General features: G+C 49.2%; 1 protein-coding gene and 2 non-coding genes across 3 annotated transcripts; 1 reads left to right on the plus strand and 2 right to left on the minus strand.

Moving 5' to 3' along the window:
* Positions 1–1361: 1361 nt before the first annotated feature.
* LOC144165289 (uncharacterized) lies at positions 1362–29044 on the minus strand. Its single transcript, XM_077695411.1, has 3 exons — positions 28838–29044; positions 24785–24973; positions 1362–2449 (listed from the first exon to the last, which is right to left on the minus strand). Exons 1-3 carry the CDS (start codon positions 28862–28864, stop codon positions 2162–2164), a joined length of 504 nt encoding a protein of 167 aa, XP_077551537.1. The 5' UTR covers positions 28865–29044; the 3' UTR covers positions 1362–2161.
* Positions 21273–21345, minus strand: Trnam-cau (transfer RNA methionine (anticodon CAU)). The gene has a single exon. It is a non-coding gene; the product is annotated as a tRNA-Met (tRNA).
* Trnam-cau (transfer RNA methionine (anticodon CAU)) lies at positions 23009–23081 on the plus strand. The gene has a single exon. It is a non-coding gene; the product is annotated as a tRNA-Met (tRNA).
* Positions 29045–71926: the final 42882 nt, after the last annotated feature.

Genomic DNA, 71926 nt, shown 5'->3' on the forward strand with positions numbered 1-71926 from the left:
ACCAGACGATCAGCGACAGGTCTTCGTCCGCCTTGTGGACACTCCCGTGGCTAGCGGGCAGTAGAGCCAGGAGGAAGAAGACTAGCGTGGACCTTGCAGCTGGAAGCAGGACAGTTCTACCTGTCCTCTGGAGGGGCGCCATGACGGTTCTCCTGGAAGCAACGAGAACCCGACCCGCGGACGACGCTCCTCCCCGACCCGCTGTCGCTCGCGGCTCCAGGAAGCCGGGATCGGGAGGTTGGCGAGCTGCCGTTATCGCGGCTGAGGCCACGCGTGACGCAAGGCCAATATGGTGGCCGCGCCGGCTCCTCTCGTTGTTGTCGTTGTTGTACGCCGTCGCCACTCGCGGGCGGCGCCTCTGCCTGCCGCTCACTTGGGGCCCCTCTCGATCGCGCGCGCGCGCTTCGCCGACGAGCGTGCTAAATTGCCGCGCTGATGCCACTTTCCGTGACCCATATACACATGTCAATTCTTGGCGCAACTACGCGTGCGACGGCGACAAGTGTCCGGGGGGCCGACGCGCGCTCTTCTGCCCAGCCGCGCCTCGCGGTCGCCGGTCTTGTTCTCGAGGCGGATGCGTCGTCTTTGGGGGCTCGTAGTCTTCGCCTCTCGTTATTCGCCTCGATGCGTTCACTGATGCTGGCACATTGCTCGCACGTATGTAAAGATAGAGAGCTATGAGCTAGAAAGCTATGGGACGATAAGCTTAATTCAATCGGTGATATCGTTGGGTTTGCTATAGAGCCCTCAATGGCTTCGCGTAAGTATGGTGCAAATGGACCGTTAGCCTTTTACCGCTATCTGTTCGCGCTTAAGGTGCAGAAATTGGATATGAAAAGCGGCGTAATTTGAGACTGCTGGTGATATCAGGGCAAGCCTGAAGGCTGCGTTGTGAGCGAAAGAAAAACCGGTGACACGCGATTCCCAAAGGCGCCACGTTATGTCGTTCGTTACGAGACCTTTCTGGCGGCTACAAAAAAGAAAAAAAAAGAAAACGAAAAGAAAACAAAAGTAAGGGAAAGAGAGATAAGAGAAAAAAGAATGGCCAGTTCCCAGAACTGCACCTCCTAGATTCCTTGATCAGCAATGTTGGATAAATGAGACTGCGGGTGTGATACGAATAAACACTAATGTATTTGCATACGTAGGTGCTGTCAGTGCAGAGGTGTGACGTAAAGGGAATAACAGGAATCTTTTTTCTCTGCCTTTCTCTCTGTGTCTCCCTGTCTATCCCTGTTGTCTGTCACTTGTGATCAAGAAACAGGTAAGTGGCGTAGACGAAAAAAATCGAAATGGCTGAAATATGTTCTCCGACTTTTGAGTACAGAAACTAATCCAACAGGCCAAGGCAGCTCTCACATCCCCAAACGCAACTTGGCGTCTAACTAAATAAGTATAGCCACAGAATTGCGGAAGTTTGTACAAACACTGAAATTCGTTTTGAACGGGCGATTCTGTTAACTGGAAGCATCCAAAAACGCTCACCGGAATTTCGTTTCCAAAACAAAATCGCTCTGACGGAAGCCGTCAAACACCTCGTCCAGTTTATGCTTACAAAGACAGTCTAAGTGGCACCACGGCTCTTTACAGCGAAACTTGCTGTATGCACAGTTTATAAAACATTTTACTCTACTCAACCAAGCTGCCCGACTTGCAAAAACAAAAATAAAAACTCAGGGTTTTCGGTCCGGTCGATATTGTTCAGAAACAAGACATTCGTACTGTACTCAGTTAAGGCGCAAACGGATTCGAGCATTCGCACGAAAACTACTTAGGCGAAGAAACAACGAAGCTAACGGCGACTGGCAGAGGCGGTATCGTCGTCACGCTGTTGATAGATACCGCTGCGGGCTTGCAGGATGTGTCTCACATCCTTCGAACGCTTCCTCGTTCGCTGAAGTTTCCGCAGCAAAACACGGCTTCACACTCGTGTCTCTCGTAAAAGCGGTCGAGCTCTTGCTGAAATTGTTCCGGGGCCCCCACGAGTCGCCGGCGATGAAGTTTTCGCAGTCGGCTGCCAAAAAACGAAGGCAAATAAAAATAGTAAGGTAAGAAGGGGAAGACGATCTCCACGGAGTCACGGACTGTGAACAGCGTGACGCAACAGAAACCTCGCGGTTGTCACCGCTGTGTCTCCGGCCCGGGCACGGTGCCTGCGAAGTCAGTTCGCGGCGGCGGCCTCCGCGTAGGGTCTCTTGACGAGCAGCTGGAATGAGTCCAGGGGCACGGCCAGGGGTTCCCTGCCGTCGCTGGCGTAGAGACGCGACGTGTTGCCGCGGGGAACTGCCCCGAGGAGCAGACGGCCGTCTGGGGGAAGCGGGAAGCTGCGGCCCACGCCCGAGGCCCCGACCGTCACCACCGAGCCGGAAGACAGGTCCGCGGCGCTGCTGTTCACCCACTCGAACACCACGCCTCGGGACTCGACCAGGTACTCGAAGATGAGCGCCACCTGCGAGACGAGAATGAGCGGCCACCCGTTGTTGTAAGGGAAAAAGGCTAGAGGAGGAAAGAAGAAAAACAGCCATTGGAGACTGGTGTTTTTGGATTAAAATATTGCCTATCACATCAAAGAATGGCCTCGAGCAGCAAAGGACAGGACCGGCTGGAGATCAATGAAAGAGGCCTTCGTCCTGCAGTGGAGAGAGAGAGAGAGAGAGAGAGAGAGAGAGAGAGAGAGAGAGAGAGAGAGAGAGAGAGAGAGAGAGAGAGAGAGAGAGAGAGAGAGAGAGAGAGAGAGAGAGAGAGAGAGAGACTTAATTTGAGCCCCATGGGGCTAGTCTGGGTGGCGGGTGACCGGCGGTGGTAACCGGCCGGTGACCATTGCAGCCCGCTGGATGACCTTAGCCTGCACCTCCCAGTCCGAGCTGCACAACGCTTTTGCCCAGTGATCTCTGTCTGTTAAAGGGGGGAATGGGTTGTGGGGGCACTGCCACATGCAGTGGTCTTGGGTATCGAGGGACCCGCAGTCGGGGCACAAAGGGGTGGGGTACAAAGAAGGGTAGATTAGGTGACGTCGATATCGGCAGGGGAGTACGTGTGTCTGGGTGAGTCGCCATAGGCGTTCCTCTTCATTGGAACAGGTCGGAGAGGCTGGGGGTAGTTGGCGGCGGGAGAGGCGGTAGTGCGAGGTTATGTCGTGGAATGAATGTTGACGATGATGATCATGATGATCGTTCATGTAAGTTCTAAATAGTTGCAATATGGGCACTTCTGTAACGCCTTTGCATCCCTCACATCTACTGTGATATGAAAATTAACCAATGCATCTGTTCATAAGTTAAAGGGGGAATCAGCAGAATCAATCAACCAACACAATCAATCAATCAATCAATCAATCAATCAATCAATCAATCAATCAATCAATCAATCAATCAATCAATCAATCAATCAATCAATCAATCAATTAATCAATCAATCAATCAATCAATCAATCAATTAATCAATCAATCAATCAATCAATCAATCAATCAATCAATCAATCAATCAATACATCAATCAATCAATCAATCAATCAATCAATCAATCAATCAATCAATCAATCAATCAATCAATCATACTGCGACATAGCTGGAGCGAGATGAATCGTGTTCAGACTGGATACAAGCCATACAAGCGGAGTCGTTTCTGCATACACCGCGTTTATACAAGCAGCTTTCCTTGTACCGCTGCGCCTGACAGGCGCAGGATAAAACGTGATGCACGACGGCGTCCAGAGGAGTACACAAGCAGCCAATGCGAGGTATGCAAAAAGGGGCCGGCCAACCGGTGGCACATCATGTGGGACTGTGCCACCGACCCAGAAGGCGCCAGCTTCGAAGACTACCCGGCACGACTACAGGAAGCCGTCGAATCAAGAGACAAGACGAAGCAAGAGTGGGCCATCCAGCAGGTCTTCACTGCACTCGAAAAGCACGGACTCCGTAAAGGGGCCTGCGCCTATTAGGGTAGCGAAGAAGATGCGACGACCGGCCACGTCGGGACGGGGGTCATAACAAACCCCCGCCCACTGCAGGATCGATGTGAATAAAGTCCTTTCCAGTCCCAGTCCAGTAGGCAGGGGAGTGTTCAGGGGTTGAAACCATTATCGAAGTGCTCGCTAGTGTGCTCATTTGCCTGTTGTGGCATGAGAAAGCGCGACCTCCCCCACCCCCCATCCTCGTTATATCAGTGGCAACGCAAGAACAGCTTTTTGATCTGGTTGGATACATCTTCGCGCGATTTCCGCAAGATTAAAAATAGCGACGTTCTATTCGACTCCGTCATAAACACTGAGCTGAGATTACCGCGCCCATTTGCCCACAAAGCTGTTAATACGGAGGTCAGAAAAAAAAAAAGTCAAAGGTAGAACGAAATAAGTTTGTTTATTTTCCCATGGCTAAATTAAAAGTGCCCAAAATCTGCAGTAAGAAATATAACGAGAACATTAAATTTACTCAAATTTCGCGTTGACAAGAAGCACCTAAACACAGGCACTGTCAGCCACCATTATCTTGCATCAATATATAAGCCAGCAGCGCCTGAGTGCTTGGGCGAAGAGAATTGAGGGCAGAATTGAATCGAAAGCAGAGGACATAACGTAAGCTTACGCAAACATTAGAAATCAGTGTGAGAGCTTCAGGCACAGTCGGGCCACCATGCGCCCGCAGTCACCGCTGATGTACCCCCCATTAATCGAAGGATAAGAATTTAAAACCTTACCACTGGTCGATCTTGAATTGAAACAATCAAGTTGGTTAAATTAGAGGCACAAAAGCAGTGTTATTTGAGAATTCAGAGTATCGAACGCGAGTGCGCGCGTACACCCAGAGAGGCAAGACGCAGTGCTGCGTGGCTGTGTAAGCTTTGCGTGTGCTTCACGCAGCCTACCTGATTGATTGCAGGGTTTAAGGCGCCGACGCAACGCAGGCGATGAGGCGCGCCGTAGTGTGGAGGGCTCCGGATTAATTTTGACCACCTGGGGATCTTTAACGTGCGCCGAAATCTCGTACACACGGGCGTTTTTGCTTTTCGCCACCATCAGAAAAGCGGCCGCCGCGGCCGGGAATCGAACCCGCGACCTCGTGCTCAGCAGCGCAACGCCTTAGCCACTGAGCCACCGCGGCGGGTACGCAGCCTACCTAAGCAACCACATATCATACCCTCGGCTCACAACACAGGGATTGCCAATATGAGACAGCCAAACACTGGCTCTCGGTAATAACGTTTCAGCCCGTTCTTGTTGTTGATCTCAGCGGAAAGACCAACTTGGTTACGCATTCGATTCCTTTTTGGAGGGTCATTTTGTCTGTTTGAGGCTAGAAACGAGAATGAAATAAGGGTGCGTGGCACAAGAAAAATGCCAGTTGTGTTGACGCAGTTTTTTAAGGGACCACGAACACAAAATACGGCTTTGTTTAGTTTGAAAGAACTAGGCTTTGGTAACTCAGTCAGCTCTATTCCCGTCACAAAATACATTATTAAACTAAAAAAAAAGACGCAGGAACTATTTAAAAAAAAAAAAAACGTTGAGATTTCGCCCCATAGTGACGTCATATTGGCAGGAGTGAATGCGCTAGCACTAAGCAAATACTTATAAGTGCGTTAGCATAACTATCAGTACTAGCAAACTACTATAATACTATCAAACAGAACGGACGTAATATTATCAAACAGCTTCTTGGCGGTGGCTTAGTTTGGCAGCGTCCAATAGCACGAACAAGATTCTCTGACGTCATAGAAAAGTCACAGGAAAGTGCCCGGGAAGACGCCACTACTTTTTTTTTCTTTGATGCTTTCTGTAATATCTTAATTAATTTTCGAAGTTTGCCATGAAATTCGCACCATTTTTATCAAGGCAAAGCAGTCTTTTTTATTAAAAAGAACCTGTGGTTTGTCTTCGTGCCCTGTTTAAAGCGACCGCTTTATTTTTCCGCGAAGGTCTCTTAGGAAATGCATAGCACCTGAATACCGCTGTCCCAATAGCCACAGTCTTAAAAATTGCGCTGCTGGAACACGTAGAAGAATGGATGCGGCATGACTGCGTCATCAACAGGACTAAAATAACTCCATTACCTCAAGCGGACGGACTCAAAAGGACGGACTCAAGCGGATTAATTAAAAGACGGGAACTGTGCTCCTAGCTGCATATATGTGAACGGACATTCTAGATAAACGTGCGCCACAAGAATAAGCAATTACGACTTGAAGGAATCTTAAATGACGTGCAACGCTTAAGCGTAACTCTGCCGGTCTGCACGCTAGCGCGGTGCGATCCGGGGCTTCTTCTCGAGCTCTCTCCCTTGTAGTTTGTTCAAGCGTTACCGGTACGCCTACATAGTACAATCTTATAGACCTACTGTTGGCTGCGGTGGCATTCTGTGGCGATACCTTTGTGATAAGAGCGCGCACTCAACGTGGCTGATATGCGAGTAGAGGACGGCTGGTAATGAAAGGTATGAGGGTCAATTTAAACAACACAGAGTAAAAGTAAGGCCGGGAGAGATAACCATCCCCCGGTATCTCCTATAGTGTAGACGTAGCCTGGCAGAAGTTTTAAATTTTTCTTTCGTGTATAGATTTCGCTGATGTGAACTATACACCTAGCATTATCATATGCATTAAAAAGCTCTTTACAGAAGTGTAAAAGCTTTTTACAGAATGCATTAAAAACACTTTACAGAAACCTGGTTAATTAACCGAAAAAAGAGTCAGGCTCCATCGAAACGCGAAGTTACTTTTGTCAGTGTTTTAAATTTGGTCTCTTACTGTATGTTTGTCAGGAAATAAAATCTAATTCACTCGCACAAATAGTGACGTATTCTCTAAAGAGTGGCCTAGCACGACTTGTATAAGAGCGCCATCGGTGACTGCGGTGCTTGGACTATTTAGCAATGGACACAATTAAGACTCCGGCGTGCGACTGCATCAACTAGTGGACTTCATCGAGACATCAATGTGGACAAGTGCTTAAGCGATTGGCTTTCATTTCCCTCCTTTCTTCCCTTACCACACTCACACCTGTGGTCTTCCTGTCTTAATAAATGTTTTTCAATCAATCAATTTAAATAACATACAACTCTCTGACCCGTTACCTCGATTCTTAGACTGTTTTATATGACTGCAGGGTAAGTTTAAATCACGTAATTAAAAGCGGATACCGTCTTAAAAGATATCTGACAAGAATTGATGTTCTATCAAGAAATGCTATAAGGATTAATATGAAATACAAAAGCGATTGCACAAGAAGACCTTGAAGCTAAACCCCAATAATTCAGAGACACTTAAAGCTGCCTATTTGTGGGTGTTACAATGTTAGCACAAGTGCAGCGCCCCCACGCGGCGCTGTTAGTTTTATGTTCAGCCAGGCAAGCCTGGCACAGCGGCGAGTGGCCATTTTGGAAAAATAAAGACAGTTCGTTCTGGGCAAACGGCTCGGCATGTTGTCATGTCTTTCGCGGGCCTGATGGCCTACTGTTCGCGGTAGTCACTCCTACCGCTCGGCCATCCGTCATTCTACACATCTAACAACTGGCGACGAGGATGAAAGAAGTTTAACGTGAGTCTTCGTTCCCGCACCGCTCTGCCTTCCGTTCACAATGCCAAGTTTCGGCAACCTCGAGCCGTTCGAGGGGGGAGGAGACGACTGGCCCTGTTACGTGGACCGGCTCCAAGCATTCTTCTTGGCCAACGATGTCGCCCCAGAAAAGCGTACTTCCGTGTTTATCAGCTGCTGCGGGCAGAAGACGTATGCTTTGCTCCGAAATTTGGTCAAGCCCGCCAAGCCCAGTGACAAGACGCTGGACGAGATTCTACTAGTTCTTGGAAGTCACTACTGTCCGAAGCCGTCTGCCGTTGTGCAGCGTTTTCGTTTCAACTCGCGCGTTCGCGCGGAAGGAGAATCCGTCAGCAACTTCATCGCAGCACTAAAGAGCCTTTCCGAGCACTGCAACTTTGGTGCTGAACTCGAAAACATGCTCCGCGACCGCATCGTGTGTGGCATCAACAGCGCGGACGTCCAAACAAGACTGCTGGAAAAACCGGACCTCACCTTCGACGATGCCGTGCAGACCGCCCTGACAATGGAAGCAGCAAAAAAGGACGCAGGCGAGATAGCCCAAGATAACACGAGCAGCGCTTTCTCGACTCACCGTGTCAGGCTCAGGGGGCGTCACCTGCGGGGACGGACACCTGGCATCGAAATGCAAGCATGTGAAGACAATCTGCAATTACTGCCACAAACGAGGTCACTTGGCGAAGGTTTGCAATTCGAGACGAAAGGACAGCCAAGCCGGAAGCAGCAGCCCTTCCAAGGCACGTTCGTTCTCGGCACGAAGTTCACCGTCGTCGAGCAACCGTCATCGTGTGAATACTGTCCGCGATGAGGACGTCGCTAGAACTTCATCTTCCGAAGTTTTCGACATGTGGCAAGTTGACTACGCCACGCCGCCTCCGCCTTTCACCGTCACTGTTGACGTTTGCGGCAAGCCGCTCCGCATGGAAGTGGACACTGGGGCAAGTGTCTCCGTCATGGCCAAGTCGCGTCTTCTACAGCTTTTGCCTTCGGTTCCTGTGCAGCCGTCACAAGTGCATCTGCGAAGCTATTCCGGGGAACTGAAAAAGGTTCACGGCAAAGCTGACGTCAGCGTGAAGTTTCATGCCAAGGAGGCCGACCTACCTATTTTTCTTACAGGGGACGGATCGCCCACTCTTCTCGGACGCAACTGGATGCGTGAGCTGGGCATCGGCGTTTCCGACGTTGAAGTGAACGTACACGCACTTTCTGACATCAAACACCTAGTCCCCAGACTATGCCGAAGTGTTTCAAAAGGCCTGGGTACGTTCAAGGGTGCTAAAGCTTCTCTACATGTTCCTTCAGATGCTCCGCCTCGGTTCTTCAAGCCACGCCCACTGCCGTATGCCTTGACAGATGGAGTCACCCAAGAAATCCAAAGATTAAGAAGAGATTCCATTCTTGTTCCAGTCAAGACAGCAAAGTGGGCTGCACCTATTGTTCCTGTGACCAAAAGGGATGCATGCATCAAAATCTGTGGAGACTTTGGTGTCACCATAAACCCAGTGGCAACAGTGGAACAGTACCCCATTCCAAGGATCGAGGACCTGTGGACTGTGCTTGCTGGAGGTGAGAAATTCACAAAATTGGATTTGCGAGATACGTACCAGCAAGTTGTCCTTGACGAGGACTCTAGAAAGTACGTCACCATTTCGACGCATATGGGGTTGTTTCAGTACACCCGGTTGCCTTTTGGTGTCTCATCTGCTCCAGCCATATTTCAGCGTGAAATGGAGAACTTGCTCAGGGGACTGCTACACGTAGCAGTCTATTTCGACGACATTCTTGTAACTGGCGCAAACGATGCTGAGCACCTTCGCAACCTCCGTGCTGTGCTTAGCAAGCTTCAGGAATCTGGCTTCAAGCTGAAACTTGAAACATGCCACTTCTTCGTGCCACAAGTTGAGTATCTCGGGCACATCATCAGCAAGGAAGGCCTTTCCCCGAACGTTGACAAGGTAGCAGCCATTCTGCATGCTCCTGTGCCTCAAGATGTCAAGGAACTTCTGAGTTTCTCGGGACTTGTCAACTTCTACAGGCGCTTCTTACCCAATCTTTCGTCACTCCTTCGTCCACTGCATTTGCTTCTTTGTGAAGGGAAGAAGTGGGAGTGGGGACAAGTACAACAAGATGCATTCACTGCCTGCAAGCACTTGGTGACATCAGCTCCAGTTCTTGTGCATTTCAACCCTGCCAGGCCTGTTTGCCTCAGCTGCGACGCATCGCCTTATGGTATAGGTGCAGTTCTGGCGCACAAAGATGCTGATGGCCGGGAACATCCCATTGATTTTGCCTCGAGAAGCTTGTCAAAAGCAGAACAAAACTACAGTCAACTCGACAAGGAGGCACTGGCTTTAGTGTTTGGCGTGAATCGGTTCCACCAGTACTTGTGGGGAATCTCATTCGAAGCACACACTGACCACAAGCCACTTCTTGGACTGCTGGATGCCAACAAGCCCGTTCCCGTGCAAGCTTCGCCTCGAGTGGTCAGGTGGGCTCTCAAGCTTTCTACGTACAAGTACGAACTTGTATACAAGCCTGGCAAAGAGCTCGGCCACGCTGATGCTCTTAGTAGACTGCCTCTGCCAACTGACACCACTGCATTACCACGACCTGCTGAAATCTTCTTGCTGGAGGAGGCATATCCGCGACTGCTTTCACCTGGTGTTGTGGCCCAAGCCACAAGAAATGATCCAGTTCTGGGTCATGTTGTTCTTGCTGTTCTGAAAGGAGAAAGCCTCCCAGTGGGACCAGAGTGGAACCCTTTCAACACCAGAAGCTCAGAACTCAGTCTCCACGAGGGTTGCCTACTCTGGGGATCAAGAGTTGTGATTCCAAGATCATTGCAGGCCCAAGTTCTTGGCGTTCTTTATGCAAGCCACCCGGGTATCGAGAAGAGCAAAATGATTGCCAGGAGCCATGTTTGGTGGCCAGGCATTGACAATGACATTGCCAACAGTGTGAAGAGCTGCGCCACGTGCCAGACTCAACATCGAGCTGCACAGCCGGTTCAGCAGACGCCATGGCCTTTTCCACAACGACCCTGGTCAAGACTTCACATTGACTTTGGGGGACCATTCCTAGGTCGCACGTTCTTGGTTATTGTGGATGCGTTCTCAAAGTGGATAGAAGTCTTTCCTGTGTCTTCCACATCTGCAGAAGCTACCATTTGTGCCTTGAGAGTTGCATTCGCTCAGCATGGCCTGCCTTCGCAGCATGGCCTGACGTCATAGTTTCCGACAATGGACCTGCCTTCACCAGTGCCCAGTACCTTGAGTTCTTAACTCGAAATGGAATACGCTGCATGCTCGTACCGCCGTATCACCCTGCCTCAAACGGTGCAGCTGAACGAGTTGTACAAATTGTGAAGAACAAACTCAAGAAGTCTGGCTCTGGGAACTTCCAAACGCAGATCTCCAGGTTCCTGTTCCACTACAGGACCACACCACATGAAGTTACAGGTCGGCCACCGTGTGAGCTTTTGACGGGAAGAATGTTCAAGACTCCATTGGATGTCCTGACGCCAAGCCTGCAGGCATCTGTACTTCTAAAACAACTCAAGCAGAAGTTGTATGCCGACAGAGGGTCCCGGCAGGCTCCATCACTGCAGCCAGGTGATGACGTGTATGCGCGAAACTTCCGAAGGGGTACACCTTGGGTGCCTGCCAGTGTTGGGGACGTCACCCCGTCATCAGCCACTGTCCGTTTTGAAGACGGCACCTTTGGAAACCGACACAGCGACCACTTACGCGTTGTGCAGACAGACGCACATCTGACTTCTCCTGAAACTGTTATCGCTGCAGCTCCACCACAGCTGGAGCCGCCGCCTCTCCATGCACCCGCTGTTCCGGAAGTGCCTCATGAGGAAGAGCCACCGGGAAATAGCTTCTCTGGGAGTAGCTGTGCAATGGACAATGACGGGACTGCGCTCAACAGTGGTGTGCACGTGAACAGTCACTCTGTCGTGCCTACGCCTAGCACACCGAAGTTGCGACGTAGCACGAGGACTAGGAAACCAGTGAATAGGTACTCCCCATAGTCTTCCTCCTAAGAGCGGAGGAGTGTTACAATGTTAGCACAAGTGCAGCGCCCCCACGCGGCGCTGTTAGTTTTATGTTCAGCCAGGCAAGCCTGGCACAGCGGCGAGTGGCCGTTTTGGAAAAATAAAGACAGTTCGTTCTGGGCAAACGGCTCGGCATGTTGTCATGTCTTTCGCGGGCCTGATGGCCTACTGTTCGCGGTAGTCACTCCTACCGCTCGGCCATCCGTCATTCTACACATCTAACAGTGGTATTGCGAAAGCAAAAAAAAAAAAAAAAACGCCGGCCCATCTCCACTTACGTAAAGCCTGGGGAGGGGCGAAGCATGCAGTGTATAAGTGTTTTCTTGGCGGCGTGGTGTTTGTTCAACGGAAATTAAACCGCTTGGGGGGTAGAGGTATACAGCTTTCTTGTAAAAGTCTCGCGTCTTTAGCACGAAGCGTTCTAGCTTGAGGTGTAAACCAGTGTCCCGGTGTTTTGTAATACGAGTTACGAGGCGTTCCAGCGCGAGGCGTACACGAGTGTCCCGGTGCTTTTTTTTAGCACGCGTTACGTTCTAGCGCGAGAGGTAAACGAGTGTCCCGGTGTTCTAGTACCGTGACTATATGAGACGACGGTTACGACGGCGACATTAGACGTCGACAGCCCAAGCCGCTAAGGGGCTTCGCCCCTAAAATACATACACAGGCTCAAGCATGCGCACGCGCTGCAAGCGTATTGAGAAAGCGTGAGACATATTTCACCCTCCCTCCATCCGTCGTTTTATCTGCTCTCTCTCTTTCTCTGTCCCCCTCTGTATTTTCTTACAGCAACCCCCACCTGAACCAACCTGATGGATGCATTGCCAAGTTTGGTCATCATTGTTGAGACAGCGAAGAGACCGACACCCGCGTTACCAGTTCGAACACCTCCTCCTGGTTCTCTTCTTCCTTTATTGCGTGCTCACGCGCATACCCCGCTGTCCGCTCTCTTCGTCCTCTTCTCTAGTTGCGGCTGCGAGGCGCATGGCGCTTCCCGCCACTGCTTCCCGCGGGAAACTTAACATCCTCCCGGGCCCGCGGAGTGGTCTCCCGCCTCCAAGAGGTATAACCGCTGAGCAGCCCGCCGTACTTGTTGGCCATTTGGGAAGGTGACTTTAAAGTATCTGTCGATGGCGTCCCTTCCAGTAAACGCCTCAACCACTCTGCCGAGCTTCCATTGCAGCGCCGGCACGTTGTCGTCCTTGAGGATCACCAAGTCGCCAACACGTGGTCGAAATGATAACGACGGCGGGTAGTGATGAGCGGAGCGTAGAAGAAGCAAATATTCTTCCTTCCAACGCTTCCATGGTCGGCGCCGAAGCTCATCTCTGTACTTCACCCTTCGTCGCAAGTCATGCGCGGCGGAGCTCGGCAAACAGTCGGCAGTTCGTGGTGGTAGTCCCACAGTGCGCTTGCCGGTTAGGAGTGCATCCATCACGGGCAGACTACTGACCACCGGTTCCTCCTGCTTTATCTTGGGGGGCGGCGCAACCGGAGCCGGCTTCACGTCCGCACCCCGAGTCTTGGTGACGAGGCTTGGCGCGCAGTTCCGTCTCGTGAACGGATCGTCCGCCTTCTCCTTGTTAAGCTTCGCGTCTTCCAGGATCGCACGCTCAATCTCCACGATGTTCTTCAGACGCTTCCGTTCGTTGATGTAGCTCATGGCGCTTACTGTACTCGTGAGCTGCTTGTCCAGCTCCCTCGCACGTTTCTCGAGCTGCTCCAGTTCTCCCGCCAACCTCTGTGCTTCTTCCTGGACTCCCTTCAGCATCGTAATCTCCTTCTGCTTCATGAGCTGCGTCTTCCGCACCGCATAGTTGCTTGGATTTCGCTTAAAACGCTGCTTCTCGCTCACGATGGTCTCTACGTCTGACTCCTTGTACTGGTAGTTGAGTGCGCCCTGAACGTCCTTCAGCTTCCTAGCCACCTCTTTCGTTGTCTGAAACGCGACCCCTGCGAGGTTCATCCCTTCTGTCCACTTGTAAAAGTCTGAGTCGGTGAAGTCTTGGTTGGACACAACTCGAGCTCGGAAGACCCTCTCCTGCTTGCCATGCTTCAGCCTCAGGTCCTTGTTGGTTCGGGACCGTCCCAGGGTGTACACTTTGGCCTTGCTGGCTTCTTGGATCTTGCTGAGTTCTTCCTTCGTGGCGACAATTTGTGGCTTGGCCTCCTCCTCATCTTCCAATGATGAGGACGAAGATGAGGAAGAATGGCGCCGTTCTGACGCGTCGCCACCAGCCTTGTTGTCCTCTTCGTCATCTCGGTCGGAAGTGTCATAATCTTCGTCATCCGAATAAATGTCTCTGGCTTTGAGCTTCCTAGCCATCTGGGCCTGGGAATCCTCCCCTTCCAGCAACTTGCGCTTCTCCTTTTCCTCTTCCTCCTTCTGCAGCTGCCCTGGCTGATGTTCAAACCGCTGAAGCTGCCTTTTCAGCCTGCATTCGGCTACACTTCGGTTCGTGGATGACGTGAGCCCAGGTGTCTTAATCATGAGCGGTACTTCACTCTTGTGTACTGCACTACTAAACTGTAGGAGCGCCGGGTGTTTGCTGACGTCGTGCTCCTCACCTGCATCGCTTATACCGATGGCGTCCAACCGCCACATCTCCGACGGATCTCCCGGTCGGAACTCCATGCGCCAATCGTCAGTACAAGCCAGGAATAATGCAGTTGCACTGGTGGTACGTGGTGTCAGACGATGACAGACGTCAGTGTAGGTTCCTTGAACGACCCAACCGAATATTGTTTCCACGGCGCAAAGGGTGTCGGTGAAGCGCTCGACACGTGCGGTTACAATCCTCTAGTACATGTCAGAGCCGATCAACACGCTTATCATGGAGTCCTGAGGTTTATCGTCTTGGGGATCGTCGGCTAAGGGTAAATTCCGGTCACGCAACATTGCAATAACGGTGCTCTCTATGGCCGGGCCCCTCACTGTACAGACCTCTGGCACTTCCAGAGCTTGGAGGGTCAGCTCATTTGATTCAAAGCGGCCACAGAGAGTTATGTTCACCCTTCGGCATTTGTACTGGCGTGGGCGGTTGCACTTGCCGAATGTGAACACTGCCAGATCCTCAGTTCCAGTGCTGGGTAGAGACAGTTGCTGCGACACGTCTTGACGGACGAAGGACCGTTGGCTTCCGGTATCAAGCAGTATCCGTACCGGCACGCGGTCGCGGTTTCCGGACGCCCACACCGTGGCGGTTTGGAGCAATACGGGTGACGAGGACGTGCTGCTTGCAGGAGCTGTTGTCACCTGCCTTCCTCGTTGTGTTTCCACCTCTCGGTTTTCAGCTCCGATAGGAGTAGGTGGTCGTGGAGTGCCCGTTGCTGCTCTTCCCCAAATGCCGCACAGTGTAGAAATATGGCGCCCTGAGCAGTGGTCGCACCTGAGCCCTGCTGCGGCTCGGCAATTACGGGCAGTGTGGCCCCTTTTCCCACACTTGAAACAGCAATGCTTCCTGGACAGCCGTCGGCGCTTTTCCTCCGCTGACAGTGTGGCCTGGCACCTACGTGTCGCGTGTCCTGGAACGTCGCAGAGAGAGCACTTAGTCTGCGAAGCCATGGACGGATCGGCACTTGGCGATGCGGCCCGTGCTGCCAGTGCTAGGGCGGATGGTATTCGAGGCGGTGTCACATTGCGGTTAGCTGGCAACCTCCTTGAAGTGGGTTTCTCGCGTGACACTCGACTCTCCTCTCTGCTTTCAACCTCCACTTGCAGGAACTTCAGGATGGCCTTGACTTGCTGTTCTCGTGATTCCGCTGCAGCGTCCGCTCCGGCCGTGTCGGTCTTCGTGCGCTTGCGGTACAGAATTGCCAGATCCTCTGGCAATGAGCGCATCAGCACCCGGTGTAGAACGACCGCGTACTCTGCAGACGGCATGCCAAGGCTATCCAAACAGCCGGTCCGGAATTGGATCTGCTCATAGAGGTCTCGCAGACGTGAAACTTGAGACGATGACTCGATTGGCTCGATGGAAAGCAGGCTGTCTATGTGGTTATCGATAAGGACATCCTTTCGGCCATAGCGTTCAGTGAGCACCTTGACGGCAATCTTATAATTTGCGTCAGTCAGGCGTATACCTTCGATTGCCCGCTTTGCAGCGCCGGTCAGGTAAGACTTCAAATACTGGAACTTCTCAATGTCAGCGAGATCGGGGTGAGAGTGTATGGTGGCCTCATAGTGTTCCCAAAAGCCCTGCCATTCACGGGTCTCACCGGCAAAGACGGGTATTTGAAGCTTCGGCAAATTCACGCGCAGACCCTGTGCTCGTGGTCTACCGTGAGCGCCGGTATTTTCGCTGATGAGCTCGGTGTGAGCAGCTCCGATGGCGTTGCTGGACTCGTTGCTAGTCCCTGCAAGCCTCTGTAGCTGGCCTTCACTGACACGAGCACCAGCCGTAGCGCGCGCGTTCATGGCGAAACGAAGCCTGCTCATCGCGTTGACGATCTTCTCACGGTAATCTATAGCACCCGCGACTTCTTCATCAAACGCCTCACCGTCAAGGGAGTCGGCGATCTGGCTGTCCATCTCAGCGAGCGCGGACTCTTTAGAGCGGAGCCCGTCGATAATTTCCTGGAGGTCGCCCAATGACGGTTGAGTGTCCTCCCGCAAGATATCGCTGGCCACGGTAAGAAGTCGGGTGGTAGAACCACGAAGGATGCCTCGCTGCCTGCGCAGCTTCTCCATGCTCGGTAACGTATCGGTGCGATGGATGCCGGCCGTCTCCCGGGTTTTACGGCACCAGAAATGTTGAGACAGCGAAGAGACCGACACCCGCGTTACCAGTTCGAACACCTCCTCCTGGTTCTCTTCTTCCTTTATTGCGTGCTCACGCGCATACCCCGCTGTCCGCTCTCTTCGTCCTCTTCTCTAGTTGCGGCTGCGAGGCGCATGGCGCTTCCCGCCACTGCTTCCCGCGGGAAACTTAACAATCATCATCATCATCATCATCATCATCATCATAACCAGCCTATCTACGCCCACTGCAGAGCAAAGGCCTCTCCCATTATTCTCCAATTATCTCGGTCCTGTGCCAACTGTGACCTATTTATCCCCACAAACATCTTGATCTCATCTGCCCATCTAACTTTCTGCCGCCCCCTGCAACACTTGCCTTCTCTAGGGATCCACTCTGTTACCCTTAATGACCAGCGGTTATCTTGCCTTCGCATTACATGCCCTGCCCACGTCCATTTCTTTTTCTTAATTTCTACCAGTTTGCCCCCTGACCCACTCCGCTCTCTTCTTGTCCCGTAATGTTACACCTATCATTTTCCGCTCCATTGCCCGCTGAGTCGATCTCAATTTAAGTTGAAGCCTCTTAGTGAGCCTCCAAGTTTCTGCCCCGTAGGTGAGTACCGGTAATATGCAGCTGTCATACACTTTCTTCTTAAGCGACAATGATAGGCTGCTATTCATTATCTGAGAATGTCTGCCATATGCACCCCACCCCATTCTGATCCTTCTAATTATCTCTGCCTCATGGTTGGGATCTGGGGTCACAACTTGGCCTAAGTATATATATTCGCTTACCACTTCCACTGCCTCGCCATCTATCTCAAACTGCTGTGCTGTCCCGAGGTTATTGATTATTACTTTAGTTTTCTGCATATTAATTTTCAGGCCCACGGTTCTACTCTGTTCGCCCAGTGCGGAAAGCATGCTTTGCAATTCGTCCCCCGAGTTACTTAGCAAGGCAACGTCATCAGCAAATCTGAGGTTACTGAAGTATTCTCCATTAACCCTTACTCCCATCTGTTCCCAATCCAACGTTCTGAATACTTCTTGTAAGCATGCTGTGAATAACATTGGAGAGATTGTGTCTCCTTGTCTGACACCCTTCCTTATAGATATTTTACTGCTCTCCCTATGGAGGATGATGGTAGCTGTAGACCCATTGTAGATATCCTCTAGTATTCTTACACAATGCTCATCTACCCCCTGGTTCCGTAATGCCTGAATGACTGCTAGGGTTTCGACCGAGTCAAATGCTTTCTCATAGTCTATGAAGGCTATATATAGGGGTTCAGTATACTCAGCGCACTTCTCTATCACCTGATTGATCGTGTGAATATGGTCTATTGTTGAATAACCTTTACGGAACCCTGCTTGTTCTTTAGGTTGACTGAAATCTAAGGTTGCAGAGATTCGGTTAGCGATTACCTTGGTAAATACCTTATAGACGACTGATAGTAAGCTGATCGGCCTGTAATTTTTCAAGTCCTTCATATCGCCTTTCTTATGGATTAGGATGATGTTCGCGTTCTTCCAAGATTCCGGTACCATTGCGGTCATTAGGCATTGCGTATACAGGTTTGCCAGTTTTTCAAGTACAATTTCTCCGCCATCCTTCAAGAGGTCTGCTGTTATCTGATCCTCACCAGGTGCTTTGCCCCCTTTCATTTCTTTAAAAGCCTTCCTTACTTCTTCGGTCGTTACTGGTGGGATGTCTATCTCCTCTGAACTACTGTCTCGTTCGGCATTATCCTGTATGTCCCGGCTACTGTACAGATCCCTATAGAACTCCTCGGCCACTGTGACTATTTTATCCCTATTTGTGATGACATTGCCTTGCTTATCCTTAAGTGCATACATCTGATTTTTCCCCACGCCAAGACGTCTCTTCACTGCTTTCAGGCTACCTCCGTTCTTTACAGCGTATTCGATCCTCTCCATATTATACTTCCGTATGTCAGCTGTCTTACGCTTATTGATTAACTTCGAGAGCTCGGCTAGTTCTATTCTGTCAGCTGCGGTAGAGATTCTCATGGTTTGCCGTTTCCAGATTAGATATTTCGTCTCCTGTGAAAGTTTACCTGTATCCTGTCTAGCCATAGTGCCCCCGACTTCTACTGCACACTCCGTGATAATGCGTGTAAGGTTGTCGCTGGCTTCCTGTGTCGTAGGCTCGGCTTCCTCGTTAAGGGCGGAATATCGGTTCTGCAACGCGATCCTGAATTCTTATACTTTACGTGTTACTGTTAGCTCATTTATCGGCTTCTTTCGTACTAGCTTGTGGCGGTCCCTTCTCCAATCTAGCCTAATTCGAGATATTACCGGTGGTCACTACACCTTACCCTTCCGAGCACTTCCACATCCTGCACGACGCCAGGGTTATCGCATAATATGAAGTCTATTTCATTTTTGTGCTCCCCATTCGGGCTCCTCCAGGTCCACTTCCGAATCTCCCGTTTACAGAAGACGGTATTCATTATGCGTAGGTTATTCCGTTCTGCAAACTCAACTAGTAGGTCCGCCCTGCTATTTCTACAGCCCAGACCATAGTTCCCAACTGCCTTGTCTCCAGCCTGATTCTTGCCTACTTTAGCATTGAAGTCCCCCATAACTACGGTATCATGTGTTTTTACTTTAGCCATTGCCGATTCCACATCTTCATAGAGGCGTTCCACTACTTCGTCGTCTTGGCTGGATGTGGGCGCGTAGCCCTGCACCACCTTGAGCTTGTACCTCTTATTGAGCCTAATTACAAGACCTGCTGCCCTTTCGTTAATGCTATAGTATTCGTCTATGTTGCCAGCTATGCTTTTATTGACTAGAAATCCCACTCCCAGTTCTCTCCTGTCCTCTAGACCACGGTAACATAGGACGTGTCCATTTTTCAGCAACGTAAACGCTTCGCCTGCCCTCCTAACCTCGCTAAGCCCTATTACATCCCATTTAATGCCCTCTAATTCCTCGAGCAACACCTCGAGACTTGCTTCGCTAGGTAAGGTTCACGCGTTAAACGTTGCCAGGTTCAGATTCCATTGGCGGCCTGTCCGGATCCAGGGATTATTAGCACCCTCAGCTGCGTCACAAGTCTGACCGCCGCCGTGGTCAGTTGCTTCGCAGCCGCTGGGGACTGAGGGCCGAGGGTTAATTGGCGTATTCATGGGAGGTTGTGGCCGTTACTACACCAGGGTGGCCAGTCCTGCTCTGGTGAGGGAGTGCATTACCGGCAATGGTCGCCGGGGTCAGGCCGCACCCCAAGCCCCTTTGTGCAATTCCATCAGTACGCGGATTTTCTTTTTAATCCGGTGGGAATTGTCCGGCACCGGGATTCGATCCACGGTCCTTGAGCACGCGAGGCGGGTGCTCTACTGCTACGCTATTGCTGCATATTGGTACCACGAAGTTTGGTACAAGCGAAGTAATGGCGAATTCCATTGGGAGAACAGGAGCAAGTGGAGCGAGCAGCCAGAGCAGCACACGGGAGTAACGGGGACGTGTGCTTTCGTTCCGCGAATGAAACATTCTTGCTGCTCCGGGAGCAGTGAAAAGAGGGGGAGGGCGGGATGTCAAGAGTCATGTGACCAAACTTTTCCCGCTCTCGCTTCCCGGAGCATTTCGCGCGCTCGTGTTGTCCGCACGCTGTTCCTCGCCAGTTTTGCCAGATACGTGCCGGTGGTTTTGTGTCTGCCTTCCGCATGGCGACGAATGAAGATGCCGAGCGGATGTGCATGTCCATGATAGGGTCACCATCGTATCTCCCAAAAATTAGCTGCGAACGATAAAAGCATCTGCCGTCTTTTCCAGATACGACTCGACCTTCGGTCGCTGCTCCGGCGGGGTGAACAGGGGCTCGAACCTAAACTCATGCAATGTCAAATCGTCGTCGTCGTCGCTGCTGCTGCTGCTGTCCGATGATGAGTTTGCGCTTGAATCTGTGGTGCTTTCATCATCTAAAAGTAGCAGCATCGTCCAGACGGCCGCGCTTAGCTGCTGCCGTACGCACTGAGCGACTATCGCGGCTGCTGGATTCCGTCATTTTTCCTCCGCCACCCTGGGATAAAACTAGAAATGACGTAAAAGAGGTCATGTGACTTCCTCGGCGTTCTCTGTTACTCCGCCGCTGGCGACGGAGCACCGAGAACTGCTCTCGGCTGCTCTCGGCGCCAAAACAGTGCTCCTCCTCGACCAATGAAACACAACGCCCCTGCTCCTGCCCGACCACTGGAAGACGCCAGAACTCGCGAGAGCACTTTGGGTGCAGTTAGAAGTGATCCTGTTCGCCCAATGGAAAGCGCTATAAGGTTCACCCGGAGCTTTTCCATGTTCACCAATTACCGAAGCATGTGTCTGTGTGCTAGGCTTCCATTACTTTTAGAGTCTAGATCCCATTTGCGCGACCCCAGATAGCGAACGCTGGGCACATGACGTGCGTAGCATCCAACAGGTGCTCGGTGACGTCAGGTGTCCGCCTTCAGGAACGCGCACACAATCAGCAGAACGTCCTCACTTCTCTAGCTGTTACAACTCGGCGAAGCCGCAAACAGACCTCGGCTTTCGCGGACCTTTGTAGCGTGGGGTTAAAAACCCAAAACGCTATCTGCAACTGAACTCAAACGAATTCGGCGCACCACAATGACAAGGACAGGCTTTAACTCGAATATAAGTCTGCCAGGTACTGTTCGGGGAAAACTACATGCGGGTATTTCTACTTAAGTCTGTGTCGAATGGCCACAGTAAGAGGTTTACCGTTAGTTTTGGGCATTATTTTTTTCAAAAAACAATGTCGGGATATATGCAAATGAAGACGCCATAGGTAATTAAAATTTATGCCACTGTTGCGGTAAGTGGAGCATTCGGTAGGTAATACCGGCCAATGCGAGAAAGATCATAATTACAACGTCCAGCTTAAAAAAAAAGAGCACACCGCCTGCCCCGGGTGAGGATCGAACTCACGACCTTCAGATTATGAGACTGACGCGCTGCCTACTGCGCTACCGAGGCGGTTGGAGGGGCCCCTGTTAGCGCGCCTCCAATTGCGAATGTGGGAATGCGGATAGCATCACTTTTGTGTTACTTTATTATATAATGCAAGCAGCACCTTTTTTGTGTTATTCTAATGTATAAGTACCGGAATTTCCTCAGTTCTATCCGAAACTGTTGGCCTAAATTACCGAACGTACGCAAAGTTTTTACGATGGTCCAATATATCTAAAACCGCACTTTGAAAATTTATTTACTGGAACCACATTCTACATTGTGCGAGTTAAAATAAACAAGATTAAGCTGGAAGCTGACTTATCGAAATGAATTTATTCTAATAGACATAGTGTCGTCCACAGTACGCACGAAGTAAATAAATAAATAAATAAATAAATAAATAAATAAATAAATAAATAAATACTCCGTCAGAAATACGTAAAACAAATTGGGTGCCAGCGAATACTTCGTGATGTGCTACAGCACACGCTCACGTACACCGCCTCCATGACACAGTGCAGTTGTGACCTCAGAGAACGTTGGTTGTAATCCAAGAAATAAATTTGGACAGATCAGAATATTTCTTAATACTTAGCAAGTTCTAAAGACTTATAGGGCACGGATGGCCAGCATAGCCCAAGGCATCCCGGACTAAGGAAGCCTCCCACCGGGTGGGTGCCCTAAAACCAGCACCTCGACACGAAGTTTATTCATTACCATCATTAGCAAGTTGTACTGCTTTAAAGGAGCCATGAAGACAAAACACAAGTTTGTCTTATTCGAAAGATTTCGTGTTTTATAGTGCCCCCAGAGCTTGTCCGAATGCAAACGATGCTTTATTCACTGAGAAATTAATTACTTTGAAGTTAAAATTTTGATTTTTCCGCTAAATCGTGTGTTTTCGTGTCTGCAATGACATCACAGGGCCGTGTTTACCGTTAGTGAACCTAGATGGCGCCACCACACCGCGGCAAGCCGTTTTCTGCGTTTGGTTGGTGAACGTATTTGTACCTGGCTTGTTTTGTTTATGGAGACATCGTTTCGTGAATCATGGTACTCGCTCGACAAATACAGTCACGTAAGACATCGTCGCTTGCGTCAATCGGTCAGTGTTGTCTGAAACAACCCCAAAGCCCCGCAGTCCTGAGCAGCTAAACCAAGCATAGTGCGCGCAGTACCAATTGCAGCTTTCGCATCGATACTTCTATGTTTACATGTGCTTTCGTAATTTCCACTGTTTGTCCCACCATTCTTAAGGCTCTCAAAAGAATGTGCCCTACATTTAAGCGGAAATAGTTCGTTGGGCAAGCTTATAAGCTTTGCCTAATTTGCGTTTGCTTTTTCCGCCCTCCGCCAATCGCAGAGCTGTCTGGTATGACATCATAGGTTCTGTTGCGGGATATGAGCTACTGGGTCGCATGGCCATTCCCTTTTTTCCTAATCATGTAGCTTATTTCAGCGAAGTTTACATTAAAAGTGGTGTCAGTATGGTTCTAACGAGGCAATTGTTTTAATGAACCAAACTTGCGTTTTCTCTTCATGGCTCCTTTAAGTTAATTTACTGAACTCAATTAAGTAAAATATGACCCTCTCTGGTATTGGGTTAGCCTAGCGTCTAGATTAGCCTAAAGAGAATTCTGTTAGCGCCATTTCATGGTTAGTACCGCGGTAAGACGGGCGCCCAACCGCCTCGGTAGCGCAGTAGGCAGCGCGTCAGTCTCATAATCTGAAGGTCGTGAGTTCGAGCCTCACCCGGGGCAGGCGGTGTGCTTTTTTTTTCTCTTTCAACGCTGGCGTTCCAGAGAACGTTTTTTAGTGTCGTTTTGCCATCACTAAGTTCCATAAATTCTTAATTTATTCTCAGCAAGATTCTTTATTCTTAATTTATTATCAGCAAGATTCTTAAATAATTCTTAATTCTTAACGAGCTTAAAATTTTCATTGCTTGTGTCGCGGCGATGTTTTTGTTTTTTCGTGAACAAGCGATCCACGGAGTCTATAGCGACTACCAGAGACGTGAGAGAGGCTCCCAATGCGCAAAATGTTATAAGATGCTTATTAAACTAAAAACTTCGGCGTAATGCCGCACTCTACATAAATTCCCGATTGTTTGGTGCAAGTAAATTTGCAAAATGGCCGAGCATCGGGGTGCGAGCGTACATCGAACCGCATATGATGGGCGGGGAGCTGGCGACCCAGAAACAATTATTGGATCGTCACAATTTGGGGATAGGCGGAGTTTACTCCACCCCTCCTGTTGCGGTGAAAAAAAAATAATAATGGGGGTTCTACGTTCTTTGAAGGAGAAAGCCTGGCTTTGCCTACCAGTGACTTTTAGTTGCTACATTGCATTTGCATCTATTTCTTCGCTTTCGTTTCTCCATGTTTTGGCGCGAATTACTTCGACAATCTGACTAGTAACACACGTTACAGCTTCCTCAGGATCCGAAAGTTCAGCGCGACTAGGGTGCACCTTGAAAACAGGCGCGGAAAGACGCTGACTAAGAAGAGAAATACACAGGACGACGCGCTTCTAGCAACTGTGTATTTCTGTGTGTGCCCTGTGTGTCCTGTGTCCTGTGTTCTGTGTGTCCTGTGTATTTATCTTCTTAGTCAACGTCTTTCCGCGCCTGTTTTCAAGATGAATCAACACCAACTCGCCCAACTTGCCATTCTGCTAGGGTGCACCTGCTCCGCTCACGAGCCATCACGTTCGCGTATCACGCGCGCACTATTCTGCAACTTTCGTTCAACCGGTGCCAACGAGTAGAGAAAGCGCAATGGTAACGCCTTCGCATCTCACTCTGACGACCCGGGTTCAAACCTTGTGCGAATTAAGATGTATTTCCCATTCGTCCATTACAGCAGCAGCCATTTTATGTATGTCATCTTAACAAAAATGGGGGTTTGTAAATTTCGTAAAATTTACGCGAAATCGCAAATTTCGTAAAATTTCATAAATTTCGTAACATTTCGTAAATTGCGATAATTTCGCAAATTTACGAATTTTGTAAATTTAGTAAAATTGGAGTACGCCCCTGCGTACGCGAGTAGGCGGGTGCCATAGTCGTCCTGTTCACTTGTCACGCGACATGCACTATTCTAAACTTTTGTTCAATCAGTGTCAACGAGTAGAAATAGCGCAGTGGTAACGTACCCCTTCGCCTCTCACCCTGAAGACCCGGGTTCAAATCTCATACGAATTAGGGTGTATTTACTATTCATTCATCACAACAGCAGCCATTTTACGTGCCTGATCATAACAAAAACGACAGTTCGTAAATTCCGTGAAATTTACGCAATTTCGTAAATTCCGAACAATTTTCGTAAATTTCGATAATTTCGCCAATTTACGATACTTCGTAAATTTCATAAAATAGGGGTACGCCCCTGCATACGCGAGTAGGTGGGTGCCATAGGCCAGCTGCTGTGACATCCTGTGCCGTGACGTGTCGGTCAGTACCTGTCCTCCGGGCAGTACGCAACCGACGGCGACCACCTTGCACGGCGAGAAATGAGCGTCGTAGTACGCCCTGCCCACGAGCGTTGGAGAACCGGCCTCGAACCCCCCGTACACTGCGCCCTCAGTCGAGTTGCACCGGTCCTGGCACTGGTGCCAGCGCTCCACGGGGTAGCCCGGCCTGTTCCTCACCTGCCATATACATCGGCACCGTAAAAATCATGGATTCGGATATCGTGGAAATCTCGTGAAAAAATTCTGCCGTGCAAGCGACACTTCTAACGTCACACTAGACTGAACGCAATGCAGAACAGAATATCCCCTCCCCGTTAGCCAATTATTATTAATTACAACAGTATTCAGGTATACAAAGAAGTAATTAACTGTGCGTATTATTTATCAATTATTAATGAACAAATTGGTTAACTGGCTAATATTTATTTATTTATTTATTTATTTAGACACAAGTGGGTGCGGTCTTGCATAAGGGTGGTGAAGTGTACAAATCACATTGCACCTAACCTGCAGGTATTAGGAAAATAACTAATGAACGAAATGGTTGATCAACTAAAACTTATCTACAGACGCCTGTGGGGTGGGGTTGTATAAAGGCCGGTTGTGTAAGTATGCAAATTACGTTACTCCCGATCTGGAAGTATTAGGAATATATGAAATGAGGTTTAAGTGCAATATTATTTGACCTTTTTCGAAGATTACGTGCAAGTGATAATACGGGAGAAGTCCCGTAGTTAAAAAAAAAAAAAAAAAAAACTTTCAGGAGGAATAGGTGGCGGTGCAGCGTTGAAAAAGGAAGAGCAGGAAACGGTAACGACTCAAAATAAATTCAATGAATAAAAAGAAGCTCTCACTAAAAAAGGAAACAACAGAGTTAAAAAAATGAACTCAGTACTAACAGAACCACTACAAAAAATTCATAAAAATACAAATGTTATGAACAATGGTTTCTGTATCATGCCAAAGTAGATGGAAAGAAATAGTTTAGACGGTTTTAGAAGAAATGAAAAATGGCGCGAGATTATTTATTGGAAGTGGATAGATCCCTCCAAACGCACTGACGGACGATGCAATACATGCTTGCTCTACTGGATGCTTAAGAAATTTTTCTCGTATGTGCTTGCTTCACTGCAGATGTCATCATGCCATTATGCTGAAGGCGCAACATAATTAAAATAGAGTACGTTTATGAATTTCGCCATATAGAGACTTATTTTCTTCAGCTAATATCAGATAGTTCCTAACCTAATGGACCGGCTAATGATACCGCCAATAACACGATGTCATGATGTCTGGTAAATCAACTATTTCCGTACCAATTATAAATTATAAATGTTGGTCCATAGCATTGCCTCGGTTTTGAATAATCATCAGGACATATCCGAATTCGCACACAATTAGGTGCGGAAATATTCCTCAGATTTGTAACAAACATCACTGATTACTTCTGCGTTTCCATAATTTGAGATTTGTGGTAAAGATTTTTTGGCAAATATGTTTTCACTCGCCGTCGAAAAATGTAATATCGCATCTTGTTGTCTGTTTTCTGCGTGCTTTCAATGAAATATTGTGAAGTTTTGTATACCATGTGCTATTTATTTTTTTTGTTGTATCAATGCTATTTAACTGCGCTCAAGTATAAACTTGTATTTCCATAATTACGCTCGCCACTGAGCATTGTACAGGTTTCTTGGGCTTTGTAAAGCTGCTTATGCAAGTTTCATCGAGGAAACTACCCAGTCTTATCTGAAAGGAAAAAAACTGACTTGAGCTGACTTAACTTGAAAGACGATAAACTTATTTGTGCCACCCTTCTCTGCGCTTCTACGCGTCAACGCTAATCATCTGCAGTCTGTTTACTCTCGTGAAGAATTAAATAGTTAGTTCAATGCAAGCTATTTCTCCTGCCTCCGCACGGTTCGCACGCCATCTGTTGGTACAGCGCGCACCCTTTCATTTATGTTTTCTTTTTTCCTCTGCATAGAACTAAACGAGCTTGACTTTTGTTCTTTTTATCTTCGCTTTTATCTCGCCTTGCTGCGCCATTTTAACGCGTCGTTCTTTTCATTCGCTACCGTAAAAAACTAACCCAATGCATACTCTTAAAGGAGCCATGAAGACAAAATACATGTTTGTTCAGTTTAGAAGAATAACCCTTTGGTAACTTTCTCATCTCAATTCCCGCCACGAAAGACGCAATTATTCAAAGAATAAAGCCTGACATATTGAAAATCAAAAATTTCGCTTTTCAGTGACCTATTGCGGGCATGAATGACGTAATATGGTCTCGCACTGAAACATAGTTGTCCCCCGCCGCGGTGGCTCAGTGGCTAAGGCGTTGCGCCGCTGAGCACGACGTCGCGGGTTCGATTCGCGGTCGTGGCGGCCGCTTTTCTGATGGAGGCGAAAAGCAAAAACGCCCGTGTGTTCGATATTTCGGTGCACGTTAAAGGTCCCCAGGTGGTCAAAATTAGTGCGGAGCCCTCCACTACGGCGCGCCTCATCGCCTGCGTTGCGTCGGCGCGTTAAACCCTATACGATCACTCAATCGAAACATAGTTGTCAGCGGGTTAAAGGGACCCGGCAACACTTCCGATAAACGCTTTTACTCTTTCTTTCGCGTCTGGAAGCATTGTGGAAGCTACAGTTGTCGCCAGCACGAAGTGGCACTGCGTGATTTGCTCGGCGGAGCAGATACGCCTTCAGTTTCTTCTTTGCTTTTGTGGCTTACTTTTTAAAGTGGCTATGGAATCCATTCATTGCTGCAACTAATAGCCGATACACCTCTGTAATGACGTAATTTCAGCGGTTGATGAAAGCCAAGACCGTGGAGGAGAGAAAAATCTTTTCAGCAAGTTTCAAAGCCCTGGTGGGTCTAGAGCGGTAAATTTTCGACTGGGGTACTTTGCGACCCCCCCCCCCCCCCCTCCCCCAGTCGAGGAACTGGATGTGATGGTTGACTACGCTCTGCACGAATTTTAGACTTCGACAAAAGTTGAAGGAAGCGTCGCAGGGTGGCTTTAACTGAACGTTTGCATTCAATGGACACGATGAAACGGAAGTAGCTAGAGGCCTACTGCAATCGCCCGGACATGCTTCTTGGCAGTGGCTTCTAGGTGGCTTCCATACAAGATTCTGTGACGTCATACAAAATACACCGGATAGTATTAGGAAGGTCGCCAAAACGTCATTTTTTTAAATTTCTTGATTATTTCTTTGAAGGTGGTGATAAGAGTGGAAAGGCGGCCACTAATTCACCTCTATATGTGGTCCATAATCCTGCCGTAAATCCAACTGACAAAAACCGACGAATCCAATCCAAAGCACCGTGCGCGGGTCCTTAGCCCCGCCAATCCGAATCGGAGACACATCCATACTACGGAAATCTGTAGCTGCAATCGCGTGCCGCCATGGGCGCCACCATAGCCTAGCCGCGTCTCCCTCCTTGGCTTGGCTAGTCGCATGGCTTCTTTTCGCTCTTGGAGCCAAAATTAACAAAAAACTGTAATATTCTTTTTGTTGTTCGTCTTTCATGAGGCTTTAAATATTCCCTGACAAATGCACCTTTCGGAGCTCCGGTTTTCAATGTATATAACTTTAAATACTCTGTTACATTATTATATTTGTCTTTGCAGCCACGGGCTACTTTCGAACTTCTCGGTGAACCATACCAAGGACAAGTGGAACGTTCCCACCTGGTACACGACGGCCAAAGTTGATGGCAGCACACTCGCCGAAGCGCGGCTGGCCTATACAGTAGCTCCAGATTTCCTTATAGTGTAAATTAGTAAGAAACTCTGTGGTTTCCAGATCACAGCGATCGCTTCCCTCTACAGGTGAAATAGTGGTTGTTGTGACAGGACAGTGTCACTGCGTTATTCTGCCTTTCCATAACGTCATTCGGTCGGTGCCCCCATAAGCCGATGCTGTGAACAACCACCAGGCAGCGTCGGATTTCTGTCACTAATTGATGGGATGGAACTGGGTTGGCAGTGCCGCCGCTTCATACACGCGAATGAAAGGCGATACAAAACTTCTCACCCGTTTGCTGTTCACTGCACCAAGCATCAAACGGTCCCAGGCAGTCACCGAAAGCGTTGACCTGTGCACCTGTTTGCGCGCAGTCGTAGTGTCGTCGCGCGGCAGTGAGAAAAACGGGAAACAGGTTGCTCGCTACTCCCCGCGAGCGAAACTGCCGGAGCACGTACTACATGCGCAGGGAGACGCGAAAGCGAGTGCGGCGGCAGATGCTCGATTTGGCTTCTTTTCCTCGTTGCGTTCTATATACATAGATGTATGCGGACGGCGCGCAGGGCATCAGGATGTAGCGAGGAGTAGGTTGGGTTTCACAACTGGGCGAAATGTGCTGAAAGGACGCGGGCAAACTTGCGGCTCGTGTGGGCAACGATGGACTCTGCAAATAAGGGCATGCCTTCGGAGAGAAGTTGTCATGTTTGTGTATTTGTATGTTTAATGTGAAGGGGACTAAAAATTGGCACTGTTGTTCTGTGCATTTACGCTCCGAGCCGCCACACAGCCAAGCTAGTTCCGAGCCTGTTTCTTTTATGTGCTCCGTTTCGCGTGTCCTTTGCTTATAGGCATAGACATCAACGTTCGCTTGGGACTGATGGACGTCGATATTTTAATGCGTGCTAAATAAGCCGAATGTGCACTTTGTCATCGTTCCACAGTGTAATCGGCGCCTGCGGTGTATTATACCGCGATGATGATGATTACGACTATCATCGACGCTGTGAGCCTGTGATTGGGCTGAGTGATGTAAGGAATGACCGCGGAATAATTTATTGAAGCGAAAGCTTCTTCAGTGGGACCGATGGTGTCCTGTCAAAAAACTAACGCATTTTCCCATAGACCGGTTGGTCGACCGAAAAGCTCTGATAACTTTCTCCAGACACACGGCGCGTGCCTGAAACCTGGGGTTCCATTCCGTCAAAACGGCTAAAAAAGGAACGCTTCTAGATAACGCATCAACCATGAAGAAGGAGCACAATAGTGTACCGTTATCTCATAAACCACCTATCAGCACTATACGTCTAGATCGTTCGTAGATGCGTTTACTTGGTGCGTGAAAAATCGTCGCATAAGTTCGTTTTCCGATTCATGTCTTTGAAGGTGTGAAAATTGATTGTACACACTTTAAATGACGCTGTGTTGTCTTTCGCGCTTCCCTCAGCTTTCTTGGGGGAAAAATGGTAATCTTTTGATATGGTTTCCCACGGAGGATTCTTTTTGTACAGGTAAAAGAAACCATCAGCGCGTCTCCCGGAAGCGTTTCAAGAGTCTAAAGCGGTACTGATATGCGACAACAGTTCTTATCGTGACGACTAACGCGTAAAACGTTGGAATTTCTTCAATAGATTTTCTCCAATTCAATTAATGTAATTTCTCCAAATAATACAGTTAACAGATTAAGGTAATTAGGGACGCGAAAACGGATGACATGAGCACAATTAACGGAACCACCGGACAATGTAAAGGCTTCTAAGAAATTGCGTGTGGTCATGGAAACGGAGCAGTTCTGAAATTAAGAAAAAACGCAGTATAAAAACGACGTCACACAAAAAGTCTTCTACTGAATATGGAGAAAAAAAGCAGTAAACGAATCTTTATACTTAAAATATGCTAGGGGCATCGCTCCCTATCGGTGTGTTTGGCTTTATTTCTTATGTTTCTCTGCTTATGTAGGACGCGTGACGTGTAGAATAAAAGCAAATGGACGGCAATAATGCCAACAGAGCAGACAATGCTGAACCGAAGTAAATGTGCCGGTATGATATAAGAACATACAGGGTATGGGGTGATGTGCTGAAGGTAGCAGGTCGTTGTAAAAAATCATCTTTCCTCCATGAAAAACATTATCGGCCATTTTGCTCTGTGAAGGTCGTTTTCCAGCGAAGGTGCGTTCGTTGTGGGTGTTAACGCGGTGCATCCCGACGACTGGGTGCCGGACTTTCGTGTCTGCCGTCAGGCCGTTAACGAACCACAGTCTGTCGCGAATGTTGGAGCTCGAGCCGAAATTACGAGCGAGCAATTCTCTTTGCAATTTGACGTATGCGGCGTATAACTCTTCCAGGTTGCTCTTCACGGCATTCTCCGACTCGCGACATGCATCGTCGGTTCTCGCTCGTGGCTTACTGGGCCGTCTCGCGAGCGCAACTCTTGATACGCCGCATTAGTATCGGCACGCCGCTGACGATTACACTCGCGTTGTTGTTATCGGGCCCCATTCCCGTAGCAGTTTTTTTTTCTTTTTTATGACGAGGCTTCGCAGTGCAATGCGCAATGCGGGAAAGCCAGTTTACAAAAACAAGGCTTACACCGATCTTCGTAAGGTTGGCTTCCCTTCTAACTAGAGTGCATTGCTAGAAATACATTTTTTAGGGGCAACCTAGGTCGTATAACTATCAGAATGATTAGTCGAACAGGGATATATCGAACTCCAAGGGGATCGCGAAATAGTTCGATATATGGACAATTCGATATATAAAATATGCCTGTCAGGAGATTATCTGATAAATCTGCACATCAGTGAGAACTTTCCGTAGTTTGTGGCAAGTGGAAGCTTACCGATTTTTTCTTCACAGCACGGTAAATTTGAACCACAGCGCGACGACCACCGCTCTTTATACAACACGAAAAAAAGTCTGCTAGAGCCACTTGCATCTTCTGCGGCATAAAGTTGACCATATTGTCTGCAAGCTTACGAACACCGTCCAAATGAGAAAATGGGGCGTTGTACACTGTTCCACAAAAGTGACGAATCTGAACACGGTTACAGTGGTGGTTTGGAACGTTGTCAGGGTCCCTAGTAGGGTCCACTTCTTCAGCGTCGTTGATGTCCGCCAGAGCCTGCACATCGTCGTCAGCAGTTACGCACTTGTGTGCCGCTGCGTCATTAAAAATGGCGCATAAGTATCCTCACAGCTCTCTAAATTCACTCTCGAGGCACTCCGCTCCGTCGTCATAGGTATCCACACACCTCTCGTGTGCAAAGCTTTGCACACGATACGCTCCCGTTCGGCCGGGCCGTGGCGCCGTGCTGCGGTATCGCTCTAAAAAGTGTTGCGAGAAATTTTGAATACCTCTGCAACCGACACCTTTTCATCGGCCTATACCGATCGAACAATGTCTGCTTTCGTCGCTAAATCTAAATTATTCCGTTTTGTTGTCACCCTGACCCCAAAGCGCTTGCCGCGGACGAAAAAAAAAAAAAACAAAAACAAAAAACAGGCACTACGCCGCATCGGTCCAACTGCGAGAGCCACCACTGGTAAGCGCTCAAGCACGCAGAAAAAAAAAAAAAAACCCGCCAGAAGACGAGAGCTTCCGGTCGGTTTCCCCTCCTCCTAATTGCCGTTTGCACTCCATTACTCCCAGCGTTCTCGCTGCCGTGTGGCTTTCCCCCATGCTAGCGTGCGAGCAGCAGGTGTTGAAGGCCATCGAAGAGACGCGACGCCGCCTCCTCCTCCCCGAGCCTGGCAGCGCCAGCGATTAGGCATCATCCACCCCTTCAGGAGAAGTGCACTTGCAGAGCCACTTGAGGCGCAGCGTTCGATATATCGAGTGTGCCCGTGATCGGGAGTTCGATACACGCGTACAACGGCGCTATACTTTTGCATGGGATTTCCAAGGGGATGTTCAAACTGTTCGTTATACAAAATAATTTGATATATCCATGTTCGATATATTCGTTTTTGACTGCAGTAAATAAGCTGCACTTAAGAGTAACGACACCGATGCACTACAGCAGCCATTTTGGTGCCTCTAGCCAGGGTGGCCAGCTTTATGCGCCCGGTTGCAGCCGACCTTGATGGGTGGAATCGGTCCGGGCGCCGCTTGGCAACCATGACAGCTGTGTTTACTTTTCGGGGATTTCGAGACAGGGCGCTGGTGTGACAGGACCAGGCTCGGTTACGCTAACGTAGCGTATTTAGTGGCTCTAGGTTACGCTAGAGGCCCTAAATAAGCTACGCTTACTAGTGGCTGTAGGTTACGCTAGGCCACTTTCGGTGTTTCGCAGCGGGAAGAGGAGCAGGCGTTGTCCACCTCCCGGCCGGTTGAAACAGCCCAGTACAGAGCAGTACGGCATCGCTACTCTGTCTGGGGCTTAAAAATTCATTCTCAGTGTGTCATACAGCCGCACTGCGCCCATGGGTAAGCAAACGTCACGTGACATAGTTCTACCGATATCCGCTGTCGGCGGCATGCAACGATGAGAGAAAAGAGTGCCGATACTCTGAAACCTGACTTAGTGGTTCTACGTCTGATATCAAAATACGAAGGCCCTAGTACTTTATCGGTGTAAGCTTGCTTTCCTACATTGCTTTTTTCCGCGCGGATGCCATAAAATCCCGCATACAAGCAATACACAGCGTCGCAGTAAAAGGCCTTCGTCAGGCAGTGGGCAAGCCGAAACATGTCGATGCCACGCGCCAGGCTTCGACTTTGGTGCTACAGAAACTCAGTGAACCCAGGCAAGACACGTGACGGCAAGATTCGTTCGGAAGGCGCAGAGAAGTCACTGCGCTCGCAGGCTTGTACGCGCTTCCGTGCCGCTGCGTTAGCTCGCTGCAATGCGCTTTTCCCGCGGCCGTGTAATCGTGGCCTGTGTTGGCCGACGAAGAACCTTGGACTTGGTGCTCACTGACTTTCATCCAAACTCAAATATTTTCTCTGCTGCATGATTTATAGCAAGTATTATATGGAGTTTTGGGATGCAATACTTCTGAATAAAGTAAACGTCAGTGCGGAAACCCAGAATGCGAAGCTGAAACTTGTTACTCACGAAACAGGATGAAAGGAATATGCGCCAGTCGTTGCACGGGAGCAGTTTAGTACGGAATAACTATGACGTAATTGATGTTGTTAACCGAAAAGTGCTGAAAGACTTGGCCGTTATGCCTAAAACCCATTCACTGTCCACGCAAAAATGTTCGGATTTTTTTTTCCGAGACGAAAAAAAATTTAGATATTTGTAAACGTCGGCGAGCCAAGTTCCAAAGTAGGTGTAAAGGACAGGGAGGTTTGTGACTTGAGCTGTCGCAATTCAGGACTTTTCAAATAAGGTGGCAGGTAGAGATCTTGTTCTAGTTACTAGTGCATACCGGGAATTTAACGGTAAACAGTATTAATTTTCTCCTTAGCTGACGGATGTTCACACATTCTAGGCATTATTAAATGCCTAGGTCTCAGGACACGTCCGGGGTTATTTTTTCTTTCTGCAAACACGCAGGGACCATTCGTGAGAGAGGTTACATATTGAGTATAACGATTTATCCCGTAACGGCGACAGATTTTGATCGTCGTCGACATTAGTTGCCATGAATGAGCGGCCTGACGGATTCAGTGGCTTAAAGCGGCCATGAAGATCATAGAGTTTCATACATATACTAGAGTGAAATCTGGCGCTGCAATAGCGAACCGTCGTGGCCCTGCCATTGCCGCTATACGTCCTTCGCCTACTTGGCTTGGCTAGCCATATGGTTTCTTTTTTGTTTCGAAGCTAAAATCAACACAAAGCGTAACATTTTTTTCTTGCTCATCGTGCATGAATATTCTAAATAGTCACTGACAAATAAATCTTTTCGGTGATTCACTTTTATAATACGAAAATAAGAGGGCCGGCACTAAAGACATAGTTATCGGTGCGTTACCTGCATGTTAGCATTTAAGTGACGCGATCAGACGTAACTGGATACATTACTACATTCACGCAATCATGCCTCTTGCCGGTGCCCGCAAACAATTCACCGTGACGTCATAAGGACCGGGTGAGAAAGTGGTTGGTGAGTCGCCACTGCCTCAGCCGTTTTCCTAAGCTTAGTTGCGGGAAGACTGCGGTTGAAATGGCCGTCATTATTACTAGGACAAGAAAGTCTTCGAACGAACCATGCAAACTTGTATCTTGCCTCCACGGCTCTGTTAAAGGGACCCTGCAGCACTTACCACCGACTACTCGGAATGTATTTTGGGGTAAAGTCTATTGTCCCGGCAATCTCCTCCCAAAAGAATTATGAGAATATGTTCACTATCACCGGAACTGCGCGCGATGAGAAATCGCGCATTATTGTTCCCTCTCAACTGGACCGCGGACAACAAGTCGCTCGCGGCGTTCTCTTCGGCAGCCTTCGTGTATCACAGGCCGGGGAGTTTGCTCCTTTTTCTCCGCAACGTAGAGGTGTCTATTTCCAGTTTGGTGCCACAAAAAAGCAGGCATGGCTGCCTTCTCGCAACCGCTTGCTCAGGCTGGTAGGGCGTTTTTGTAGCAATAAACGTTTGTTGTCCAGTGGTCTCGTTGAAAGTGGACTAATGCGTTCGTCTCTCAAACTCCGTGCGCACTCAAAAGACAAAAGAAACGCCAAAACTGTGCCTACAGGCCCAGGCATACAGGAGGTTGGCGCGCAGCTCCGACGACGGTGTATCGTCACAGGAAATGCTAGAAATAAGCCGCGAAGTTGACCAGCGACAGCCAATAGGACAGCCATGGCCGCCATGATGTCGTTTAGGCGATGCCAGGGGTTCATAATGAGGACAATTTGAAGAGAGCGCGGTTGGTTTTTCCGCGTCTTCCACAGCGTTTTGCGCGCTCACCGCTTCACTTGCCCGTGTAATATTTGACTCAGGTATTGCTGGCAGTGTAAGTTAAACGTCGCGCAGGTTTGCTTGCACTGCTCAAAGAGTGTTGTAGGGTCCCTTTAAAGCAGCCACGAAAAGAAAATGCAAGTTTGGTTCGCTAAAAAGATGGCTTTGCCATAAAACAATGTTATCGCAAACTGCGAACAGATGAAGCAGTGACGGCTCCACAGCCTTTTTCCAGCGACGTCTCTATGACGCCACAGAATTTTGTTCGTGCGATTGGCGCCCCACGACCACAGCCACTGCCAGTACACATGGCTGGCTGATTATAGTTGGGCCAGATCTGGTACCGTTCGAGCGTATCGCTCGAATGCTAACGTGCAGTTAAAGGACTGATAACTAAGTTTTTATCGCTGGCCAACATTACCATACTCATGGGCATATTACGCCACTGTGGTGCAAAATTGGAATTTCCCAATATTTCTTGCGTCTTTTTTTCGACTAGAAAGACATCCTTCATGGCTGGAATGCAGCTGAGCGAGTTAATAAATGGTAGGTCTTTGAAGATGAAGACTCTTAAAAAGAAGTTATGGCATTTACCAACAGAACACTAACCAGTTAGTTGTCACAGCATCCACTAGGTACTTAGTGCTTTTACTACCTGGCCATGCATAACCTAGTAAAAAGCTACGCATGTCAATGTGGATGAACTGGGCGCGGAGAACGACATAGACACTATCAACAAGCACATGTCACACTAAGACAACGAATAAAATGACCAAGAAAACCAACGAAACGCATGGGTAGAGCGGAATAACTTAGCTACACTAAAAAGTACACCCGCTCCTATTGCTTTTATATTCAGCGGTAGAAAGTCCTCCGATAGAGTCGGTGGCCTTGTCGCAAAAATAAAATATTTTAGCAATACTTTTAGAATTATGCATTGTAATGTGAGCATACAAAAGTCAGCATGTGGCATTGCGACAATTTTTAATTGTAAGGGTGGAGTGGGAAAAGGGCTGTAGTTATTATGTTCATTAATGCATAATTTCGTTACTATCAATTAATGTTAGTATCAAACAAGCAGCAGTTACTAAGTGCACGGTCTAGATTAGAAACGATAGTATGTAGGGTCCATACTTAGTGGCAGGACTTACGTGCCCTTCTGCGGGGTAGTCAAGTTCGTAGCAAGTTAGTAAAAACTACCCGTTACTCCCGCTTTACTACCCATTTTGTTAAGAGTGAACCAGGTTGCATTTTGGCTCCTTGGGTCCTTTAAAGGAGCCATGAAGAGAAAATAGAACTTCGTTTAATTTGAAAGAACTAGGATTCAGTATCTCACTCAGCTCCATTGCAGCCACAAAAGACGTTTTTTTAACAAAAAAAAAGCAAGAAGTATTTAAAAACTTTCAAATTTTGCGCCACAATGACGTGTTATGAGCAAGAATGACGTCATACGGGCCAACAATAAAACATAATTTTCAGTGCGTTAACTGCACGTTAGCATTCAAGTGATGCGGTCAAATGAAACTAGAGGCCCCATTACAGACGTCCAGTCATGTGTCGTCTCGACAGGTCAGTTAGGCGGCCGCCAATCGCACAAACAAGGTTCCGTGACGTCGTAGAAAAGTTGCGGGAAATTGTCTAGGGGGTCGCGACTGCTTCACACGTTTTCTTTAATATCTCCGTTATTTGTTCCAAGATTGCGATGATATTGGTATCATTGTTATCGGGACTAAGCAGTCTTTCTAATAAACCCAACTTGCATTTTGGCTCCTTGGGTCCTTTAAGGGCAGCACCGGTGTAGCCGGGTATACTCACTAGGAGCTCGTATCGCGGAAAGAGGCGAACCCGGCGGTCGTCGATGATCATGAGCTTGGACGACTCCGAGGGTCGCACCACGCCCGGCAGGAGTGCGTGGCGACTGAAACCCGGGCTGCGGCCGTAGTAGAACTCCTCGACACGTTCCACGCCTGGGTGCCTGACGGTGTTGGCCGTGACGCGCACAGCATTGGAAGGCCACGGGAAGCCCGCCTGGTGCGACACCCACGAGAACGTCACTCCCGAAGAGTGCGCCTGCGCGTGGAGTGTGCCGCAGACAGTGTGTACCTACTTTTTCGCAGGCGTAAGTGAGGAAATGAGCAAACACAAGCAAATAACTTTTGCTGCTACACGCAATGGGCATTGTACAGAAAATCAAGAAACCAACAAAGTGACGGGAGTAAAAAAAGTTGAAGGTACAAGTAGGGTGGGCGATTTTAATGATTTAAGATGCATAGTAGTATATTGCTTCGCGATATGCAAAGTGTAGCTCGCCATAGGTACCGCGCATGGAGACCATATGCGCGAAGTGGCGCTGGTGCTGCGTATATACGTCACGGTCATTCACAAGCCTATGGTTGCACTCCGGGATTTTTCACAGAGTCCTTTGTAGAAGCTCTTCGTGGCCACAGAGTTGCCCCCCTTCTTCACTATCCCGTGTGCCGTTTTCGACGGGGTGTTACGAATTGGCTGGGCCGGGCCGGCCGACTTACGTGCGTTAGCTGGCAATCGTTGCGATTGTCGACGAACCGATCAAACAGCCTGGGCGGAGACGCGTTCGGGTCCCGGCAGGTTTTTAAAGACGATAGTCTTTCTTGGGCTACTTGAACGCAGAAATTTTGGTATGCCTGTCTGTACCTCGATTCAGCCGCCTGTACACAGTTAAATAACATGCGAGTAAGAGATTTATATATCCTCAACCATTCGTATAAGCATCTACATCTGATTTCAGTGTTCATAATTGTGAACATTGTTGGTACGCAGATCTGCGGCATAAAATCAATGCATAAGGGATATTTGCAGTGTTGCTTTATTAAAGAATACATGGATGCTTGATTTTTGCAATAGCAAATGAAATACTACATCCGTTGTGTTACATCGTCGCCTGTTGTCGCCCGCGCCACTATAGTGGCGGCATTCGGGGTTGTTCAACCGTAATGAAAGGTTCTAGAGATGGCGCGTGGCCACAACGCATAGATTAGGGTGCCTGGATGCACGCGTTCGCTCCCGCTGGGGAGGGCTGGGAGCGTTGGGGAGCGTGTACATCCAGGCACCCTAGCGTGAAGGACCACACAGTGGAGCAGCGGAGCGCGGTAAACTTGAATGGATTTACGCGGAAGGGCCGCCAGACCGGTAACGTTTTGCAACGCCATTTGCAACGAAGTGAGCAGATGCACGCCGCCATAGAGGCGCCTGCGGAAACAACGTGACATCAGTTGCAACCGCTGCACAAGCGGCGCGGACAGGTTCCAGCCAGTGGCCGCGATTTCGTGTTCTAAAAATCTAGCGTCACTTTCGAAAACACGATGCAGTTAATGATACAGGCACAAAAGTAGTAGTAGTAAAGTCCTTTATTGGGAAGGGACGGCCGGTTGGCCAGAGGGGGGGAAATGGGAATATCAGGGAGGGAGGATTAACACTTCTTGAATCTTCAAGGGCCGTAGAGGATCTAATTGTCCATTGAGGATCTAATTGTCCAGTTTGAGGGACCGAGTGGGTTGTAGGCCCCGGCTCACACTACTCGAGCCAGACCGCTCTCAAGGGAAAAAGTGCCTAGCGCGGCAAGGAATTGGGGGTCATGGCATGGTGGATTAGCTGGTGAAGAACCATTTGGGAGTGCATTTTCCATAATATATCGATGGTCTGAGAATGCAGTGCAGTGCCAGATTAAATGGTTTGGGTCCGCGATAGAAGTCGCTGAACAGTCCGGACAGCGCGGGGGTAGTGACGTCCCAGGGTGAATCCATTTGTATATTATGTGAGGAGTGACAGCACCATTCGCAAGAGTCACAAAAGACACAACGTCCAACAAGACCAGGACCTCGTCTTCATTTATGCCGACTTAGCTCATGAAGTGGTTCGAGTTGAGGGCGCAAGTTGGCATCTTCGCGGTGGGAGAGGCCGATGCGTTGAAGGAAATTTGAAAGGGGTAGGCATTGAGAGGAAATAGTCTGCGATCGGTCAAGGGCACACGTCAGGGTTGTGAATTCTGGGTAGAAACCAAGCACGGAATCATTTTGGCAGTATAGAAGTAGTCTAGAGACTTTTTAGCCCCGAGTGGTGCATGAACTATTCCGTCGGTAACTTCAGCTGTACTTGCGTTTGGTTTGTTGGATACTTTCTTAGCTTCTACAGATATAACCGGTCATTGTCCTGGGTGGCTCACCACTTTTGTCAAATTGCCCTTGTCGGCGGGGATGGTGGCAATGCCCAATCTTTTCCAGGTTCTTAAAGTGCTCGTATCTGATATATACTATGTTTTGCCCTTCTACAAAGACAACGTCGGCGTTGTTACAATCGATTTTAGGCTAGTTTAGTTTCTAGCTACAAATTGACTTTCTGGACGACTTTCTCTTCTGGGGATCGCGACATTCATGCGAACTTCTTTTGGCTAGTTTTTCGTCACGGTCGCTCTTACGCCGGCGGGTTCGCTTTGCCCTGCGAGGGAAGTGCTTTCGCCCAGAACCGGTTCTCGCACAATAATTCCACCCGCATCAGCGCCGCGAGTGGCGAAGTCTTGTGGGAAGTTTCCAGACACACGGCCAGGACAGAGAGGAGCGCGTGCGCGTCGAGTCTAGCCGGGCGATGGTGTACTAGAAGAGGGAGGTGTGTCGTCCGGGGCTGGTCTCCAGTAGTACCGTTGGGTCCAGGAGGCGGGAGGGGGGGGGGGGGGGGGAAGGGGGAATTTTATGTTGCGATTGAAAGTTCTGCTGGGTAGCTCCTACGCTAAGCAGCGCCCCTGGCGGCCGTTGCTATCCACTCGGCTTCAGAGGTTTTATTTGTTGAATTCATATTTATTTATTGCCTTAAATGTTCTTCTTTCTTTATTTTATGGCATAAATGTTTACTAAACACCTTAAATAACTCTTCAGTTTAAAACTTCGTGATCGAAATAAAATTAGGTGGCACTGGCTGCAACAGGAGTTCTCTGGGGAACACCTGTGCTCCACGGCTCCGTGCTTTTCATCGCAAAAAATTCCCCCGCACCTCCCCGAAGGGAATCGTGCAGAAATGCGAATGCATTGGGTGCACCGATGAGTGTGTTGCGAGTAATGGCGTAATTAATGACGACAGTGTGAACGTAATCATTTATTCATCAGCACCTGTTTGTGTTATCGTTGTACCTGACGGCCACAATCACTGCCTTGTGATCGCTAAAGTGCACGGTCAAAGGGTCTTAGAGAAGCATACGCGCGTCACAGTTTCGCGTAAAGACCAGATCAATGCAACTCCCGTGAATGGTAGTGGGGCACGTGTCGAAGCCGGCAGAGAGACAATGCATAGAGTGCCTGGTCTGCATGTACTCGACCAGCCACTCGCTACTCTTCTTGCGCACGTCAACGTTGAAGTCGCCAACCAAGACTATGGGGTCAGAGGGTTTGGAGCACACGCGCACACTTTCCATAGCCGCGTCCAGCTGCGCGGCAGCGGCGTCTCGAGCGAGGTTGGGCGCGAGGTACACGGTCACCACAAAGACTCCGTCTCCGGTGTAGGCAAGGGTGTACAAGTCCTTGTACGGAGACGTGTCTCGAACGGGAGACGTGGCCACGGCGTGCGATATCAAGTTCCCATACACGTTAGACACGAGACTAACACCGCAGTACTCGCCGTCCTTGCCGCTTCGAGCAAACTAGTACAGCTTGCTTCAAGCGCATGAGTTCGGCATTGAGCGCGGAGAGATAACACCTGCGGGCGCACGCCGACGGAGCACGACAACCCCCGACTAAGAAATGCATTCGCATTTACGACGACGACGACGACGAAGGCAGAACTACGAGGCGCGCGCTCACGTGCGCTCGCGCTGGAGGAATGCAGGCGCACGCCGCTCGATGGACGCAAGACAACCCGCGACTAATAAATCACGGCCTCCGCGATCGGCTGCCGGCGGCGCGCCGTTGCTCCGGCCGTCCCATTCGGCGCGTCCCCCAGGAAAAAAATGTAATGCGGCTCACTCCGCAACGTGCCGCGAGGTGGCGGTGCTAGCCGATGGTTCGGCCGCTCGCACCGGCTCCTCTGAATGGCTTGGCGGAGATTGCGCGGCGGGGTGTCTTCGCTGTCGTAATTCCTCTTGCCTCCCCTGCGGGCGTTTTGTTTAGATGAAATAAGACTTGAAAATGCTTTTATGAAGTCGGCTTGTCTCAGCAGCTTAGAGAAACTTATTTAAATGAAGCAAAGGTGTGCCAGCGCTCAACGAAAGGTTGACCATGTTTCAAGCGTGGAGCGAGCATACGGAGTGGTACGCAGTACTTTTTCGGAGGTCATTTATAGAGTTATTATAAATAGTTATTTGGGGTGATGAGAACAAGTTTGCAGTTGGCGTGCCATGTTGTTGCAACGGTCACCTACCAGGCCCCATCGCGCAAGAAGCTAACATCCAGGGCACTGCAACGTGATTTGAAATTATAAGCATATATGTGAAATTTTTTTACCGCACTGAAATATTTTCTGCTTGTGTCAGGCACACGCTTTGAGATCCTACATTTGTGAATAAAAATACTGCGTATATATAAAAAAAAGTTTACTGCCGTTCTGTGTGAAAGCTGACCAGCGGCCAGACCAGCAGGGTGCAATCGAAGAAGTGCATGAAACAAACATTGTTTGTTATTTGTGATTGAACGTGTACGGTACACTCCTTAGTTAATTTGTTTAATGAAACTGGGCAACCATATGAAGCTGTTCGTTTCCCTTACGTAAACGTATTAACTGCAGACGGGAATTCCAACTTTAGCTGTGAACTACTTTGTGGTGAAAAGCAGATAAAACCTGGCGTAATGTTCGAGTCGTTTCCGCTAATAATTGTCATATTTGTTTCGTGATAGTTTTGATAAAACAAAAGTTACAGCCGTTTTTTGTATCCATACACTCTCCACAGGGCCATGTAGAGCAGACGGGATTTTTGTAACATTTATAACGTCACTGTTAACTAATTATGACAATTAAATGAAGCACCGCGTAATGATGCAACCACCCTGGCGACCAATTTCTTTATGATTTTTTTAGGACTGAGATGAGATCGACATATACAGAGCAAACGCCAGAAAGTTGGCTTTGCCGCAAGATACATGCTGTCAACGCGACTTTTTCTACGCACCCTGTCGACGTTCGCAGCTAGTGATCGGAACCTAGCCTGTAACACTTCCCCTTAAAAACGTTCACAGAGACACTTTTCTTACGTGCAGGAATGCGAATGCATTTTATTTTGAGCTGTGCGATCCTCAATGTAGGTCCGTCGCGGTTGTGTCACCTCCTATTCATAGGTCGGCGTACTCACTCGTGAGTACACTCATTTGTACTCATTTGTACTCAAACTCACGAGTGAGTACGATGATGAGTGATCACACACCCAGAAAAAAACAGTGAGTACGATGACGAGTGAGTACAGGGGTAAGTCCACTACTCGTGAGTACAGTACTCATGAGTACACCACTCATGAGTATGAGTACTCGTGAGTACAGTATTCATGAGTTTGAGTACTCATGAGTTTGAGTACTAATGAGTATGAGTACTCATGAGTACACAATACTCATGAGTACACAGAACTCATGAGTATACAGTACTCATGAGTACACAGCACTCATGAGTACAGTACTCATGAATACTGTGTACTCATGAGTACTGTGTATTCATGAGTATATGCACTCCTGAGTACAGTAGTGCAAACAAGTTTTATCACGAGCTCGAGTCCGGACGCGCGTGTACGAGTCACAAACATTTAGCGGTGCCGCTGTGCAGCTTAACTGTCAAGGATGGCAAAATTAGACAATGAAAACTGCACCTCCCTCCTTTCCCTGTCCCTGTTTGGCGCTGTAAGCGTTTTTCGGCGGTCACTCGCAAAGGGGTCACGGTGAAGAGGGAAAAAGGAGGGGGTGAGGGCCCGGCGGGAAACGCGGCCGCAGTTGCTCTTCTCTGATGGGACTTGTTGAGTGCCGCAGTTATTTTTGTTGACGCGGTCTGTGAACGCGTGGCGGCTTCATTGCGCTTGCTCCCTTCCAATTGTTTTAGGGGAGAGGCGGTGGAGGCTGCTAACAACGCACGAACTAGGCGTACTGAAGTCCCTCTTTTTCGGTCTTCAGAAGTTTCCGTAGACGCATGTCACGCTGTGTAGTCGTTTCGTGAGCCGAACCGCTCATTTCAACAGTCGCAGTTAATTTACGTAACTCGCGTCAAACCGACTGCGTGGTTTGTAACGTTCGCTGTGCGTATTCAAGCTACAGTTTGGCTGATGTACATGCGCCCATATGGTTTTATTAGGTTCCCGTTTTGAACATTTTGCTCAGGTTCGCTAGTAATATGCTCTCGTGTAGTGCCATTTACAAGTGAGCATATAGCCCCACCGTGCACTACGGCGTGCACGCGCGGCGGCGGAATTTGCCCCAGCAATGGAAGTAAAATATCCGAGTACACCTAAGCACGTTTTTGAGTTGTGAATCGGACATCTTAATATCCAGTTCAACGCGTGCGGCGCCTTGTTTAGCCTCGCATATTTTGTCGAAGAGCTCTGTCATCTTGCCGCTAGAGGAGCGTTTTGCTTTCGAATGGCTTTACTTTCGAGTGGCACCCCGATTCGCCGCTTCTCGTTTATGCCACCGTGTAATGAGGGCGCTGACGATGATGGTGAATTTCGGTGGTTGTTATTCCCCTACCTTCACTACTGTTTACAGGCGGGGTGATTACTCCTCGCTAGCAACTATACCGCCGAGTTTAAGCTCGCACTGTGAGAGGCCTCGTGAAGGAATTGTTTTGAATTGATGAACGCCAACGCCAGACGCCGGGATTGTCGCTTAAGCTCGCATCTTGGAACGCCTCGTAAAACATGTGGATTGCACATAACGACGTCACCGCACTTTTTGATCGATCGCTGTCAGCTTCATCCGCGTTGCTCGAGATAAGAGCTGCAGATTTCCACTGTGCAACCAACCCACCAACACGGCAATACAGTGACGTCAGTGCAAGCTATCACGCCTCCGAAAAACGCGCCTACAAACTTTGTTCTCGAGTACACAAAGCACGGCAGAGCAGTTCTACGCTGCTGTAACGGCTGCCAAGTACCGGCAGCAACTGGGTGCCCTGCGGCCCTCGACTGCGACCGATACCCTCTCCACCCCCCCCCCCCGAACACACACACACACACACTGTTGGGACTGGGCCATTCTAGCTCAGTCACCACTGTTCGATTCACTTCACTTTATTTTCTTGAAGACCCCACAGGGGGGTGTTACATAAGGGGCGCGTTGTACAACATAGATACAAAAGCCACAGGTTAACAATACAGATGCATAGATGTTGCGACGCTGCCCTGCTCAGTCCGCCATCGACGCGGCGCAGAGGAGAGCCATGAAGTTATCGAGCCGTAGGTGATTTTAAGCTACATTCATATACAATATATACAAAGGTAGCAAGAGCGTTACATGGCTCGCACAAAGGCACTTCTCAACTCAGTGCCTCCGATGAAAGCCGCCGCACAGCCGCTGCTTCAGGGCTGGTTTTATACCCCCGGGGTTCCGCCGCAGCCGCGTGCAGTTCGAATCTTTCCAATCAGGACTATCACTGGCCGCAGTTTGAATCCGGTGAATGCAGGCGAAGTGATTGCGTCAGCCGAGCCACGAATGGGAAAGGGGAGGCGACTCAGCGGCGCCGTCTCCAGAGTCTACTCGTCGCTGCGTGTCTTTTACGGGCCGGTCATCCCAAGCATGATTTGGTGCGGCTGTCTCGATGGGAAAAGGAGAGTAGACTCGGCGGCGCCGTGTGCCGTCAGTTGCGGCACGTCTGCCGCGGGCTGGCTGACCGAGGCGCGAATCGGGCCCACCGTCGGCGCGTCGCCAGGTGCAGCAAATTTGTGTCGGGCGCTCTGGTTAACCGCACACACACGCATAGAAAAATTAGTAAGATCAGACCAGACCCGTGTGGGTTTTGGCCTAGCTGTTAACGGAAATAGACACAACGACGCGTAGCGCCCGTCCTGTCCCTTTTTCGCGGCGGGACCTCCTTCTTTGGCTTTTCGCGCGCTAGCCGGTTTTCGTCTTTCTGTTTATCTCTTACTTTGCGGGCTGGCGGCGGTTGCGGGGTGTACGGTTGCGCAATGTTCGCAGAATTCGGAACAGCGGCGGCAGCGTCTCTTTCCAGATGGTTTTAACCTGGTACCCGCTTCTTCCGTAGAGACCTTGCCCACGAACGGTACCGTAACCGAATCGGTGGAGCTCACGAAACAAACGCCCAGAGCACCGAACGCAACCGAGCCAGTGCATACGAAATTTTCCGCACATGCTGTCCCGGCCCCAGTCCACGCAACCAACGACAACGCACCCGGATTGGTGGACATGGCCCTGACAATCGAGACGCAAAGTGCACAAAACGCACCAGTGGCGACGAACGACATCGTGCCCGGATTGGTGGAGCTCACCACCACAGCCGAAACGAACAGCGCACAGAACGCACCCGAGCTGGTACGCACGACAACCATCGCACCCGCTGTTCCAGTCCAGGTACCGCCCACGAACGACATCGTACCCAGACCAGAGGCGCTGACCACGACCAACGAAACGCCCGACGCACGGAACACGACCAAGCCAGCACGCACGGAGGAAACGCTATTCATGACACCCTCCGGTCCCGCTGCTGCCTTCCGGACTTGGCCAGCGAACGTAACAACCGCAGGAACAAACCTTGCCACGAGAAACGAAACGCCAAGCGCACGTGGTTCAACCCAGCCGGAACGTACGAGCTCTCCAGCACCCGCTGCTCCAGCCCGAGTTCACCCAACGAACGACACCGCACTCGCGCAGGTGAACCCGTCTACGAGCAACTACGCACCCAGCGCACGCGGCACGTTCGAGCCGGAACGTACAAGTTACCCGGCGCCCGCTGCTCCGATCGAGACTCATCCGACAAACACCACCATGGTACAGGAGGATGCAGCCGTGAGCGTACGGGCACCAGGTGAACGAGACGCCATAGAGCCTGCTTGCACGAGAGGAATGCCGACCGCAGCACTTTCGACCGAACTGGCAAGCAACGAGAGCTTGAGCGACGACACGGACACGGCGAGAACGACAACGAACGAGACCGACCCACACGAAAGCATCGAATGCCCTACCGATCAGCCGCGCCACTTCACGACAACGCCGTGTCACCGCAGGCTGAACGAAAGGACAAACGGCTCCCGAACCGTACGAAACGCACACCTCGAGCAAAACAACGCCCTCAACGCACCGAACTCCGCGACTTTCACGGAACGCATCTCGCCACCAGACGAAACGCACGCCAACGTTCCCACGCGCATCAAACCCGTAAGAAGCTACACAGACTCAATCGCCGACGGAAGCGACGTGACCAACGCAACGCCGTAAATGCTCCCAAGTTCACGTCCGACGAAACGAATCCCACGGTACGCAAAATTCAAGTCAGTTTGAAATTCGCCGACCTCTTCGAAACGAACGCCCACTAAACGAAGTTTATCCGGAACAACGAAAAAAAAAACAAAACGCCAGCATCGAGCAACTGCACAAACGTTTGTGCACAGTTGCGTCTCTGGATACGAACGGACGTCAAACAACGCGGACACTTGTGCCTGAGGACAGGCACAAAATTAAGGAGGGGCGTGTCAGCTAGCTTTGACGATTCGTAGAAATCTCCGCCGAGAAACGGGAACGGTCGGCCACGGGGCCCTTAGCTTCTCTCAACACCTCCGAATCTGCCGCCCAGACGCACAGAAGATGCGCAGACCGACCATAATTTACGGCCACGGCCGCGCTGAGAATCCGAGCTCCTCCAGAGCACGAACGTGCCCCTGACTCAACGCGACTGTTTATATTCGTTCCCTCACTCTCACGTGTGCGTTCCTTCGCCTAGAGAGAGTCGCCCCACGCCTGTGCACCGCGTCAGACGTTTTTCTCCCCGTGCTCCTCTGTCCTGATCTACTGTAACCTCAGTTTTTCTCTATTATTAAACCTTTTAAATTCTCAAACCCTAGTTTCTTCCATTCGATCCTCACTCGAGCCACGACCTAGCTGACACAGCGTCTCTTTCCAGATGGTTTTAAAGACGATAGTCTTTCTTTGGCCACTTGAGCGCGACAATGTTGGCCTGTCAGTTTGTCTGTCTTTGTCCGTCATAAAGATAATTCATTATAGCAACTTAATATCACGCCCCGCTGTACACATGGGAGCTACTGGGGTCGCCGTTAAGTAGCTTCATGTACATAATGGGCCCTCTCTACAACTGGCCAACTGCCCCGCGATTCAGCCGCGATTCAGCCCGCGATTCAAAACGCGAGTGCGTACGTCCCGTTTCGCTCTCTCCCGTGTACGTGCCTTCACGCAGTGGGAAGCCCTACGACAATGCACCGTGTAAGACGTTTTCTTCTCGGGCTCCTCTGTCCTGATGTATATGTAATCTCAGTATTTCTAATTAGTTAAACATTTTATTTTTTTCTGTGTAGCCTTTCATTCGAGCCACGACATAGCTAATATGTTGCAGTCGACAGGATCATGATTTAAGGCCGAACGGAGGACGAACGGACGAACAACCTGGACGGACCGCACCACGACTACGAGAGTGCAGCAGGCAGACATGGGCACCGACGCACTCCACGCCAGCGGTGGTCGACACAGTGCTGACTTCAACGATACGCTACGTCCTATGCTCTACAAAGAAACAGCAGTTCGTGAGCGCCCTACGATTACGAGGGCTACCCTGCTCTGGCCGTAAGGACGACATCATCTTGCGTCTTCTAGAGGACAACGAAGAACGTCGCCATCTCTCCAAACGAACAAATGTGCCAACGCTACTTCAGGCTGCCTCCGACAAGAAACGGCAGAGGACCCTGCAAGCGGCGCTGTTTGAGAGCAGAAGTCTGCGTGATGAACGAGAAAGTTTTCTGAGACAACTGGCGAGAGTCGGCCGCACGTTTTCCACGGTGCTTGGACTGCATGAGATCCGGGCACAGGCAGAATGCACGACGGCACGCACATGAACGAGACGACGCATGCAAAATTATGATTGCGTGCTCACCGGACCTTTCCCAGGTAATCGCCACGATTACGGAGACGCATCGAAGGTCAGTGCATTTCTGGCGAGAGCACGAACACACGTTGCTCTGCTACATCGCCCACGCGCAGGTCATTCCAGCAACGAGACGCGCAACGTACGCAGCGCGCACGAGCCAGAAGGCACCACGTTCCTGGCACCCGCTGTTCCGGTACAGAGCACGGAACGCAACGGAGCCGGTACGGACATTTTCCGCACGTGCTGTCCCGGCGCGGGTCCACGCAACCAACGACATCGCATCTGGATTGGTGGATATGGCCACGACAAGCGAGCAACACGCACGGCACCCGAAATGCACCATACGTGGCGAACGACCGCACCCCAATTACAGGGGAGTTTCCTAGATAAAACGAGACGCACAGCGCACGAAACGCACTAGAAGTGACGAACGACATCCAACTTGAACCAGTGGAGCTGACCATGGAGAACGAAATGCACAACGCACGGAATGCAACCAAGCCAGCACACACGGAGGAAACTGCTGTTTGCGACATCTTCCGCTCCCACTGCAGGTGCTATCCGGACTAGGCCAGCGAATGTTACAACCGCCGAAATCACCTGGCCACAAGCAACAAAAGACCCAGCGCACGCGGTTCAACCCTACCGGAAAGTATGAGCTCTCCGACACCCGCTGCTCCCGCCCGAGTCCAGCGGACGAACGACATGACACTCGTGCAAGTAGGTCCGTCAACGAGCAACGACACGGCCAGCGCATGCGGCATGTCCGAGCCAGAATTAACAAGATCACCGGCACCCGCGCTCCGATCGAGACTCACATGACAAACACCATTTCGTACAAGAGGACGCAACCGCGAGCAAGCGGACTCGCGATAAACGGAGCCTGCTTGTATGGGAGAGATAGCGATTATAGCATTCTCGAAACAACGGGAAAAAGACGAGGTCTTGAGCGACGACACGGACACGGCAAGAACGGCAACGAATGAACCCGATCCAGACGAAGCATCGAATGCCCTGACGATGAAGTCACGCTTGCGACGCCAAAGAATGTGGGACTGAACAGACGGCACGAACTACGCCCGCTTCCCCACCACAACGGTTTCACTTCCGAAACAACCACGGCGACTGCGAGCACGGAGCCGCAACGACTTTGACCGATCAGCCATGCCACCCTACGAAAACGCCCGCTACCGCACACTAAACGAAAAGCCAAACGGCTCCCGCACCATACGCAACGCACGCGTCAATTCAAGCAACGTCCTCAACGTGCCGAACTATGCCATCCCTACACAGCGCAGCTCGCCACCGGACAAACCAGACGTCTACGCCCCCACATGCATCAAGCACGCGACGAGCTACACGAACACAATCGCCGACGGAAGCGGCGCAACCAGCGCAACGCCGTAAACACTGTCAAGTTCAGGTCTGACGAAGTGAATCCCACGGCACACACACAATAACATCAAGCAGATTTGAAATTCACCGAAACTCAACGAGACGAACACCCTCTTAACGAAGTTTCTAGTATCTGGAACAACAAAAAACAAACGCCAGCATCGAGCATCTGTGAACAAGCGGACAGTGATCTGGATACGAACGGACGTCAATCTACGCGAACGCTTCATTGTGCCTGGGGGCAGGCGCATTTCGGGTTCAGAGCACGATTAGGATACGTATTAGCGCGCCCGGAAACGAAAACGGATGACAAAAGCTGCCACCCGAAGACACGCAGAAAAATGCAGTTTACGGCCACGGCCGCACCGACAAGCCCCCAGCTCCCCTGAGCCCGACCCGGCCTGAGAACAAGACGAGACGCCAGGCGCAACGCGAGTACTTACGTTCCGTTTCGCTTTCTCACATGTACAGTGTATACTTGCCTTCGCACAGTAAGTCGCCCAACGACAGTGCACCGCGTCAGACGTTTTCTTCCTCTGTCGTGATTTATACGTAACCTGTGTTTTTCTAATCAATTAAACAATTTATTTTTTCTACTTAGTCTTTCATTCGAGCTATGACCTAGCTAACAGTGCAGATAAGTGGATTATTCGTGAGTAATACAAATTGAGTACTCATGAGTAGTACTCATGAGTGCAGAATGAGTAGTACTCGTGAGTGCATAATGAGTAGTACTCATGAGTAGTACTCATGAGCAGTAGTACTCATTGAGTACTCATGAGTACAGATTCAGTACTCATGAGTACAGATTGAGTACGAATACTCGTGAGGACAAATGAGTTTGAGTACAAGTGAGTACGATTACAAATGAGTATTTGATGAGTGAGTACGAGTGATTTTGTGAACAAACGAACTTTTTGAGTCTGAGTTTGATTGAGTACAGCGTAAATAAAAAAAAATGTGATTGAGTTTGAGTGAGTTCTTTCTGTTTTGCCGACCTATGCAATGTCTTAGTCATCACAGGGATACGTCTGGCGTATAATCTACGTGTCGTAACGGTTGAGGAGGCGTCGATTAGGAATCGTTCTAGCGGCAGCGAGAACTTGCGTCTTTGTACGCCTTGCCTAATTTTTTGTTCGTTTGCATCTTCTTGCACCCCCCCCCCCTCTCCCGTGGTCGCCCACGTTTCGCAGCTCCCGCTGAGAACTGTGAACCTGAGTACCGGTCTATAAGGCCACAGCACACTCACTGGCCATTTTGCAGGCGTATAGCGTGTTTGACAGCTGGCACTCCGTCGGCTCCGAATTTCATTTCCTGATCCAAATACACCGTGTTTTCTTCCATTTTATTTTCTTTGCGAGGCATGCAATTTTTGGAACCATATCTCGCTCGCACTGACCCCAACTCCATATTTTTGCGTAATTGAGTATTTAATGCTTCCGCAGTGATGATCTAAAAAAAGCCATGCGGCCCCTGGACTCGCTTGTGCGCTGTGGTAGGTAACTGTTTAGGGTTAACAGAAATCGCTATCATTCAAACCAAACATATAAAAGCTAAGTTACTTCTCAGATGGGACCTGAAATGAGTAACGAAAAGTTCATGTATTTTAGGTATTCATACTACTCACAGTGCTTATTGCGCTTCCCAGTAGGCACCGAGATACCTTTAAGAACGAAATAAAAACGGAGTACATCGAAGTTAAACTTATTTTTTGTTTGCTGCCGCTGAAAACGAAAACGTAATAGCATAACGCAGATGTGCCACGGAGATTACGATGTCGCTCAGGAATCCCTCAACATAATTCACTTCCAGCGTTTTTCAGTCTCAATCGGTATTACGACCTATAAAGATTGATTCGAATGCCAGAAAAAACAGCGGCCACCCGTTGTCTCAAGTTAATAGCCTTGGCTGTACAGAATTGAATTAAGACCGTACGCCAGCATAAGAAATAACAATACCTGTTTATGATTTCAACGTCATTTAAACGCGGGAAGTTTCGCTACCGCGGTATTATCGGAAAGGCATAGTCGGTTCCGTGGAGCGTATATGCGGGACAGCGCATGTGAAATAAACCCGTCTTGTCGCCACCGTAGCTGACAGAAAGGCATCACCAGGTGCTTTAATATTACTTTCCATTCCTAAAAGCAGCTATGGCCGTTTATTTTTGCCATACGGAGCGCAAAAGCTGTCAAAAGCCATTCCGCGGACCGGCGCAGCACGGACGGCTGTTGCTTTCAACCATCGGCTCCGCGCGCCGCGGTGCGGCGGAAAGCGCCGAACCGCCCCTTCGAAATTACGCTCTCTCCGGCCGAATGGGACGGCCGGAGCAACGGCGCGCCGCCGGCAGCCGATCGCGGAGGCCGTGAATAAATGCATTCGAATTTAAAAGGATCCGCGCTCTCCATTGCTTTGACGCCCGCACGACACACCTCCATCTTCTAGAACACTCCACGCCGGAAGCAGGAGGGCAGTGGGCACGCTGTCGTGACTTCGGGGACGCGTCGTGCGCGGACCTTTCGGCGAGCTACTCTTGACTTGCGGAACGCGTGTTCAACGACTTTTCGGCGGCTGTAGTGCTCTCAGGGCATGTTTGCTGAACGCGTATGACTGCGTGGTGGGGCAAATGGGATGAATAAAAACCAAAGAGAACTTTAAGTAGACGGGACTGTTTTGTCATGTTATTGCCGTGTCCTTTTTTTTTCCGAACAGAAGTGTCTTGTCGGCTGTCAGGTTGGTCACGGAACTTCGATTCGGGGATCTTCGGGGGAACTCCAGTCTAAGAAATAAGAGATTGTTATTTGGCGTGGCCCGGTTTACGTCTGCAGTTGACGTCGCTACAGTGCCTGCGAGTGCATGAACAGAATGAATTAATTCAGGAAAGCGCTGCTTTGTTCTTGACGCTCGGTAAAGCAGATCTTTTTAGATGCGACTGCATCTCATTCACTCGCCTTATCCATGCAGCGTCGGCGTCGTTGTCGTCCGCCCCTCCCCCATTCTCCTCGCCGCGCGAGCTGCGCTCTCCGCCGCTCACCCACTCTCCTCTTCGATAGCGAACACTCTCTCGCGAGGGGCATTGGATTGGATTCGATTGGCTTGGCTTGGACTGGATTTGGATTGGATTAAGGTGGATTGTGTTGGATTGTGTTGCGTCATAGCGGCGCCACGCTGCGTCATAGCCGCGGTCGTTCCAGCACCGGCGTTCCGATTTCCATCGATGCGTTGAATGGAGCCTAACAATTCTGCTATCGCCCGCGCAACCGTAACAAGCACCGATCACTGTGATAACAGCAATGCTAGCACCACTGAAGACAAGGCTGCGAAGCGGCGTGAACGTGATGCTGAACGCAAACGATTGAAGCGAGCAGCCGATCCCGAACTTCATAAACGTGATACCGAACGCAAACGGTTGAAGCGAGCAGCCGATGCTCGCGATGGCGTCGCATCTCCACAGGGTTCCCCTCGCGGGAAGGTGGGGTAATTTTAAGTGCGAATGCACTTCTTAAGCAAGCCTGAATCGTCCGCCGCCGTAGTCCGCATAGCAACAGCTGCGGGTGCGCGCGCTCCTCGTCTTCCCTAGCAACGGGGGGAGATGGGCGCGCGCTGCCTGGCCGCGTCCCCATGGCTCATTCTTGTTGTTGTTCCTGCTGACATGGCACATACCCACGTGGGGGATTGGCCAGGAATCTCCGCGTCTTCCTTGGCAACGGGGGGAGATGGGCGCGCGCTGCCTGGCCGCTGACATGGCACATACCCACGTGGGGGATTGGCCAAGAATCGGGCGTGAGAAGGGCTAATGCACCCGCTTAAAGGAGTACTGACACGAAATTTCAAAGCTGAGATCCGCTCTAGCAATCAAGTACAATGACAACACAAATAGGTGTCTGTGAATAAATGCATCTTTCTTTCTTTGTAGTTGTGTGTGTGTGTGTGTGTGTGTGTGTGTGATCTCTCTTTCGCGAACATTACCGAACCGCGCAAATTCAACTCGTGCATTCGCACTTTCACATTCTTCCCCTCGGGGAAATGCGGGGAATTTTTTGCCCAGTGACGTCGCAATCGTGAATACAGGCGGGTAGGGGCCGTTGTTCTGCTTTTGTGACGATTTCAGCACCTAGGGATGTGGACGCCGGTCACGTTAGGCGGAGGCTTTGAAGGACTGCGTTTTTTAAATGCGAATGCATTTCTTAGTCGAGCCATGTCAGGCGCCGTGCGGCGTCCACGCGCCCGCAGGTGTTATCTCTCCGCTCTCACCCCTCTCCCAGAGCAACAGCTGCGAGCGCGCTCGCTCCTCCTCTCCCCTAGCAACCGGAGCAGGTGGTGCGGGCGGATCAGCGGCGAGTGAGTGGAGAGGAGGAGCGCGCTCGGGTGTGTGAGGGCGCTCGCATCGCGGGAGCTCGATGGGCTGGTCGTCTTTCGAGGCGAGGGAGGCGCAGAGCAAGATAAAGTTTGAGGAGCGACTTCGTGACATGGAGGACGAAAAATGGGCCGCGAGGGTGTTTAAGTACCTGTATTTGAAGAGCGTGGACACGCGGTGGAGACGGAGGACCAGACAGCTGACCAAGCGGTACGGAAAGTCGGTAGGGGATAGCGGGGTTTACACAACAGTTAAAAAGCAGGTAAAGGCAGCAGAGACGACGAAGTGGGCAGAGAGAATGGAAGCGAAAAAAACCCTGGAGACTTATAGGACAGAGAAACGGGAAATTAAGAAGGAGGGACTCTATGGCAATACGAGAGGCAGTGCGTTGCTCTTCGAGGCACGGGCAGGGTGCCTGAGAACCCGCGCATACACGGGTAGCTACAGGCAGCAGGATGAAACGTGTGCATGCTGCGGCAGTGATCGGGAAACTATAGACCATATTGTCAGGAGCTGCACAGAGATACGGCCACCGCGGGGTGAGGGGGAAACGACGCTGGCGGAGGCTTTGGGATTTGGGGCGAGGGGGAACCTCAACTTCAAGGCCATAGAGGTGACGAAGAGGCGACTGGAGTGGTGGTGGAGGAAAAGCAGGGAAGGGATGGGTACGCAGGTGGAGTAATCATGCGGACGAGAATTTAGAACAGCGAGGGGAGAAAAAAGGGGGGTGGGGGCGATGAGTTTAAAACAGAAAAGAGGGAGAGATGGGAGAGAGGAAGCAAATCTATAGGTTAACCTGGGAGTAGGGCATGTAAACGTAATAAAACAGGCAAGTCGGTTGCTGACAACCGACGCCCCGATTCAAAGGGAAAGCCACTAATCATCATCATCATCATCTCGCCGGAGCTCCCGCGTGTGTGGGAGAATGTAGGCGAGGGTAGGCGCGGTGCTTCGGTGCTTCTCCTCTCGACGCTCGCCCTACTCTCCCGTTCGCTCGGTCGCAAGTATATATAAATGGAATGTCTGCCGGCAACGGTACCTCGAGCAAGAAGTGTAATACAATCCAGTTCGAGCATTACACAATTCTGCGCACTCTCGCGCAAAAGAAATGCATTCGCATTTCCTCACGATTCCCTTCGGGGAGGTGGGGTGAATTTTTTTTTTTTTTTTTGCAGGTACAGTTGCGGTTTGCGAACGTTTTAAACACCGAGATGCCTCCCTTGACTCGTAAAAAGCGCTTGACGATCTGCATGGTTCCACGGACGACTCCTTGGCTGATTAACTCACATGTAAATGTCTGACACGGGTCTGTCTGGTTGGGAACTAAAGCCACTTCATCGGCTTAGCCAAGTAGCGACAACGATTGATGTGACGACGCGCGCTGCTATGGGCTCCGCCGAGGGGGTTCCGTTTCCGCCCTGCGTTTCCTGTTCCGGTCCGCCATGAACGATCAAGCTGAACCCCGAAGGGGAAGCGGATCTCGTTGTTTGTGTGCGCTAGTCGTAGTCGCCGGTGGTTTTGCAGCACTGTTCAGGTGGAGATTTCATTTCGCCTACGGTCTGTTTTCACCACAGTGAATGAAACTTACGAGATGACGGGCAGTTGTGCATTTGAGTACGCGACACTGCCGGGTGAAGGCAAGGCGGCTTTGTTTGCTGCGCCGCTCGGCAAGCTACGCGCCGAACGCAGGAAAGCTTGGATGCGTAAGATAGGATTAAAAGCCTTTAATCTCACCAAATGGGGCAAGCTTTGCCAACTGAATTCATATCTTACTGCAGTAGCCAAGTGCTGCTGCACGGCTGCAATGCAGCTCGTGCGTGTGTGTGCATGTGATAGCCGTGTTCACCACGACCGCCTTGTGATTGTGCGCAAAACTTGGATTGTGAGTGTGTGTCAAGCAAGCTTGCGTCAGTACAGATGGTCGTTTGCACCAAGATTTTAAAGATAATTTTTTCCAACTTTCCAGCTGAGGAAGGTTCAACTAGCAACAAAGAAAAGTAACTTTAATACAATGACCGCCGAATAACTTTTTCTTGTTTAAATTGTTGCCGGTATAACATAGAATTTATGCGGGCCAGTTTGCTACGTAGCGATGTGTCGGTGTGTTTCTTTGTTGTCTTTTTTTTTCGCGCTGTTGGACTCTCCACAGTTCGTTGAAATGCCGCTTCACCGTATATCAATAACAAAAAATTGAAATCAAGACGGTGCGGCTGTCCATATTTGTTCAATCTTGTAGGCAACATTTGTGATTTGTTAAAGTGCATGACTTTTGTTAAACAACGTATTCTAATGCATCTTTTTGCTAACAGCGATTGACAGCTACAGTACCATGCCCGCGGCATTTCGTGCCCCATATTGGCTTCTAAAGCTCTTTAGTGTTATGCAATTTTCTGTCATAATTTGTTCTGAAGATAGAACCCGTTGGTCGTGTTAGGCTTCATTAATTGCACATTACTCGATAATTAGCTATATGTGCCACTTTGACAAAACTTACTCGCTAACTGCGAAGGTAAATTAAAAGCCCTATACATAAAATATATTTTTCGTGTAAGACGGTTTCACTAGCTCTCTGGAAAAAATCGAAATGTTCCAAGATTTCGGATGTCAGCACGTGTGGTAAATAAAGTACAGCTACGTAAGTACGTCTTGGAGAAAAATCTGAGGTATCGGAACACGGGCAACATTAGGGAGAAACATGGGGAAGAAAACAAACGTGCATTGTACGCAGCAACTAATATAATAATACACAGAAAAGTAACTGAAATTTCTGTTGGAATCACGCTTATCTGTATTCTTTATAAGGTGGCCGATAAGTACTGCCTCCGGAGAATAATACTATGAACAGACAGCATTATTGCTTTGTTAGGCTAGGTTTTATGTAGCTACCCTAACCATAACATCATTGAGGGCGCGTAGTCGCAAGACGAGCAAGGCTTTAATTGGCACTAGTTTTGGGAGTAGACGTTCAAGAAATAAATACCGAACTGTGCGGGGCTTTATATTGGGAAACATGTATTTACCGGGAGAAGTGTTTTATCTTCCCATTGTTTACAAATGAGAAACTTGTGTATGTAGAGTTATTGCCGCGCTGTTATTTTCCACATCGATGCATTGCACATTCTAATACATAAACTGTTCCTATATCTTCTCAATGCTGGACTCGAAGGCAGCATTAACTAGAACCATAACAAGTCCCTAACCTGCCAATTTTTCTCGAAAGGCTCACTCAATAAAAAAAGAAAAGGACTCGCGATGTATAAAACGGAATTCGCCGATCTCGCTTTAGCCCCAGTTGATCAAGCGGCCTGAGCCAGTGTTCATCTAAAGATGAGAAACTTAAAACCGTCGCTATTCGAGCGAGTCGCCACCTAAGTGCTGCTGCCCCGCCACGCTACGCGAATATTCAGGGTGCAAGCGCTAACAATGGTGAGTCAGGGTGTATTTATTCAGCGCTTGATTCCTTTCTTGATGTTGTCGCTCAAATTAACAGAGTTCCCGATACATTCTACAATGCATAGCTGATTAAGAGACTTCACGCTACTGCAAAGACTCAGCGCGCGACGCGGCCGACGTGCGGGGAGTATACGCGCAGCTGCGGCAGGTTAGAGAAAAAGAGAGAGAGAGTTGCTTTATTAGAAGAGAAACGAAAGTTGACTCAGCCGATAACCGCCTCTCGGGTTAAGGACACCTCAATCAAGACTGAGTCTAGGAGGGGGATAGAAAGGAAAGAGGGTGGCCAGAGAAAGGTAGAAAAGGAGAATATGATAACGGTTCACAAGCCGCGCAGCATGGACAGTACTGACGGCATCATAGCCGGTCCGAGAGTCCCGTGTCTTTTAAAAAGTCCAGCAGGGCTCGGAACGCTTTTTCGCGATTTGATTTATGAAAATCCTGGAACAAGAGGTTTGATGAAGCGGCGGGTTAGGAAGATCATGGCGGACACCGCTAGCAGACGACGCGAGGGGAGCAGTAGAGGGGTGGAGAGGAGGAACTTGTCGCTACTTGGCTAAAAGCCGATGAAGGAGCTTTACTGGGAACGTACAAGTGGGAAATGAAAGAACAGACTTTATTCAAAAGCACGCCTGAGCGAAGAGCCCAAGGTTCGGGATCAGCTCGGTTTCTTCCTCAATGGTGACTGGGGCCACCCCTGAGGACGACGCCGAGCTGGTTTCAAAATGTCGGATTTCTTGTTCGCCCTGGATCTGAAAATCTGGTACCGGTGAGTAGAACCCCACGATGCTCCGAAATTGTCCGGACGAGGAACTCGATCTTCGGTGTCAAACAACTATCCTGCGTGCTCTTTTGGTGTTTACTATTGAGAAATAAATACGAATGAGCCAATGCCCTTGTACTTTTATTTTATTTTTTCGACGAGCCACGGCTCGCTTTGGCTGGCGCAGTACAGCGTGCAGCCGGGGGGGGGGGGGGGGGGGTTGATTCCAGAGGGAAACTAAAGTTCACAGGGTGGTGTCATCCTAACTAGCTTATGTTGATTTTACATGGAAATACCTACCTGCCGACAATACCAAACACTAAAAGCGTTCGTCCTTATAACAAAGTCTAAATCTTTGTCTAAATCCCCTTAAATCCCCGTATTTATGACTCACGTTTGTAATTCATTTGCATTTGATTCGTAGTTTGTTGCTGCACGCCCGATGTCTACACTAGGCGATTTTATAGCAGAACGTCATGTATACAGGATGATCGTGGGAATTCAACGGAATCGCAGTTCAACCACCAGTCCGCGCATTCAACACGAGTAGCACGCAATTCAGAGAATGGACGGCGGTCGTCGTACCAGATACTCGAAGTCGTCCGAGAATCGAGGCGGCAGTCCCTGCCACACCACAAGACAGTGCGCTTTGGGTGCCGCCAGCACGCAGGGCCCCAGGTGCGGGTCCGTGGAGCGGCCCAGGAAGAAGCGGCGACGGTTGAACAGCACGCCCGCCAGCACCGCCTCCGCCGGGAAGACCACTTCCTCCCGATTAGGTGTCGTCGTGGGACTTCTCGCAGTTGGGCGCCCGATGGCATCGGTCAGGGCGCCGGGGCCCACGTTACTCCCGTTTGTCGAATTCTGACCCTCCAATTTTGCTTGGGCTGCAGCCGTGCCGAAAGCAGAGTGTACTTGCATAAGATGTGCAGTCATTGTCAAAGTTTTCTACGCCACGCTAAACCTCTCGGCCCACAAAGAAGACGAAGCAAAAGCTAAACAAAGCGTACTGTTCGTCGAGTTGGCAGTTCACTTTAAAAAAATAGCTACACTGCGAATGGAAACAAGGACACAGAAAGACGACGGGATGAGCGAAGCGATCGTCCCGTCGTCTTTCTGTGTCCATGTTTGTATTCGCGCTGTATACAGCTATTTTTTAAAAGCTTAAAATTTAACCGTGGCCAGAATATATCGTGACAGTATAGAAAGACACGTGCTCTCTCCAACTTCCTTGGCACAAAGTACTTTGAATTTCTTTTGGCGTAAGCATTTTTGACTTGGCTTAGAAAGTTTTGACGAAGAGTGTACATCGTCGAATAGAAAAGCATGTGTAAGAACGCCGAACCTTTAATAATACGACAGGCAACCTGAGATTTTTGTCTAGTTTATTACCTTTACACCAAATGAAAGGGCATCACTTAAAACATTTCAACGCGAAGCGGTTTTGTTCATAGCGCCCTAGAACATCTGAAATCGGAATTTTTAGACCTACCAGCCATGCGTGGCCTGCCAAAAGGAATGTTGGCAACCACGGCAGTGAGTGATGTTGCAACATACTTTTAACTGTACGTAATATGAGAAGGGGTATTTAAAACCTTGTCCCCGGCTTAAACAACAATGTGCAGTCTTTCCTATTCCTTTATGCGGTTTTCGAATCACACGTTGAAACTGACGGAGTTGTTTCGTCCCGCATCGGAGTGTCACGTTTCGACACTACATGGCGCCACCGTTTAGACTTCAGTAAGTTCTGCGCCAAATTAAAATTATTCCCGCCAATTTATTTAGAATTTTTTTGTGGTTACCACGCTACATAAAACGCTGGCTTTCATAGGAGCCAGAGGACATGCACTTCCCAAAAATCGGGATTTAAGTTATCTAAGCCCCTTCGAATGTTTTCTCTTCCTCGGGGGTCATTATTACTTAACATTGATATAAAAAGAAAGGAACTATAGGCAGCGCTGCAGTCGCTGCCAATTATATTTGTTCTAATAAGTATTCTCAGCTTCGCAGGTAGCCCTAGTTTTCGTACTCTAGCTATTATTCCATTACATTTGTATATTGGGCTATCAGATCCGTTTAAAATGGGACAAAACAATGCAGGAGACCACTAGCAATGCTCCAGCTACGAGCGTCAGGTGACCTGGACCTTATGACTGCAGTTTCGCTAGGCAATGTGGAAAATAGGGCCTCGGCTGTGGGCTTCCAGACGCGTTTTCCTAATGTGTCTTGCCTAGCACTGCCCGCGTGCTAGGGGAAAGCAGGTGCTACTACCCTTAGTGTGTTCCGATTACGTTATGAGCCGACCCTGGGTTTCTGCTAGTGCACACGCACTATGAGGGTCAATCACGACCCATCTGTGCGCATATCGGAAGTTCTGAAGCCTTCGGAAGAGCGAAAGAACATGGCGAAATAGAAAAATTGTGCATCGAATGTTGCCATAATTTTTTCATGCTCCTAATATTTTCGCCGCTTCCTGAAGCACTCGATTGGAATGCAAGATTTTATTTCCGCTATAATAGCTTCTAAATGGGCCGATGTACAGGGTTTCTAAAGGGTTCGTCGGCTCAATTGAGCTTTTCAGTGGGGATTACTCGACTGCCCGTTCCCATTTTCGCTGTGGCTGCCTTGAATTTCAGGTCGATTCAGAGGAAAAAATCATGGCAATAAAAATACCAACAGCTGCTCACAAAGTCAGCACAACAAAGAATCGAAATCGCGGGCCATATTTTTAAATGCCAAGGTCCCCCCCCCTCCACCCGAAACGTGAACAGCCGCACTCAATCTAGACCCAGAAACGAGGCCTCTGTGTGACAGATGGGGGAACTGCCTGTCGCTTCATCCCCGGGGTTCCATTAATAGCTGCGGCGGAAGGGCGCCGTCAGATTAAAGTCCTTACACACTGCTTCGTGGCGGCTCACTTGCAGATGTCACAATGTGCCTCTTTATAACAAGTACAGTGGCACGTCCAAAAAGAAAATAACAGAGCACCCACCACGCTGCCTGGCTGCTCGCTCGAGCGTCAGCCTCTCGTACTCGATGACGAGCAGGACAGCCAGGCCGAGGATGATGGGAGCCACGCAGACACCGGCGCTCACGTTGGCCGCCGTGTTCATCCGTCGGTTCCTGCGTCATGCCCCCGCCACGCCCGTGTATTACGTTGGCGAGGGGTTACGTTGTAACTGCTACGCGATCGACCACGGCCTGATAGCGTGCCGGGATGTACTACGGTGCAATGAAGGGTGACGCTGGTGATTTTATTTTGAATGAGAAGTTATTCCACTTTTTGTGTTACAACAAGAGTGTGTACTACAAAATTTGAGAAGAAGGTCCCACATTCAGAAACTAAAGAAGGGACCTCCCGTTATTCATTAAACAGACGGAAACACACGTTACAAGCAGAAATATATCAGTCAACGAAACGTAAAATGACATCAGCAAGATAAATTACGGTACATGCGGAAGAACATAATAAAAAAGATACATATTAGCAATGCAAGGAAAAAAAAAACTAATATCAGCACGATAAATTACGGTACATATGCAAGAACAACATAAGCGAGAAACATATTAGTAATGCAATGAACAAAGAAACAAAACATGATGCAACCAACTCAAATTATTCAGGTTGGAATAAGAACGCCCGCAATTTATTTTTAAATGTATAGACTGTACAGGATGTTTTAATAGACAGAAGTAGCGTATTCCAAAAGTGTATAGCCGAAAAGTTAGTTGAGAAATTTCCGCAGTGCGTTGTTACTTTCGGCAATTCCGGTAACGGAATAAAATACTTTCGTAGCGAACGCAGGTGACCGGGTAAAAATGACCCCGTGTCTGCTTACTTCGCTGCAAATGTCGTCGAAAGGCGATAGTCTTCTGCCACGTAAATGTCTGTCTTCTCTTCCCCGCCCTCGTCATCGCGCTTTTCCCCTCCCGCCTCACTTCTCCCACGGTGGAGGCTTTCTCCAGTAAATTCAAATTTAGCGCGTTCCATGCAACCTTTCGTTACTGTTGGAGTTATTTGAATCTCGCCCGTAGAGCTAGCGCCGCGCGAGAACGCTTGTTGTATTTTTGGGTCAAAACATTCTTTTTCAAGCGTATTTTTTATTTCCTATCGCAAAAATAAAGCAGCCATGTATTTATAATAACACAGCAAATATCATTGATGTATTGATGTGTTGCTTCAAACATGACTAATGTTTTCTCTTTGCTCAACAATGTTCACAAGTATTAACAGTGCCACCAAATTTATTATTTTGAAAATGTTTTGCCTATATAAACATATCAGTCCAAAATCCACTAACTTTTTGCGGGCGGCTGAATCAAGAAACAAACAAACAGACAGACAGACAGACAGACAGACAGACAGACAGACAGACAGACAGACATCTTCGCGTTTAAGTAGCCCAGGGAAGAATATCGCCTTTAATGTGCACTTTAAAACTCAGGTGGACTGGGGAAGATCCCCGAGTGGTTGAAATTAATCTGGAGCCCTCCACTACGGCGCGTGTTATAGCGAAGGTGAAGCTTGGACGTCTTGAACTCCATAGTTTCTTTAACCTGCGGCGTATTCATAGACGTGCGTACCCCGGACCAGCTTTCCTGAAATCTTTGTTGAACTTGACCCGCTTGAGAAAATGGGCCGCTTTTCCGAGCTTACGACTCTCATCTTAAAAAAAAAAAAAAACCAGCAAGAGGTTACGGGGCACCCATGCCTTTTCTTATGATGCGCCAACGTCACTCTCGCCGAGTTATGTCGCTGAGTTTTGAGGTGCTGAATTTAGCATTCTTGAGAATGTGATGTCGCGAAACGCGCACGACGACAAACGGATCATATTTCGACCTTCTAGCTGTGTTTTATTTGGAGAATTATTGCAGCGAGAATTCGCAGCCCTTCGTTTTGAAAAGACACCACTTTGCCGAGTTTTCTAGACGAAGACAATGCTTTTCGGCTGTCCATTAGACGACGTGGACGCGGACGACGATGCAGAGGCTTAATCCATAGCTATCGCTGCGTTTCTATACGCCGGTACAAGCTAGCAGCGCGCATGGTTTCTGACCACGATGTTTGCTTAACAGGCCGCGCCATACGAGTCAAGTAATTGCGTGAGGGATTTTCACGCATGAAAAAAATGGCTCCAATCATCCTGTGAAGGTGGTTAAACTGCGAAACTGTAAACGACACCCACAACAATTATCCATACGGCGTCACTTGAATTCACACACGTGGCTCTACAAAGAGTGAAACCAGAGATTGTGGCAGCCGTTACCTGGGATTCGCGGGGGGCGGCGTCCCCAGCGCAGCAACGTCGGTATCTCTCTCTCTCTCTCTCTCTCTAGTTGGGAAGGAAGAAAACGGAGATCAGCGTATTTCGAAGGGTGAGGAGGGGGCAGCACGCGCAGCTATGGCGTCATCTCTCTCAGTGCCTGCCGTCAATATTATTTTATGTGACACCTCCAAACAGCGCCCTCCCCTTCACTGTAGATGCTGAATACAGACAGACAGACAGACAGACAGACAGACAGACAGACAGACAGACAGACAGACAGACAGACAGACAGACAGACAGACAGACAGACAGACAGACAGACAGACAGACAAACGTTTTTATTCGGATGGCTCGAGGCCGCAGGCTTACGGGAGGGAGTTAATAATGCCCACCCGCCGCGGTGGCTCAGTGGCTAAGGCGTTGCGCTGCTGAGCACGAGGTCGCGGGTTCGATTCCCGGCCGTGGCGGCCGCTTTTCTGATGGAGGCGAAAAGCAAAAGCGTCCGTGTGTACGAGATTTCGGCGCCCGATAAAGATCCCCAGGTGGTCAAAATTAATCCGGAGCCCTCCACTACGGCGCGCCTCATCACCTGCGTTGCGTCGGCGCGTTACACCCCACAATCAAATCATCAATTAATAATGCCCGGCCATGGCTGCCTCGCAAACGAAGTGCCACAACGCAGCCAACGTAGCTTGGTGTCGATCACGTGGCCTGATCCAGTCCTCATAGGAGAGGACCCAGGCGGGACGATATTTGGCGCGAAGCCGATCGAATGCCCCACAGTCCCAGACGAGATGGCGGATTGTGGGGGTCACTTCTGTGTTGCAGGCAAAGCAACGGACTGGTCTAGGAAACGTTGCAGCGGAACCACTGTTAGAGAGGTTTCCATCGTGGGATGTAGGTTGGGGAGCGTAATTCCGCCATCGAGAAACCACGATATCTGTATATGCGTACCCCGACCGCGCCCGGTTGAGGAACACCTGAGCACCTCGGGGTAGACCAGGGGGTGTGGGGTCGTCACATGGGGGAATAGTAGTGGCCAAGTCCTGCCTCCTTCGATTACGTCGACGGCGGCGCTCCACATCTGGATCAGTAAGCAGCGTATATGGTCTTACAGGCAGCATGAACTGGGAACGGTGTAAAGAAGCCTCGCTCGCAAGTTCATGAGCATTTTCGTTTCCTGGGTGCCCTTGATGGGCAGGAATTCAGCGTACCGTTACCAGTACTCCAGAGTCAGCCCAAAGGTCCTCGAATTTCTGCTTGATAGCGTGGGCGGTGCTGTTTTGCCTGGGTGGACCAATGAGGCATTTCAGTGCCTCAGTGCAGTCAGTCAATATTTCCACCCGGTTGTAACGCCGTTCTGGATGATCGGTGACAACCTGGCGTGCAAGGTGAATACCTTCCTGTATGGCAAAAAGCTCAAGTTCCGTTATATCGGGGTCGGCGTCCAGCGAAATTAGTCGAATGCTTTGGAGTTCATCGGAGTTGGACACAGCGGCTACTGCCGCCATACAGGACTCGGCCCGCAAAGACGCGTCCACAGCTATCTCGAGTGTTGAACTGCTCCGAGAAGTAGCACCGGCTACAACCAGCGAGGTCCGCTGTGACGTGTGCCTCCGACGCTGAGTTTTAGAGGATGCAGGTTGTTGCGCTGTAACAAGCGTGTCCTCCCATGGCGAGATATGCTTCTTGATAAGCGGTGTGTCCGCCGGTGCAATATGGCCATCAGCGGTCAGTAATCGGCGCCCTTGCGGTGTGAGCTCGTGGCAATCCGAGACTCCTCGGGACCGGGCAAGGACCGTTTCTTCGAGAGTAGGAAGGCCAGCATAGCGGTACAGTTCAGTGACCTTCGTGTGTCGGGGAAGCCCCGTGATGACACGAAGGGCTGCCCTGTAAAGCGTCTCGAGCTGTTCCGTCTCACGTTTCGTGAGACGGAAGCACAGAGCCCCGTAGCAGGCTTTGCTCACAAGAATGGCTTGAACTAGTCGGCGGGCGATGTTTTGGGACGCTCCACCGAAGGTATTAGAAATTCTTCGGATTAAGCTTAGTAGAGGAGTCCATTGCACCTTCAACTGTCGAAGCCATTCTGAAGCTCCTCCGGACTCGTGGATTGGAGTGCCCAGCACTCTGATCCACCGTTCTGGGGCCCGCTGAAGTGTTTGACCTCCCATGGTGAGAGCAACTAGGGCTTGCTCTTCTGGTCTACCTCTAATTATAATAAAGTTGCTTTTTGCCAAGGAAACCTCCATTCCTGTAGCGGGGAGGAGACTGGTGAACGTATCAAGAGCTTGTTGCAGACTACGCACAGCGCTTTCTGTCGAGGAATGATCCGCAGCTTCGGTCCTTATAGTGACATCATCGGCATATGCCGTGACGTGGACGCCGGGGATAGCTGCAACCCCTCGCACAAGCTTAGTCATGACCAAATTGAACAGAGTAGAGATAGGATGGCCCCCTGTGGAACTCCTGAACGGTTGTCAAAGTGTAGAGTGTCGTGGCGTCCAGAGCGGATTTCAAAAGTCCGGTTAGCCAGGAAACTCCGAACAAAATTGTTCAGTCTCTTGCCCGGGTAGGCGTCCGCCAGCGCTTCAAGAACAGATACGTGAGTGACTGTGTCATAAGCTTTGCGGAGATCCAACGCAACCATGACGTGCGGGCGCTTGTGATTTCTTTTCCGTAGAATACGCCGCAGGAGAAACAGGGAATCATGCGTCCCCAGATACAAACCACCATGCTGAATACAAACCACCGTCTGTCTCCCCATCCCCATGTGTGTGCGCAGCTTAGTTGGCAAGACGACGGGCCCTCGCTCCGCTCCCCTTTAGGACCAGGCTCGATCCGTGGCGGTGGCAGTTTGTTTGTGTATCCTGGGTGTTACGTTCACGCGCCTCACTTAACACCGTTCGGCAATTAGATATCGTTCATTGGGTATAGCGTGTTTACCTGTATTGTGTTTGTTTTCGCGCCAGCCGAGAGCGCGAGTGGCGTGAGGAGAGCCGGTGGAGGCTTCTGTTTGTTCGCCGGGCTATTTTGCTCACCGGACGAGCGGGCTCGGACAGGTCTTATACGAATGCGTCGGTGACCCCACAGTCACTAAAAGCGATGTAAGCTTTCGAAGGAGGATTTTTTTTGCGTTCGTTTGAGAAGACTGCGGAGGGGGGCCGTTGACATTTTAACGACCGCGATTACCGCCATGAAAATGCCCGAACCGTACAGGACCTGGAGGTCAGTCAAGCGGTCAAAGGTATAGAAGAGGGCACCAGACGTTCTGTCTACGGCAGTTGCACTGCTCAAGGCTATCACTGTAAAAAATTTCTGTAAATTTACAGAGTTTTTACATACAATGTCTGTTGCCCTAGAGAAGTTTTCTGTGATGGTTAGTAAACAGAAACCTGTTAACAGAAAAAACACACATTTTCTGTTATTTCCTCGTCTTGACCAATAACAGGCGTGAAATCATGAAAATATTGTACTATTAATTTGCATAAAATAGAATAAAATATGAATATTTTTTTAAATGTTTAGCAAGAATTTACTTAACCGTCGAACAGCGCCCGGCCGACGTCATTTTGTTGCGCTCCTGCAATTCTGAAATGCGGCCCTTTGCAAATGGCCGTCCTGTAGGTACCAGCACAACGATACAGCGGCGGACTTCTTTCTTCAATTTTTCATCTTCCCAGGGTGAGTACAAAATTTGAACTACGTCGTGTGGAGGCTGCGCCTAGTTCCTGTTTATGCCTTTCTTTTTCGTGCCTGCACTGTTGTTTGTTGGCTTGTTGGATGGAAATAGATTGTTATGAAGTGCTCGCCCCGTAGCGTAACGATACGTCGCCTCGTGGGACAAGAGCGTTGTGCCGTGCCTATGTAGTGACGCTCGCCTTAATACGAGTTTTTTTTTCTTTTGATGAATGTTATACGCACGACGCAGCCGCCGTGCTCTCCTTTTCAGATGCCGTTTTCCGTTGTGGAGTTTAGTGTAAAGGTTACGTCTTTGCTTACGGATGTTATAATTACGGGTTCGAGTCTCCCCAAGCTTTCCTCTTTCTTTTTTTTCTTTTTGTGGCCGTGGCTTGCCTTTTGTAACAGCTGTAGCTATACTTCACACCCCGTATGAACAGACCGCTACTACAAAAAGTTCCATTGGGCCTTTTTCCAGTGGCGACCTGCACATGCGCGGGCTGCCGGTCCACAATAATTGGCAGTTGCCTCGGGTGAAATAAACAAAAGCGCGCCCCCTCAGCTTGCTGCTTGGGGAGCGGCTATGCATCTTAGGGCTGCACGTTTTTATTTTCTCTTTCCGGGAAGTTCGCAGTGAGTTCGTACATGCACACAAAAAAGGCTTTCAAAGAATGGGCAAAAAATGTTTGACGCTGCGCGCTGTGAGCACTTGTCTACCTGTGAGGGAGCAAGGAAAATGGAAAAAAGTAAAGAAAAGGGGGTGCTTCGGCCACTGCAGGTTAGTCATGCGAGCGTGCGCCTGCTACCGTGGCATTAATTTGAGAGGCACGGGTGACAGCTGGGTGCGGGAGGGAGTGCAGGACCAGGATATTTTGCGCACGGGTTCCCCGAAAGCCAAACATTTTTGGGGACGTGCCAACGTTTTTAGATTAACTCAATCTAAAAACGTTGGGACGTGCCTTACAGCCAGTTTGATTCGCCGTGGCGGCCGCCTCGAGGGCCGGTACTGGACAAAGATCCATTCATTCCAAAGATCACTCCGCGAGGAAGGTCGGTCTTAATTTTTATTCAACCGGCCAAACCGCTGCCGCTTAGGCTGAAGCCAAGGCTGATGTAGCCATTGATAGAGCTACGTAGGATAATCTGCAAATATTAATAGTGATTAATAATTAACACTGACTGGCTACTCAGTGAGCGGGAGGAGTTTGGCCGTTTGGGAAAAAATCGAGGTTGACTGCTCCCGCTGTGTACTGTGAAGCGGGTAGTGAAGAAATGCAGTGAACTGTATTCATTCACCCCCTTGCAATGTTGGTAGTCTGCTATATATATTTCTTGCCTTTGCTCAGGTGGTACGTCTGGATCGCCTCAGTAGCACAAGAAAATGGAATGTAGTTATCAAACACCTGAGGCTAGCTTAACACTTGATTTCAAACAACTGGCAGCTATTATTACAGCATGATACCATACATAAAACCCCGCAAACGATGTTGTTTTGTTGGTGCACATGTATTTTATATGCGGAACGTATGCTATTGTTGTTGCAGGGTTATTGCAGCCATCAACCCTGACATGGAGCAAAGGTGGAGAAGTCAAAGCAAAAGCAGCATTTCCTGTTTCCAAATGTCGCATCCCTGGTCACTGTGGTGGAAGACCATGAAATCTACTAGGCCCCCCACTCCAATTTCCCTGAGCAGCAATGAAAATGTCTGTGATGGAAGCGCCTTGCACCAAATGTGCCGCATTATTGGTTACTTTGCTATTGTATGAATTGACATTTATATGTTCTCTGCTTTTTTGTGATTTCATTAATGTAGAAAAGATGTTATGTTCCTAGCCTCACAACACTTCCTCCCTCATTTTTCAATACCGTGGTATTTGCGTTATGTTGCATCTTTCTGCTTCCAGAAAGCAGGAAAAATTTAGGATGTGATTTTATTGATGGTCTTTTTTTTGGAAGTAGAAAAAAATGTGTTCCTAGTCCTATCGGAGCTCTCACCGTAGTATTATTGTACTGTATTAATATGAGATGTGAACATTTTGTAGCTTAATGTCACTGTAGAAAAAAGTGTTCTTAGTTTAACGTCACTGATTACGTTCTGTAAATAGTTTGTTTTGCCTCAGTGGCGTGTTTGTGGGAATTTCTGAAAGTTGAAAAAAAAGGTGATCTTCCTAGTCTAACAAAACCTCTGTCACTGAAAGTCTCCTTTTGTTCACTGTGCCACAATATCATGATTTGTGATTTTGTTTTCATACTCAGATCCTCATATTTGAGATTGTTGATACGTTGTTCTAAACTAAGTTAATTCTTGGTAGCAACAGCCTTAAGTTTGGCAGAAAAATAAATAATGTTAATGATACTTTCACCGTGCTTTCTTGTGTGCCTGAGTGGTCACTTTATGCTATGTACTGCACACCAGTAACTGTGTGGGCAGTTTCAAACAATATGATACAGGGTGATGTTTTATTTCCAAGGCATGATTATTGCCACCCATGAAGCATAAAGCCGCGAATTCAACTGCAGTACTTTCAAGATGCGAAAAAGTAACAGGACATGTATTTTATGAAGCACCATAACCGAAATTGTGTCACGGCGCTGAATACTTTTGCTTTGACTTATTTTAGCAGAGATTGATGTCAAAATAAGTCAGAGCAAAACAATTTAACCTTACTTGTTAAGTGAGCAAAACAATTAACCCAGAAACGTGAAACAGTACATTATTATAATTTTGGTAAAAAAAAACGATGTTGCACAACACAAGTAGATTATAAAAAAGCTGCCAGTGAAAAACAAGGTTCACAGATTTTCTGGAGGAAAACACAACCTTAAAAAACAAAATTTTTATAAAAAAGCAGAAAACTAAAAACCGAAAACAGGGAATTGACATGAATTTTCTGTAGTGAAAAACAGAAAATGCTTGTAAAATAGCAGAACCACGAGAAACCGAAAACAGGGAATTGACATAAATTCTCTGTAGTGAGAAACAGAAAATGGTTGTAAAATAACAGAAACATGAAAAACAGAAAACATAACTTTACAGAAAATTTCTGGCAGGACAGCTGCCAGAAAATTTCTGTTTTTTCGAGCAAAAATTTTTTACAGTGTAGTACTGGGTGAAGTTGCCGTTCGTCACACGTCAGACGCTGGTGACTTGGCGGCTGGGATGCGTCAATGGGTAGGCGACCAGGCTTTGTTAGGCGCTCCACGTGTCTACAAAGGAAAGGAATTTTGGCGGCGTGGGGCACAGGCGCGCACGGAATGGACAATACTTTAAGACGAACCGTCGGACAACCGATGGCCGGCGCTAGGTTTGCTTTTAGTTGGGTGATTTTCATGTGTTATATTTGTGGTTTGCAGAATACCACCGCGATTCTGTATGAGGAGGAGAGAGGTGGGTCACGTGACTGCTTTGAACCCACCTAGCTTCGTTTGTCACGGTGGTCAATCAGTGGCCTAGTGTGGGCTAATCGATGAGCCGTCCTCACTCTCAAATTGTGGCGTCCCTGTTGTGGGCAGGGATTTGGTGGTAAAACCGAGGAGTTTGATGTTTTGGGGGATTGAGAACAGGTGAGGAGAGCGAGGCGAGCCCCACTCGACGCTGGCCTTGCCCGATTTCTTGTATGCAATCATGAGCCTTGAGAGTTGTAAATACGTAGTGTAAATGAAGTACATATTGTACATCTTGTTCGCTTGGAGTAGCTCATCGTTTGCCACGTGTCGTCGACCACGACACATCGTTTCATCGGATCATCGCTTCGATCACCATTCATCGGCAGACCGATCCACTTGAGTTTAACTCTGGGTGTAGCCAGTAGTAGCCTGGGAGTCTTCTGCTGACGCGGACACGAAAATTTCCTTGGCTGATTAGAGGTATGCTTCTTCGCAGTAAAAAAAACAAAAACAAAAAAACTTCAGCATGAGCCGAACTTAGGAGTCGTAGAGGGGCTGTAGAGAAACCGCAATACTATTTCTGAAACCGCCCATAACCCTCAGCATTAAACTCCTTGAGTTAAGCCTTCGTGCCGCCGAGTGACTTCGGTGGTGCAGTTTTTTAAATCAGTTGTAGCATAAAAAAATTCCTACAGCAGCCACGTAAATGCTACGCACGAATTCGATTGTTTGACCACCTGGGATAATTTGTTAGCAGTCACCTTCTCGAGGATATGAGACCAAATTTTGTCAAAAGTGAGCTTGAGTTAATGGTCAGTCCCTGTGTACACTGCTCTGATCACTAGAATGTATTTTGAGATAGCTGCTATTACGGATGTGTGCGTCACCATGGATACGCCTCCATTCCGCTTGACCACCGCCATCGTTCCATCCGGTAGGTTCCGGAGCATTGTAAGCGATTCTGGGATTACAAACTTAAAAGGTGACTGGGCGCGTGAAGCGCGAGATGGAACTCTTTTTAGAAGGGGCTCTTTAATTTACACCAGCTGTTCTTGTATCAGCTGATGCATGGCAAGCTGAGAAGAGATACCGAATCATCCCTTACATTTAATCACGCCAGAGGAACCCGACACAAACACAGGTTAACTATCGAGAAATATATTTGTACGGACAACGTACCTAAACTAGGCGATTCATT

Source organism: Haemaphysalis longicornis, unplaced genomic scaffold (assembly GCF_048455015.1).
Source record: "Haemaphysalis longicornis isolate Haplotype H1 unplaced genomic scaffold, Haemaphysalis longicornis Haplotype H1 scaffold_14, whole genome shotgun sequence".
NCBI classification, from domain to species: Eukaryota; Metazoa; Arthropoda; class Arachnida; order Ixodida; family Ixodidae; genus Haemaphysalis; species Haemaphysalis longicornis.

What these genes read in the sequence shown, in the direction of transcription:
- LOC144165289 (XM_077695411.1), bottom strand. Translation starts at nt 28,864, where the DNA reads ATGCTTGGTGCAGTGAACAGCAAACGG. An exon ending in GTGCAGTGAACAGCAAACGG is followed by an intron (nt 24,974 to 28,837) that starts GTGAGAAGTTTT and finishes TGTATATGGCAG; the next exon opens with GTGAGGAACAGGCCGGGCTA. An exon ending in GCGTACTGCCCGGAGGACAG is followed by an intron (nt 2,450 to 24,784) that starts GTACTGACCGAC and finishes CTCGTCTCGCAG; the next exon opens with GTGGCGCTCATCTTCGAGTA.